The sequence below is a fragment of the Toxotes jaculatrix genome, chromosome 23 (genome assembly GCF_017976425.1).
Source record: "Toxotes jaculatrix isolate fToxJac2 chromosome 23, fToxJac2.pri, whole genome shotgun sequence".
In the NCBI taxonomy this organism is placed as follows: Eukaryota; Metazoa; Chordata; class Actinopteri; family Toxotidae; genus Toxotes; species Toxotes jaculatrix.
Window position 1 is genome coordinate 8693362 of NC_054416.1, and position 72089 is coordinate 8765450.

The window sequence follows — 72089 nt, forward strand, 5'->3', positions numbered from 1 at the left end:
TAAGCTGAGTTTCTTTATTAGGAGAGAAACTTCAGAGAGGGACAGATGTGCTGAGGATGGGCTTGTGTCATTTCTCCTGCGTCGGTCAGCTTTCACTCAGCACTTTGATATATAAGCACAGGAGGGAGGGATGATGAATTTATTGTGAATCCACATCTACAACATGCACTGTTTTCATAACTTTTAAATCTTCCTTTTAAAGACTTCAAAGAAGTCTCCTTGATAGTAATCAGAGTGAGCACACATCATAATCATTCCACAGTGCTGAGTGAAAGTGGTACAACAGTGCTTGATGAAGGGACATTCATCACAAGGAAAGGAAGATAATAGAGAAGCCACTAAAAGAAAGATGTTTTTTCAAACACATTTCCCTTTATTGGCATGGTGAGGCTGATGAGAATTGCACATAAAAAATAAAATTCACAAGAAAGTCGTACAATAGGTAGAACCACAAAGGCATTGGTAAGGACTTGGCAGAAGGCAACGTGGATAGGACACAAACAGGTAACGACCCACAGCGACCCCCCCCCCCCCCCCCCCCCCCCAACACACACACATCCAACTCCAGAAACGCACACATACCTGCCTAAAATCACGGACTCACACATACATACATACATACATACGCTCTTACACATATTGTCCTTCCAAAAGAAACATGATTACCCAACAAACGTTTAAGCAGTGGCAAAGTCCTCAATAGGTCACATTATTAAAAAGTCCGCCACAGTTGAAATTTGAACCATAAGGTGTTATAATATATTGCTACTCTAGGCAATTTACAAAGCATTTTTATTACAATGATTAAAGCCACATCTATCAAATGGGACACGACACCATTACCCAAACGCTATACAGACAGCAAAAAAGTAAAACAATGTCTTAAAACACAGGTAAAGGGTTTTTTTTTATCCTTCCCTCGACCAATTTTTGCCTCTTTGCATCATAAAAATTAGCCGTTTCTTGTCTCCACAGTCAAACTCCATGAAAGGAAGCCTGTGATCAGCAAAGCTTTCATACAAAAGATTTTTCCTTCCTGTGATGGAAGCTGGTTCTGTCATTACTTGGCTCCCGCTAGAAACGGGATATTAATTGAACCAGAAACCGCAAGGTTACCTTTTATGTCACGTCGACAGCGCTGTGATATCTGGACTGTGGGGGGGGGGTGGGGGTGGGGGGAGTGGCGGTGGTGGTGGTGGGTGTAGGGGCGGGGTGGAGATGGAAAGTGGTGCGCCATGCGATACATTGTTGAGTAGTTTTCTCTAGGCTTATAGAATGTCATTTAAAATCTGCCAGTAAAGACAGCTGAAAGGCAGATATCCAAAGTGGTATATACTGTACCGACTGTCATCCTGTAATAGCCATGCACTACACAACAAACAAGTTTCAACTCGACACATTTTACACACAGGGTGAGTTAAGAGTCAGTCACGTTTGCACAGATGTCACAAGGTAATGCGTGCATTACAATCACATAGACTCAGTTACATCTTAAAGGGAAGAACAGGGAAGTGGGAGTGGGGACATTCAAGTGTTTACCGCACAGGCTAATGTCACGGTGATGAAATGCCAAGGTACAGGGATGGAGTCATCCTAACTACCAGCGACTGGGTAATGGGTCAAGTCCAAAAATCACACAACAGTAGGAGCTAAAATACAACTCTGAAAAATAATTTATTGCTTTTTATATAGTTTTTTCTTTCATTTATATTATTATCATTGTTATTATTATTAATTATCTTGTAATTATTGTGAATAATATTAGTAGCATCATTGTATATATATATTTTGTACATCAAATACAAGATCTTTAAAAAATTCAGGAAAAGGAAATTGTAAACTTTTGTTTGGCATTCACATAATCAAGCGCGAGTGGAGCGACGACAACAAGTGTTATAGTGGTACAACTAAATTCCTGCAAAATCATTTTATTGCTTCATGTTCTGCTTCTGTGTGGAAAGGAAACCGGTGACGTGCTGCAGATCTGACTGATAACGGAGGCAGAAATCACTAAAATGATGAGGGGTTGGCTGCTGGAGTGATTAGCTGAATGTTTTGATTGTTTCGGAAAGGCATAGAAGGTAATATTATCCCCCACCAAACCATTTATTGTACACCCTGTCTAGTGATTACAAGATAAATAACACAAATCGAAGGACAACATAAATAGCAAATAAATTTTATGAGGTACGCCATGTAAAATGGAGCTCATAAATATTTTTTGATTCTAATATTAAAATAAATAGATAAATATGTGTTTGTACTGATTGAAAAGATTTGAATGCAGTATTCTCTCTCACTGAAGGTAATCAAAACGAGAACCATACAAAGCAATGAAATCAAACCGAGTTATATATCTATATATATATATTCTGATTGCTTCAGAAATAATTAATAAAAAATGGGGTACCTTTTCCTTTTTTTTTTTTTTACAATCATGAAAAACACGTTAAAAATGCATTTTACACTGGTTGTATAAGCAAAAACACTGATTGAGAAACTTTATAAACAGAGAAAACTATACATGGTTGACTTCTTTTCCCCAACAAAATAACTTAAAAAAGGACGTTTGTTCACATGCTCCCTCAAAATGAGCAATCAGACACATCTTTTTTTTCTTCTTTACAATCATATCATGTCTTCTAAACATCATGTAGGTGTACAATATGTTTTACAGTATTGTAATTACTACAGATCGACATTCTGAATTAAGAAATGTTCTCCTCATTTTTAAAAAAGGCTGCGTTTTACAGTGCATAGCTGTAACAAATAAAGAACTTTATCCGATATGTACATAAAATAAAAATATTCCTTTTTATAATATTTGTAAATACACGGCTACATTTCTCCTTAAAATGTAGACAACAATGTTACCTTGAGAATTTTACCTCCAAGATACAATTCCCTATACTCTTGTTTGTAATGTAACACCAGATCCAAACACCAGATTTAAAAGAGAGAAGAAAGAAAAATCAACAGCAAAAGAAAAACAAATCTGGCTGAACAAGCTGCATGTTTTCACCCCAAAAGAATTGTGGGCATTGTAGTGCTTGGAGAAAAAAAAATCATTAAAGTTTTTTTTTTTTTTCTTCTTTCACTGATGGTTGTACAGCAGTAGAGTGCACCAAACCTGTGCACTGGGTTCTGAGGGTTCACTGGCTTTCCCAGAATGCAATGTCTCTTCCCAGCTCTTCAGCAGCTATGTTCATGTAAACTTTATTTTTGATATATTCATTTATATTGATATAGGTCTATAGACTTATTCTTATATACTCTATGACATAGAGTGTAAAACTTCTGGTAGTCTCGTCAAAGGAGCGAGAAACAACAGTGAGGTATAAGACGTCCCTCTTTGTGACAGACAGCAGGTGCCACTGAACTGGTTACCTTCTCAGGCTGCGCTGGGCCTCCCTCAGCAAGCTGTCAAAATCCATGGAGTCATACTTGCTTTTTGTGGAGGCTGGATCAAAGTCGTCCGAATGGGAATCTGAAAGGGGGCGAGTAGGTTAGAGTTGAGCAGAGCGCAGGATTCTTAGGAAATGCACATAAAACAAGAGCTTCACCTTCATATTCTCAGAAGACTTTATGGTCAGTGCTCACAGAATATTCTGCTTTTACAACAGTATTGTTCTCTCATGTCTGGCTTCAGTGTTAATCTGATAGTTACTATGCTACTAAGCTTCGGTGTGCATTTCCCTGAAAAAAAAAATGATTTGCTCCCTGTCTTTGGCTACAGTGAATAAATTCCCACAAATTCATGAGTAACAGTCTTGAAGCTCATGTTTTATGAGTCCTTGTGTGCTGAACTATGTGATCTTGTGAATTAATAACTGGAAATTGTTTCAATCAAACTACATGGTTACATCGCAACCTGTTTACTGCTAACAAGTAATTCAGAAAAAGGGAGTGAAATTTTTATTTATTTATTTATTTTTTATGGAAGCCAGAGATGTGAAAGTGTATCCATATGTCCTATTTTTCCTGATCAACCTGATAACACATGAAGAATATCTTATCTTTGACAACAGACAGCTTCACAAATGGGCCCCCCAAAGGGCCCAGCAGCACACTCCAAGAGCTTTGAGAAATGGGAATGACCATGGCGGCTAGGAGACGCCAGTTGTGATCTAATGCAATGGCCCAAGGGCTAGATTGCGTCACACTGTGCACCTTGAGGGATGAAAAATATCCCGGTGCACTACTTAAAACTAATGGACAGTGTCTCAGAAAACAAAAAAAAGGAAGAAGCTAGAGCCTACAAGATTGAGAAGAGGGGGAGAGATCCTCCCTTCCCCTCAATCTCTTTATCCTGTGCTATCAGTATGGGGACGACCAAAATAGCCTGTTCCTGACAAAGAGGCGGCCGAATGAAGGCCTTTCCATTTCAGTAGACTGATTAGTCAATCTCGGCATAATGTCTGTCCTCAAGGCTTGAGGATTAGCAACTGTTTCTCTGTGTGTCAATTTCTCATCATGTCTTCTCTTAAAAAGCTGATGGCCTCAAGCATGTGTTTTGAAAATGTATAGCAGCCGCTTCATTTATTGAGGAAAGTGCTCTTCTTCTCTCAAGTGATCTATTGACCTTCTTGTAGCTCTGCCCTGTACATTCCTGACCTCACATTTTGCTGGTAAATACATGTCAGAGGGAAAACCGGCTGCAGATGCAAGAGTCAATATCTCTCTTATACAGTATGTCATCAAATGGAGGAGATGATCTTTTGTGGCCGTGCAACACTTAACATAATGAGGCATGTCTCACTTAAGAGTCAATATGGCTGCTCAATTACTTCCACCTTTATCACTGTGCAACTACAGAAGAGAAGAAAGTGGCTTTTTTTTTTCTTCACATGTCAAAAAGGGCAGAGAGGAAAAAGCCTTCATTTCACATAATGTGCATTATTTATCGAATGCGTCATTCAGCCTTCAGCTGCTTTCATTTGAGTTCAGTTTTCTATCTGACATTTATGTATCTGGCCAAAAAAGAAGCTGTACGTACATCAGCTACATACAGTATGTGTACTTTTACAGTATTTACTCCTTTACACCTATATTAGATGAATTCTGCTGCACTTCAGTCTGCCACCACTGCTGGAATCCCAACAAAGCCAGTAGGTATGTATAAGTAGGTGTGCACACAGTGGACCCTCCCTCTATGTAAATGACCGGCCCCTACGTGCCACATCAAGGCTCTACCTCGTTTCAACGCCGCAACAGCTGGCAACAGATGGAACCTCACTCCAGAGAGAGGAGGGGTTGCTGGGATTTAACCTTGCTCCCACCTTCTTCTTCTTCTTCCTCACCTCATCTCTTTTCTTGCCTTTGTTGTACCACGTCTTTCTCCTCGTAATTTCATCGCTACTCCTCCCTCTTCTTCTACATGATCTTAAAGTGATTCCCACAGCCACACGGCACACGAAAACACACCTTCTACACAGCTGCATGCGTGCTTTTAAGGGCAATCTTTCTCCCGAACGTCTTGCTTTTCATATCAACATAGTAGAAACAAGCATCCCATGTCCATATGAGTAATGGAGTCTGCCTCGTTTTCCTGAAGACACAAGCAGCAGGGAGGAAATGGAGCTCTATTCTCTGCGTGTTCACTGACTGACCTCTGAACTCTCTTTGCCCTTTTGAGCCACAAATGCCTGGTGGACACATTCAGTGCTGTAAGAATTTTACCAGCACAGAGATGGGTCTCCTTTGATCTGGAAGCATCACTCAATCCTTTTTTTTTTTTCTTTTTTCTTCACTGTCTTATCATCCCCCACCCCCCCTGCTCTTTACACTGACAGTCCTCCCAGCTACGCAAATATACTGCATGACTGCAGGGGGCTGATGCAGAGAACAACAAAGCTGCACTTACCCAAGTCTGTGTAATGTGATTTGCAGAACTGCTTTTGTCCGCCAAAGCACAGCTCGAACTGAGGCTCGTTTGACCTGCGTAAGGTGTGTCCGTTCTCAAGGGCGGCAAAGGCGTCACAAGTGTAGCGGTACGTGATGAAGCCAAAATTGTCCCTGGTCAAGAATAGAAAATGATACGTCAGAGTGTTGCTGTGGGGCAACAATAACTGAGCAGGGGGCCTTGTCTTAGATGACGATCACGCTATTTATATGCAAAAGAGAATCAATAAATGTGTATCTTTGGGGCTCTGCAGGCCTAGAAGTAGATGAATCAGGAGACGCTCTGAGACTACAAAAGCTCTGTGTCTTAGACCTTAAACATTCACCTTTGCTCTAACTTCAGCAGCTATAGCAGAAGAGTTTTGTATGTTACATGAAATTATTATTATTGTTGTTATAATCAGAAATGCTCAAATGGATGTCTACTATCACCTTACACTCACACCAGACCACTATACAGATGCACACACACGTGCACAGAAAGTCCCGGGGCCTTACCCATCGTCCCTCAAGTTCACTGCACATTCTTCAATTTCGCCAAAGACTTCAAAGCGGCGCTTCAACTCTGTCCGGGTGCAGTTGGACCTCAGTCGCCCCACGTACACCACCCGTCTCTCCTCCTGCTCGTTAAGAGGACAGACAGAGCAGAGGAAGGAGATTAAAAGGGGGAGTCTGTTTTTCCTTTTCCCCTCTCTTTCTTCACTGAGCCCTAATGAATTGGTCTTGATCACTCCTGTGGATACCGCGGCTGACTTTGGGCCCCCGGTTTTGTCCCTCTGCTCTGCCTGTCTGTTGTGTTCCTCTGTGATTGGTTCGGCTTGCTTCCTCTTATCTGATAGAGTTGCAGTTTGGAAGCGCCTTCAATCTGCCTTGGCACTACAATTCCTCTTTCTCTCTGCAACTCATCAACCAGAGACAGAGTGATTTTTATCAAATGATGCCATGTCTTAAGTTTGCGGCTGCTCCTTCTTTCATGAAAGCTAAAAATAAAGCTGTGGGGTGACTCAGCCATATATCAGAAAAGCCTGTTTCTTTCTCTCCAACTTGGGAGTCAAAGTTAAAATATACAGCAAAAGTAGGCGGGGCTGTTAACTGAGAGGTCCGTTAATATTGTAAGGATATTCATATCCAACAGAAAGGGAGCATTAAGAGCAGCAGCAGTGGAGCCACAGGGCAAAAAACATGGATTTCCTTGAACCTCAGAGGACGTGGGGGTCATAGCAGAATAATTTAGGAACAAGCTGCACCAGGCTGCAATTATAGCTTTTGAGTAGTTTAATTGCATCTGCTAATCATATAATACAGCACAAGCCTGGGGCTACAGTGTATCACTAGTATTATTTATTTATTCATTCATTTACTTGCCATTACTGAGGCATGTCCATTGAGGCCTGTTGGAATTTTGAATGCTGTCTTGAGGGTAGTCGTAACATATATGTAAATCAGTTGCCTGGTGTTAAACTCAAAGTTCACCTTTGCCCCATGTGACTTATACAGAGTAGCCAAGAAAAATATAAATTAACTACAGATTACTGTTTTTATGCTTTTTCCACTCTCTTTAATGCTTACATACTGTTAGAGACAAAAAAGTATTTGCTGAATTAGGGGTTTAGTTGCTGACAACTGATAAATGGGCAGTCTTTTCTTGATGGCACCCTGAGGGCTGCCTGTGTGTGTGGGTGTGCGAGCGAGTGAGAGAATGGGGCAAAAAAACAGAACGAGAGAGACGGACAGACACGAGGAGACGCTTTCACATCCCTGGCCTTGCAAACCTTGTTTGACAGCTTGAGCTTTACTGCTCATAATTGTTTGTCTCTCCATCTCTGAAAATGTATGCGTGCCAAGCCGTGTTTGCATTACTCCATTGTTTAATGTGCGCTTTATCAACGGGTGGTAGTAGCGTCGCCTCGCTGGAAACCTGAGTAATTTCACACTGAGACAAGGAGAGTGGAGATATGGGAGAAATGTGATATTCACTGCATCAGGCTGAAGTTTGAAATAGATAAGGAAAAAGGAAAAGAGCTCAAGAGAATCAGCAGCCGTTTCCTTTTTTGTCCTTTCCCCGTCTTGCTCTCCTAGTTTCCGTTTTCCTCTATTTTAACATTTTACCCCTGTGGTGTGATTAATAAGAGTCGACAGTGTTTCCAGATGACAGAGACGTTAAAAATACACAACCCGGAGATAAAGAGGAAGGGCCTGTCGCCTGAATCATTCAGTAACTCACTTTGTATGTATTCTTTCAGTGGAGAGACACTGTGGCACAAGGCACTGGGCTGGAGGCTGTCTCATCCTAAGTAATGTGTATGTGTCTGTGGGAGGTTTCTGTGTGTTTGCAGGAATTTGTACATGTGCCACAGCAGTGATTGCATGCAGTCTTTTATCAGCGGCAGCAGGAAAAACGTGAAGTACTGCGCAGAAAAAACAAAAAAAAACCAAGGGCGATAGAGGAAATGAGATGGCAGCTGTGTTCGTTGACTCACTATTGCTTTCTGCCTTTGCCTCTCTCTCTGCTCAGCTCTTTCGAACTCCCGCTTCTCATAGTCCCGGCGGTACTCCTCCCTCTTCAGCCTCTCATGCTGGTACTCCTCATAGCTGTCATACCTGTGGAGGACAAGATACGTATGACATCGCTGTCCTCGCTCGTCCTCTAAATTCACCCTTCCTGTTGATGCTTGTGAAGAACAGCTGCCAGTATTCACCAAGGAGAAGTCCCCCGTTTTCTCACCACTGATGGCTGAGAAGGAGGTTGCAACGGAAAGGAAATGGACATGTTAATAAGATGTCTCTTTGCCACTGATATGATTACGGAGCCCACAGGATAGGCCCGCGGGAGTGCCGGCGAGCAGCGCGGTCGGGGAGCCAGGCAGCTGCAACTGTCAGCACAACTTCACATGTCATTACTTTCTGCTTAGTTAGGGCTTCATCAAGAAGGAAAGTGCAACTTTCTCCCACACCCCAGACTCGCACAAGACGTGTCCGTTAAGTTTTCGACTGATGAGTGACTCTCTGGCTTGTCGGGTGTCATTAGGCACGTGGGTGCCAAATCAGCTCGGAGCGCTGAGATGGTGTCAGTCTCCCGCTCTCTCTCTCTCTGCACTCTGCCAGTACTTCTCTGCATATGAAATGGTCCCCCTCTGCAGTGGCTCACGGAAAACTACAGAGGCACTAAGTTGAATAAGCATCATTATACAGCTGGGAGCTTCAACTCATGAGCGAAGTATGAATGTGCATCAGTATGATTTGGGATCCTCTTGTCACTAGCCCAATAAAACACGATCAATTAAACATATTTGCCCTGAATGTTTGTCAAGGGGCCCCCATGTGGATGAGACAGACTGCAGAAAGGCTTCAGTATTGATGTGGAAAGGGAATCACAGAGAAATCAAACTATTTCTAAGCGGTGACAGGGAAAAGTTCACTGATTATGGTGACTGCTTGGTAGTTTTCTTTTTTTTTCAGCTTTTTTTTCAGCTTCTTTCCATCAGGCAGTTTCCAAGAATACACATTTGAACAAACTTGAAGGCTAATAACACAAAATAAATTAGAAGTTAAATAATTCATTTAAAATAATCACCTTGGCCTGCGGCTGAGAGGAGATCGAGACTGAGGGTGGGGACTCTTATGAGTCCTGGAGCGAAAAGTGCTTGAATCTGTGTTGTGACGAGACCTGAGGGAAAAACAGTAAATGTTAAATATGAAAACTTATTTTTACCAACACCTTGGAATGATGTTCATCTGACACATTGGAAAAATGTTTCAAAGGGAATAAAACATGCTGTTGACTGCTGAAAATTTGTGACACCTTGCTTAATTTGTTCTTGGCTTTGCGAACCAAATTAACTTCTTTGATATTTGAAATACCCATTAAGATGATAGAAACTGGGTTAATTCCAGATAAAAGCATTTTCTATTCTCCTAGCCTTGTCCTAATCTAACCCACAGCCACAGAACGTGTGCATGATTTTCTACACATCTTTTTTACACACCTCAGCTAACATATACGTGCACTCGCTATCTATGTTGTATGAGGAAATGGTCAATACTGTAGGCCCCAGTGGCCTGACTGCAGAGCTTGTACCCTTGCACTCCTTAAGCTTGATGCTTAATTATTGAAGTGTTGCTGAAGAAGGAAGAGCTGAATAATGGAGGGAGAGAAGTTTGGGAAGCTCAGTGAAGCAGATGAATGCCAGTTTGAAAAGATCTAAGATCTTGCGCTGTGAAACTTGAACAGAGGGGAAGATTTTTGAGAGTTATTTTGCTGAAATTCTGTCTGTCGTTTGTTGCATGAAAATCTAACAAGCGTCTTGTTCTGTCACTTTCAAAACTCCAATCCCTATCCAGTATTTTTAGAAAGCTCGTGTCAGATTCTGATCGAATGCTTTGGGACTATTACTGTATAATCTGTGAGCAGGTTGGTGTAGAGCAAGGGCCCAAACAGAATAAAGTAATTCTATTGGCTCTGTGGAGTAAACTGACCTTTAAATAATCAGGCAAACAAACTGAGTCAGTGCAGTGGAGGCACTCAATGAACTACTACTGACAAACTGAATTTACTCACATCCTTCTCAGCAACTATAGTTATCCTCTGTTCTAAGACCAAAAAAAAAAAAAAAAAACCAACAGAAAACCCCTCGGCCCTGATCAAAGGGAAGCATGGGAAATGTAGTTCTCACACAGTGGTATGATGATAGGAGTCTCTTTTGAGAGGGGTTTTGAGACTACATTCCCACAGCCTGGATTTGGCTTTCATCTCTGGGGATGTAAAAGAAAAGGGTTTGCCACTCAGTAAAAACAACAGCTGCCGCTTAAAACAATAGCCCCGGCATCAAACAAAAAATGGGAGCATGTGAGGGAGTGAGTGAGGAGGGGTGTGAGTGTTAGGAAGACACTCAAATATAACTCCCTGCCTAAAGATGAAAACTCATACTGTTCAAAAGTCCAGTGCCTCTGGCACCTTTCATGTTCTGGGTTTTTTCTTTTTTTTTTGTTCATTGTTCATTGCGCCATTCAACCAATCTTCTTTCCCCATTGTCAGTTCAGAGAAAGGAAAGCACCACCTGGTTTAATACGCAGAATTTGGTTAGCATAACAACTGCAGACAATTTGGCTTTGTGTAGGACCTGCCAAATCTATTCTGCATTTAGTCCAGACAAAGATAAGACTAGCAGGAGGTCAAGGATCCATGCTAAGAGTCTCCAGGGTATATCCTGTCTGACATCAGCTCTGACGACTGATCAGGCCGGTTTTGTCAGCTCTAAGCCCTGTTTAAACTGCATGGGTGGGGAGCTGCCAAGGTTCAGCCAAAAGAAGCAGGAGATGTGTGTGCATGTGCGTGCACGTATGTGTGTGCAGAGAGAGAGAGAGAGAGAGAGAGAGAGAGAGAGAGAGAGAGAGAGAGAGAGAGAGAGAGAGAGAGAGAGAGAGAGTGTGTGTGTGAGGGAGAGAGATAACTTACCAGGAAGAGGGGCGTCTGTCAGGTGAGCTGGAGAGGGAGCGCCTTCGGTAGTGTGAGGAGGAGCTGCGGGAGCCAGAGTGGGAACGAGAACGGGAGCGGGACCCGCTGCTGGTCCAGCAGAAAGGCCTGCCAGGCGACAGGAGGAGGGAGGAAGGTGGGGAGACGGAGCCTCGCGAAGGGGAGCAGCTGGATGGTGGGGAACAGGAGGGAGAGCAGGGGGGGCAGTCAAAGAGTAGGTCCAGGGGGGTGCCCTCCCATGGATAGAGGAAGCGGCTCTCACGGCCCTCGCCCAGCTCTAGCTCATCGTGGAAGGGCAGGAACCCTGGATGCAGGTAGCTGGAGCCAGGCAGCCTCTGGGAGTTGTAGTCATCCTCTCCCTCCTCAAGGGACCGAAGGGCTGCAGTCTTGTTCGGTTTGCTGCCTGGTTCTCTCTCCTGACCACCCTGAGTACAGAGGGCATGTGAGGGGTGGCCAAAGTGCTTGTTGAGTTCTGCTCTAATTTCTTGGTCGCACAGGAGCTTTCGGCTGGTGGCAGAAGGGTGTTGTTGGTCCCTGTCAACAGTGGCCTCTTGTGAGGAGATCTGGGTGGTTTGTGTAAGGGTCTGCTTCCCTAGCCCCTGGACCTGGACTGGTTCTCCATCCACAGAGGAAAAATTCTGCTGCTTGGCCAAAGGACCAGATGAAGCTGATGATGGAGAGCAAGATGAAGATGATGAAGAGGATGGTGGCATGGCTGAGTCCTTACATTCGACATGCCTGTCCACCACTGTGCCTGCAGTAGGCATGGGAGCAGCAGTGGCACCTGAGGTGACTGTCATTTCCGCTGCTGTAGTCATGGTAACAGTGGCTGTGCCGCCGTCCTTCTTAGTACTAGCTGACGCTTGGCAATAGTCATGGTCACTGTAGCCACGGGGCGCCGCCCGCTTATTGTTGCTAGTGCTGCGATGCTCCTCAAGGCCGCCCACCACTGTGTGTTGGGTGGCGGAGTAAGGGAGGGCGGTGGACGCTTTGCTCAGCTGGGCATAAAGCTCAGTCTGTTCGGGACCCTTCCTGTTGGGGCCCCCGCCTGAGGCACCTGGGGCCGGGGCCAGAGCGCCGGGGCCCAACTCGCTCAACCTGGCTCTTTTGCATGCCAAGGCTGAGGAGGAACATGAAGACAACTTGGTTTTGAGCGATGCTTTGAAAGGATTCTCTTGACTGGCTTTGTGTGGGGGCGTGGTAGGTGGTGTCAGACCTGCAGAGGGATGAAGACACAGAGGTATTGGTGGAGGGGTGGGGGCAATAAAATGAAAATGGAATCATAATGCAAACCACTCCAAATATCCCCCCTCTCCCTCCTCCCCTCACTCATCTATAAACTCCCAGGTCCGTTTATGGACAGTGGACACAGATACATGCCTGATTAAAATATTCACTTTCACTTGGCCTAATCCTGATCTCTATTTTATTGCAATCTTGACAGATTAATGTAATGCTTGGTGTAACTTAATATGGTGGTGCTATAATACGGATGACTTGCCACCCTCTTCCTCTCTGACCTTGGAAAGATTCCTTTTCATGAAACAAAAAAAAAAAAAAAACATAACACAAAACCCTGTAGAGGACAAACGTAATGCATCCGATGAAAAAAAATTAAAGTACATGTATCATATCTCTGCCTGCCTCACACAAATGTCAGCAGGCGATTCATCTGAATAAAACCAAAGACCTCTTTTATCTGTCTGAAAGAACAATAACTGACATGACGCCATGCACGTTTCAAGATGATATAGCACCATCGCTGTAAAACAATGTAGGAAGATATGTCACTACTCTTAATGTATATATTAGTACGCCTAGTGATGTTGCCATAGTGAGATGTCTGCTATGTCATGGAAGCACAGGAAGTACTGGCGAATGGGTTGTCAGTCTTCTCAGATGGCATGTCCCCACCGCTTGTGCCCCCCATCTCTTCCCCCGCCTCCTACAGATTTACAACCAGACAGATGGCAGTTATATGAGAAGTCCTGAGATGAGCCCACTTTATAGCATTGTTAATGCACTCACACAAACAGCCACCACCATTACTCTCATTCTCTCTTTCCTCCTCTCCTTTAGTCTTGTGTTCTCCCTTTTTCTCACTTCCCGTCTGTCGTCTTCCATGGATCAGTCTCTATTCCTCCCTTTCCATCTCCTGGCATCTTTTCCTGTTTCTGTCTCGTACAGAACAAATGTGTCCCCACACGCATACTCTCATCGCTAACAGTCTCTCACCAGAGTCAAACTCAGGCACTTTGAAACACCTATGCTCTCCCCTCCTCTTTGCCTTTCTTATAATGCACATCATTCCTCTGGAGCTGGCGAATTGCACCAAATGACAGCTATTAGTATCAAATCCAGCGTTAGAGTATGCACCGGGAAGACAGCTTGGAAAAGAGAGCGAGGGAGCCTGATACATAAAAATGCAAGTTTCTGAAACCACTTGCTGTGTTCGGAATGCCTGATCCAACGGATTATCATCCTACTTATTATCTGGATGCGTCTGTAAGTAGGACTGCAAGCCCCCCACCCCCCCCCCTTCTCCCTTCCTTCTCCTCCGTCTTTCAGTTCTGATATAGACATATAAATGCATTATGCCAATGAAATGAGCTACGCAAAGGAGAAGGCATAGAGGGAGAGGGGGTGCCACACAATGCCTGAGGAACTTCTGCTTCAACAATGAAGCACCATCTGTCCAAAACAATGTGCGCGTGGGGTCATAAACTAGGAGCCATTAACGATGGAGGTGAAATAAATCAGAATTAGATAAATATGTGCCTCTCAGTCAATCTTGCTAGTGATGGATGATCCACAGACACAAACACCAATCATGTAGCCACCGGAGAGAAAATGATGAAGCAAGTGAGCAAGACAGAAAGAAAGAAAGAGGAGGGTTTTATAATCTTTTTTTTTTTCTTGTCCAGCTGTAAATTGTGAGGAGACCTCGGAGCGAATAACAACTCCGGGCTTAAAGAGTTGATCCGCCGGTAAGCCATGCAAATAGCAACACACAGACCACCCCAGTGTCATGAGATACAGTAATTAAAGACAACACGGCAGCACAGGGTAAATCTATTAGCTTGGCAGAGATTAGGCCTGAACAGTTAGTTCCCAGGGGGTCTCACTGCCTGTTGTAGCTTTACAGTACCTCTCTGAGAAGTGTCAAGAAAACATGCAGCAAACAGTTCAAAAGGTGCTATTATGTAGTATTAAACATAATCTGGTTCAGTACAAGATGTACAGGTCTATGTCCAACTGATAATTAAACTGATCTCTCTATGAAACAGTAACCACTACTACTACAACTGGAGATCATAAAGGCATAATATAATATGCTACTGGCAACAGTTCATGGAAAGTTCCATCAGCGAGTTGTCTACCTGCCCTGAAGGTGGAGGGTGGAACCGCCCACCTGGATAACTTCCATCTGGTTATCAGTAACACCGGCATAATCTCTATTGTAGTGGAATGTTAGTCTAAATCTGCAAAGGACATTTAACTCCGAACCTCAAAGCTTTCATCTCTGCTTACTGGGATCTATATCCATCTGTCTCTGTCTCATACAGCACAAGACTCAAAGGCTAATCCCTAAGTAGGAAAGGGGCTCAGTAACCTGGAGCTTTCTGGACTAATGACTTTCCTGCTAATATTCAATCCTAAATTTGCGCAGTACGGTGAAGTCAGGTGAAGGGCTTTATTTGACTGTGCTTGTAAAATGGATGCGGTGGAACAGAACGGTCGCCCAGATTTGGCCACAGGTCAATAGACTCGCCCACATGCAGTAAAACAGGAAGAAATATTAACTGTGCTTGATTGCCCCAGAGCTTAAGCAGCCCTGCTCTTTCCCTTCTTTAGGTCTCAACGAGCAGCCCCTTTGACCCCAGACGCTTATCTACACAAAAGTGTTTAACGGAGCTTCGACCGCGGTCAGAAGGACAGAGGGACACCTCCCGGGGTCTTATGTGCCATACATTTCCATCCCCCACCAGGGCTAAGTAGAAGGTGCAGGGGGCAGACATGAGGTATGTATGAGGACCATTTCCCTTGTTGGTAAATGAATATTCCAAGAGACCAGTGCAACATCACACAGAGTGAGAGGCTAAAGGGCAGCCATTTTTGTTTTTTTGACCTTAGATAATTAATCTGGGACAGAAGGGGGGTTATTACTGACATAATTCGCACAGAGAACGACACAATGATTTGACCCCCCATAATTTTTCTTTCACTGAGATTCCCTTCATTTTTGTTGTGTAATTACCTTCTGCCTTCAGCTTTCTTCTGATGCAATTAATTATAACTCAGTAAAACAAAAGGATGATGTCAATAATGATGATGAAAAACCCTCACGCTGACTCCATTTACAAAACAGCATCCTTTGCATGTAAGTCTTAACAATGGAAAATGACTCCCAATTGATCAAATTGCTTGTATGGCTAGGGACTTGAAGGAAGGAAGGCACAGATCATACAGGCAAAACTGAATTACATAGCAAAACCAATTAAAACAATAACACTGCCATTTCAATTTTCCTATGATGTTTAGGCTAAATAAGCTGTCAGTCAGAGAGCATTAGGACCTGATAGAGGAAGAAGAAAAGCATATTAATGCTTTAGTAACAGGGGGAGGGGAGATGGTGGGGGATGGGAGGGGTTCGCTAATAAACCCTGAAGAGATTGGAGAGCCTAATCAATACTCAGGCACATAAATGTTCTCCTGTACCTTCACCTTGAACTTTGGATTGTGATGGAACTATCAAGATGTTGAAAAAGCCAGAGTTAACCCATTACCTGCTACAAGAGGGAGGTGAGAATTTATAAAGACTAGTCTTTTTTTTTTTTTTTTAATAATAACTACATGTGTTTTAAATTATCTGAAAAGTGTGCTCACCTGGGGTTCCAGCAATCTCCACACTTAATGTGCGTTCAATGGTTTTGTTCTCAAACGGTGATCCCTTGTGGTCACTGGAAGACAAAAAAACAGTGCAACATTTTACTTCTCAGGTGAAAACAAGACTTTAAAAGCTTTTGTGATCTAAGAAATGGAAATGAGTCACAAAAATGCCTCAACTTGGATGCTAGTCTATATAGTCTTCTTTGACTTTGTCATTTTTCTGTAGTTTGTTGTTGTTTTTTTGCCTAGAATAATGTGGAAAAACTTCTCACACTTACTTTGGAGACTCTGGGGTCAAAGGAAGTGGCAAGGTGGTTGGTTTGGCTGCAGAACACAAAGGAGCATGGGTAATTATTGATCTAGGTATAACACTCATGGCAGAAGAGAACAGGTCCACATTCTGCAACTATTAATCTCAAACTAGCTCATTAAATGCAAATATTACTTAAAAAAAACACCCATCCCTGGTTAGAAAGTCTTTCTATCGACACTATTGTACAAAGCATATCTTTTTGGATTGACCCCGTTTTAACAATTTATTCTCTTAGAATAGACTGTTCACTCTGTGAGGCAGGATGAAGTGATGGTACATGTTTCACAGGTGTCTAGACACAGACATACCCTGCTCAAGACAACAAACTGATCGGAATGGAATAAAGACACAGAAAGACGATGCCACAAACAAGACACATGACAGTGGGTGAGCCCCTCCCTGGACAAAAAAGTCATATTCGCATGCACCAACAGCAGAGGAGGGGAAAAAAGAAGGAAGAAAGGAGAGTCAAGGAAGCTTGTGCAGTTGCCCGAGGCTCTGGCCGACTTGTGCTCCAGCTAAGGGAACGTGGCTTTAGTAGCACGACGCTAAAGAGCAGCACCCGGGCTCTGAGTCTAAATGTACATATTCAGCACACTCAGCTCAATCAGCAAAAGATGGTTCAAGGGTCGACTTTATGAATACAAGACGTACAGTAGCAAGACAAGGCTCGCCCCTTTTCCCACCCCCTCCTTTTTCTTTTTCTTTTTTTTTTTTTTTTAATTTCACTCTATTTTAATTTAAAAGAATGCCGCTGGGACTAGCAAAAAGCATTGGCTAGCAGGCTGTTTGTTGTCATTGTTGTTTATGCCCTCAGAATGACTGTTAGATTCGAATTAGAATAGGGGTTAGTTGTGAAGTCAAACTGGGAAGTGGTTAGAGCAGGAGAGGGAGAAGAGAGAGCAGAGATAAGGCCAGTGGGGGGGGATGCAGTCATGATTACCTAACAACGGGTGGCCCTGGTCGTCGGGGTGCTCGCTGAGTGCCTGCCTGTGTGGGTGCCCTTGCCCTTGTATGTTGCAGGGAGGGGTGGGCTCTGCAATTCTAGTTTCTGGGAAGAGTGGGCTTGGTGGGCCCTGTGAGAGCACCGCTGCGGGGCTGCCCGTGATATGGTCATCATCATCGTCATCATCATCAACACCATCATCATCATCATCATGGTCAACATCCTCCCCATAGCCCCCCTGGATTGGCCACCCCAGCTCTAGTCCAAAGCCCATGTCTAGCCCTGGATCTGGCTGGCTAACCCAGCTCTCCAGGTCTAAGGCAAGAGGTGACAACAGGGGCCTCGCATCAGGCTCTTCAGCCTGATTTACTCCCCGGTTTCTAAGATCTGTTTTCCCTCTGATCTCTTCCTCCTCCACCTTTGAAACAACCTGGGCTGGACTCTCACACCTCTTACCTGCTAATTTGCCCTGAGTGCTGGGTAAAGGGGTGATCTTAGGTGGGAGAAGGTGGGCCCGATACTGAGCGGGCCTCTGTTTGGAGGTGAGCAGCTGGCTAAGTAAGGGGTGCCCCGACTTCTCATCTCTTTTCCTAATAGTCACTGTGATGTGCCTATGTGGTGCACGCCTGGCACCACTACTGTTACTACGGCCTTGCCTGCCAAAGCCCTCACTAGCCTGAGTGGCGCCCGCAGCCTCTCGGCAATGCTCACAGCTGTGACTCACCTCTCCGGGAGGGAGGGAATAAGAATGCATATACCTAATAAACCTAGCGGCGGCCAGGCGGCCCACATCGCCTGGCGGCCTTCCTTCTTCACTGGGCGGCCCGTGCTCCAGTTTGGGGCGGGCATGGCCGCAGGTGGAGGTTCTGTGGCCGACAGGGATAGAAGTACCCTCCGACTCCTCAACCCCGTCATCGTGAGTGCAACGCTGCCACTTCCCAGCCCCAACACCAGCCACACTACACTCGCCTGCAGCCCGGCTCTCACCTCGCTGGTGATGCTGCTGCGGCTGTTGCTGCTGCTGCTGCTGATGTTGAGATGGCACAGCGGACTTCTTCTTGGAGGTGGTGGAGGAAGATGAAGAAGAGGTGGAGGAGAGGGAGGAGAACGAGGAGGTGGATGACGAGGATGGTGAAGAGGAGGAGGAAGAGGCGCCAAGACCCAGGCCACTCTTGTCCCTGCCACTGGCGCCACCCCACGTGCTCTTGGCTTCACTGGCTTTGGTGTGGAGCAGGATGTCATCGGTGGCCGTTAGGTATTTCAGCAGCTCAGTGCAAGGCCGCCTCACCGGGCGGTTCTGTTGACCAGAGCCCCCTCTCGCTTTGCCATTCCAGGGGCTCTCCGTCTGCGCAGCACAGCAAAATAGAGAGAAAGAGAAGAGTATTAAGTTTGCTTAAATAAAAAGTTTTGCTCACTGTTAGTGGTACAGTGCAGCTGATCCAGTTGTGAGAAATACTAAGTGCTTTATTTGGCACAAAAATAAAAGCAGAAAGAGATGGAGGCAGAGAGAGGCTAAAAGAGCGACTCAGACAGCCTGAGCACAGTGGTTGCCCAACTGTCTGGGAGGCGATGGTGGGAGTGCGGTCCGCCCATCATCTTAATTGCGTGGCCCTCCGAGCACCACCGCGCCACTCTGTACGCACACCATGTCCTCTGGGAGTCCTCATTCGCTGTGCTCCAGAAATGGATGACTCAAAGGCACGGTATGAAAATAGACTCTGGGAGGAAGGTTGACGCACTACATGTGCAAACATAGTACGCACAGCACACACAAATCTGTGCCTGTGTTGTGTTTACCACACAATATGATCAGATGGCTTTTTACATTCAGAGGATTTTAAGCACTAGGGAAAGCACAAACAGAGATTTCAGACGATTTCCCAAACAAGACCAAATGATCAAGTAAATGACACTGAATGCACAGGATGTCAAGGCAAGACACGAAATGTAAACAGATTAATGAATTCACTTTATTCACATTCATAAATGCATGATACTGACACTGACTAAATTTAATCTCAATCAACCCCACCCTTTCAGAGAAAAAAAAATCTTTTGAGAGCAATCTAATGAGAACATCAAGTCTGATATTTTGATCTTGTCATCTCAAGGCGTCAATCTCGCCATGAGAGTGCCTGTCCCTGTTTTTTTTTTCCAACAGGCATCATACCAAGGCGGGTTAAGTGGTGGAGCTAATGAGACAACGGTGCTGATGCCTCGCCTGGAAAGCCCAACAGCAATCAGCCTGTTTTCATTACGAGATGGCCCCCTGGGAGAGTAGACTAGAGCAGTAGTCTAACATCTTCTAAAGGCGGCCACCAAAACAAGAAAAGTATGAGTGGGAGAGAGAGCAAGAACCCAGAGAGAGGAACAACAGAGACAGAAAGAGAGAGATAAACAAATGCTAACGAAAAAAATGTGTGTACAGGAGTGAAATATAAGCAGTGAGGCAGTGTATGTATTTGTGTGCGTGTGTGTCCCTACCTTGACGACGGCAGGTGGTGGTCTGATCCGGTGGTTGCTGCTGGCTGCATGGTTCTGTGCCTTGCCACCTGTGTATTGATTATAGCTGAGCTGGGAGTTTGCGGGTGCCAGAAGGAGCTTCTTCAGCTGCGAATGGACCCAAACAGAACAAGAGAAAAGTGGAGAGGGAAGAGGGGGGGAGTGAGCGTGGGTTATGCAAATGACCAGCTTGTGCTTTGTAAATTTATAACAACAAGAAGAGACTGGTCCTGCAGTTAGAAAAGATAAAATCACCGGCACATCTAAGAGATCACAGATTTTTAAGCACTTTAAAGTATGTAACAGGACAAGTCAAGTTTTTTTTTCCTTCATGTGCAGGTGTTTGTGTGTACACAAAGCCAGGCTTCTGAAATGTGATTGAATAAACACACTCAGGCATGTGGCTAAAGGTCACCTGGAAGGGACCGGCATGGAATAAAATGGACTATAACAGAACATAACATAGCATTTTAGGTCAAAGCTTTTAAGCTAGAGAAATGCCCAGATGGTGTGGTTATGTGTAAAAATAAACAAGGCGGCACAAAGGTAAGCTGACTTCTTATTGAGAGGCCTGTCTTTTTGCCAAAAAAATGACTTGGGCACGGGGGGGATTAGTTGAGGCCCACTGAGAGTAGATGAGATGAGATGAGATAGATTTCTTTTTTTCCTTATTTTCATTATGGACCGGCTTGATTTCAGGGCCTGTGGCACTGTGTCAACCATAGCTGGCCCAACCACAGCGTTCATATCATTCAACTGGCGCCACAATAGCACTCTTACGTAATTAGCACTGCGAAGCAAACACACTAATCCATTCCATTTACTTCCCTCCTCCCTGCAACTGTATCGCTGCATGCTCTCAGTACACATATAGTGAGTATATTGCGGCAAATGTGGCAGAGGGTGGATTGGGCACAGTCAAATACAGATGTCTAACAGACACGTGGCCACGTGGAGATCAGGTCTCAGCAATAACATATTTTGACCCTGCCGTGGTGGTAATGGGAGAATAATGAGAAGAATGAGCTGTTGGTCCTACCAGGGAAGGCTCCTCAGGCTCTGGGGTGCGTGGCGAGCCGTCAGGGGAGGAGGGACAGCTCCGGTCACTGGCATTGGTCACGTCCCCATCTGCCAGGGCCTCAAACGAAGGCAATCCGTCCTCATCCACTGGGATGCTGTCCAGGGTCTCTGTAAGCACTGCCAGCAAGTTGGCCTCATTTTCTTCATCTATCTTCTTAGGAGGGTGAAAACGGGGAAGACAGAGACGGAAAAATAGAGACAGGAGAAATAGGACATTTTAGTCAGGGGAAGTTGCATCTTTTTTTTCTTCAGGGAAGTAAAGGTGGTGGGTGGTTGCATGCAAGCTTTCACTGCTAAAAGAGTGGGAAGACTTTTTCTCAATTTTTTGCAGCAGCTGAGCTGGCTCTATTCTGGCAGCCTTTTTAAAAACAAAATTCTCTCCGTGTGCAAGTGAGTCAAGCCTGTCACTCATATTTCAAACACGCAGCTTACTGGACCAAAATAATATCTCCCCCAAGAAACCCATTACCAGGGCTGACAAGTAGCAAGTATCTAGGGAGGACAGGAATGGGTTTGGGGTGGGTTGCGGCATGGAGGGGGTTTGTGGGGGTAAAGGAAACAATGAGTGGAAGTTGACTCTCCTCTCTCTCATGACACGGAATAGAGAGACGATCGGCTTGCCGACAAGATGTTTGCAATCCTCAGATAAGGAGAATTACCGCCCACTAATGCTAACTAAATGTGATATATTTAAAATGTTGGCATGACAGCTGATGCTCACAACAGGCGGGAAGTTACCATCAACATTTCATGAAAAATAAAGCTTGTTCTTGCCACTCAGCTCCTCTTTGATGTACCAGAGGAGTTGTTTGCTTGCTGCAGCTGGCTGTTTAATGGTTGAGATTATAAGTGTGTGTGTGTGTGTGTGCGTGAAAAATAAATAGACGGAAAAATGAATATACAGAGATGGATAGCCAGAGTGAGAGAAAGAGAGATGTGAGCTGCCAGCTATCGACATGGGAGGTTTACTGGGCATAATAACTATGCATGTGAGTCGTGAAAAAAGCAAGAATAGAGAGGACGTATATAGATAGATATTAAGAGTGAGAGGAATGCAGCTTGCTCGACAAAGGGGTGTGGGTTTTTTTGTGCGTGCACAACTGTGCCTCTGCACAGACAAGTGACAACTTGTGACAAGTGACAACAGGAACTGTAAGTTCCAGGGCCATAAAAGCCCAGGGGACTTTAAGACAGCGGAAAGATAAACAGCGTTGTCACCCCGGGACGTTCTGTGGCCAGCCCAACAAGAACAAATCCCTTTATGCACACGGCAGGATTATCATCGCTCGGCAACGGCGTGTGGCCATCATTATGCCGAGGGGGCCACCAGCCTCTCAGATACCAGCACTATACCTCTAAGACTCAGAATCCCACATGCACAAAATTTACCCACCCACTTGTTTCTGTCTACCCCACTGATTTTACACAATTACACACCCACCATGGACGGCACTTTTGGAGACGCTTTGGATTCACCAATGAGATAGTGGCCATTTTAATGCTTTACCCCCTCCAATTTTCATTTACAGATGACACAGATATCTTGGACGTTCAGTTAGCTAGCTAACAATGAGGAAAACGTTAATCTGATGCTCATTGAGTAGATTTTCCCCTAACAACATGAGCACTCAGTCATTATTAAAAAATGATAAAGGGGGACATATTTCACAGAGATAACGCGACGTAGACTGGGGCCATGCCGCATTGGCAAGCAAATGTCTTGCAGGAAATTGCTCTGTATGAGGTGGCATGCTGTTTAATTACTTGCAAGGAGCTTCAAATCCACTGTGCTGGAACACTGTGCTACTGAAATGTTCACGATTTTCCAGCATCCAAAGTTATTACCGGAGCACTAAGCGGGTAGGTATTAACCGCTGATAAAGAAGGAGCCTTTTCTTAGCCCAAACCTACACCCTCGCATGAGAAATTGAAAGTAGGATCATTTTAGATAATCACAAATGAGTCTTTAATGAGCCAGCCATCTGTTTAGGTCCAACCTAACCAACCATCCAGGCAATGCTGTATTTAGACGTGGCTTTATTCACCTCTCCACAACAAGTTCAAACCCATACAGTCTGTAGAAATTGCAGTCTATTCCACTGTGTGACACTAGTTACATTAAAAGTTGAAAGGGCTGTGCAAGCTTCATTATGTCATGGTTTGGAAAGGATTGGGGAATTTCTCAGGCTGTGGCAGGCTCAAATGCAGTGATTTCAATCCTGTTTCAAAACCTCCACCAATTGGCAAGCTCCCACAGGCACACTGTATCCCCGAAGATAACCCAGAAGGGACTCTCATACTCTGAAAGAGACACTTGTAAAACCCTGAGTCGTGACGATCATGCTGCAGCCACTGCTGCGGCTCTAGTGGAGGCACTCGTAGGCCAAGTGGGGATTTGAGAAACTGGGGTAAAGAGCGAATCTCAGTGATCGTTTCTACTCTGGAGAGAGCATGATCTAATACCCCTGTCCAGGAGGGTGAGCTTTTCCATGCCAGCTGAAGGACCACACCTTGCCTTGCAGAGTTTTCACACCAAAGTCAATCTACTACCAATGACTCACTTGCCCCTTGTATATTTATAAACAAAATTCTCTGTGCGGGTGGAGTTCAGGAGCTATGGCACCCTGAGGGAGTGATGCCAGGATAACCTGGCAACCTGCTTATGGCCATGTCCACTTATATTGATTACTACAGCAGCTGCTGAGAGGGAAAGAGGGCAGGAAGAACAAAGAAAGAAGAGAAAAATTGTCTCGGCGGGAGCACTTTCTCGCCCATCCCGCTTAATGGACCTCACCGAATTAAAGAGATCTTAACAATCCTGGGCTAATTGTGGGATCACAATATATTAACCCCGCTCCAATTCTAAAGGGTGCCATTTTGAGCCTGTTTTATTCCAAATGCTTCAATTAGCCATAAAACATGCTGGCAAGTGCTGGCAGAGCTTCTCTCTCCCCTCCTTCACCCCAGCTTCCCCACGTCGGAGAAAAGAAAGCCAGCTCCAGTTGTTCATTATTAGGTGAGGCCCTTTTGTTATCAGGCAGGCTGTCTTTGAGATTGTCCTTGCCTTTAACACTTTTATTGAGTTCCATAGCACAGCATTGTGTTCCAGGAGATACTATTCAACACAGCTGATAACGGAAGGTGAAGGTGCTGTTTTAAACAAACACTCACTCCTGAACACTGGGGCAAATAGCCAAATTAAATCTGCTAATTGCTTCTTGAGGATTCCAAGCTCCCGAGCAAATTTGCCAAGGATCAAATTTTAACGAGCTTTTCGGGGCGATGCATCATTTACATGTTAAAAGGAACCAAATGTGTTGTGGAAGCGCCAGAGTGATAGACCTGATCGCTGAATAACACCAAGATGAAGTTTCTACAGACTAAGCAGCCCCGCCGTTATCTTCAAATGAGAGGCAGAACAAGTGAGAGACACTCTGGATGTGGGAAGATAAAATATCTCCTATTAAATGAGTCATCTGGTATTTAAAGTACTGTTGTCTCTGAGAGTTGGGCGATGTCTACAGGATTCGCATATGACAATGTCTACAGTGAAAATATCGCAACGGATGATGACAGCTGGGGGGAAGGCATGGTGAAAAATGGTTAATAACAATATAAAGATTGGGAATTATTTGTTTTTCAGGTACAGAAGAGAACGGGATACTTTGCTCTGTAGGTTACTTTCAATCCTCACTTTTGCCTTACAAAAACAAAAACCAGGTAGATTTAAAAGTAAATCTTTATGTTTGCACGTGAATTAAAACATGCTTTTATTGGGTGGTAAAAAGTATGATTAAATAAGCAGTATTTTCTTTAGTAAATAAGGTGCAAGGAGCTATTATGATAATTACAATAAACCCATCCTTCATTTTTGTGCTGTCTGGCTGACACTCCTTAAAATACATATTCATCAGTTCTAGGGCTCAACTTGATCCCTGGGGAAATCCCTGCAAATAAGTAATAAATAAGAAATAAGTAATAAATATATTTTTCTGCATTTTAACAGAGACACTGGAATTATAGCGTGGCAGGGTGCGCGCTGCTGTCGGTGTGGATGGCGAAGGGGGGTGGATAATAATGCTGGGCTCAACGTCATGATGATTGTCAGCCATGGCATGACGACGGCATCGTCCATCAGCCCAACTCTACTGTCACTGTCTCTTTTCACTCACTCTGTTCCTCTCTCTTTCTGAAAATAGAGGAACAGCAACCAGTTAGTTCAGACAGAAAACATTCTTAATAAATTGGCCCCTAAATTGCATGGTGGGGTTAAATCTGCGCCTTGACAATTTAATTGCATTTCTTCATCTCAATCTTTTTTTTTTTTTTTTGTCCACTCTCTGCTCTGTCAGATTTCAAAAGCATTCCCTTGGATGAGGTTAAGCGACTAGCCAGACCTTCTAATCATGGCACAATCAGAAACTGTGGGGGGGGTGTAAGTGTGTGTGTGTGTGGTTGAGTGGGGGGGGGGGGGGTCGTCACATCTTGACTCTGCCAAGAAAAGCAGCCTTGGATTTGATAAACAAATAATGTCATTCTGTGTTATTACCCCCGGCCCCCAGATTTCAGAGGAAATAAATCAAAGTCAGCCTTGCCGTTAAGGCGTTAGTCAGGCCTGACACGTCGGCCGGTCACACAGGCACAACATATGGCAGCAGGGAAGGAGGGAGGAAAGAGAGGCAGGGAGGGTAAGGTAAGGCACGATGCACGGTGGAAAGACAAATCATAGCAGCCACTAGAGACGTCTGGTCATTTAGCATGAGCTTACTGAGATGGAGAGAGGGTGATTATGGCCTATACGGAGCAATGAAACCATACATAACACTGTTAAGTCCCTCTGTGTGTCTGTGTCTGTGCGTATGAGGCGGCGGTGGCAGCGTCTGACAGCGTTCCAAATCATAAAACTAAATGTTAAACCTCCGTTGTGGTCAGGGCTGTGATTGGCTTTCTAGCACAGCAAACCGAAGGCTCTTGTTGTGTTTGTGTGTTGTGTTTTCCATCTGACTACACAACCAATAGAGCGTCTCGTTACTGTGAAACAATTTCCTAAGCAAATGATCCTATGGACCAGATATCGAGGGTCTACATGTTCTGGACACAAAAATTGCAGTACTGATGGCCAACTGTATATTTAGGCGTTTCACTAGAGGCTGCATAGCCCCTCTGTCTCTCCTTTATTGTCACTCCTCTGTGTTCTGTACATATTCTGATTTATTATGACGGTTTGAGTTATGAGTTGCTAAATCTTGTACCCTGTAAATGCAGAAAAGATTGTCCAGTCAAAGCACCAATCGGTTGATTTTAGGCTTCTCCATCCTACTTAGCCATAATACCACAACTGGCCTTGTGATAATCCCTTTGTCCTGGCAGGAATTCACTATTTTGTGCCTCCATTTAAACAAAAATGGCAGCTCTGTGAATGAAGAATAACTGCTTGTGCAGAAGCTGACTGTTTACATGCCAGATGTCTGTCTCAGTTTGGAAGGCTACAAGAGTTATAAACCTGTGATAGACTTGTGACCTGTGCAGGGTGTAGCCCGCCTCTCGCCCAGTGTCAGGTGGGATTGGCTGCAGACCCCCACCCCCCTATAAGCAGTATAGCTAATGGATGGATGGATGTCAGTAATAAATCAGTGAGGAAGCAGTTCGACCTATCAATGAGGACCAAGATGTGTGTGTGTGCAGAGATGATGCATCTCCTGGGAACCATTTGAGACTGTTAGAGCACTATCAGATGAGCTGATGGGGGAAAGACAGGGGAAAAGAGAAAGTGAGAGGAGGAGATATCCGTGAGTGAGTGTGTGAGACTGAGTCAAAGAGAGAAAGAGAACTGTTGTTACACATCCTGACAGAGACCAGATCCAATTGAGACACCGACCTAAGGGATGTTAACAGTGCTGTTCTTGGTAGTTCTGTGTGGAAAAATCCTTTGACCGGTGACCCTGCTGCTAAAACTAACCACCTGAATTCTGTCACATGTCTGCTGAGATCAGCTGAGGCTGTCACATGCCTTCAGACCTACCAGGCCCTTTCTGTCAAACTTTGAGTCAAAAATCATGCAATCAGTTGTGTACGTTTCCAGGAAAGCGCACACAACCAGAAAGAATTGCCACGGGTCCCCAGAGATCAAACAGCAGCCGGAGAGAAAACTTATACCTCCGGTGAAATCTGTTCCTTATATTTCTGACAGCTCTATGAAAATAATCGCATTACTTCCATCTAAACACAGAATACAAAGCATTGAAGCTTGTCTTAATTTGAACTCGCACACATTCTCAAACAGCTATCCAAACAACTGACAGCATCACTGGGGGTTTGGTGTGTCCTGGTGGAGGCTCCCCATCTACAGTCCTGCCCCAAGCTGCTGTTGTTTTCCTACTCCAGCCGTCCAACAGATGGTCCAAGCAACCGTTTGCTAACACCACAGAATCACACACCATCATAATGACTGGACACTCACTCTTTTGTTTTGGCAGCTACTTCCCAATCGGCTTGGCACGAGAAAACACTGATTGCTGTGATTGCTCTGCCTCTGAGTTGCTCTGACGGTCACAGCAGGAGGGGGAGAAAAACAGAGATTTGGAGCCTCGAATAAGGAATATGCAGCGAGATGCAGAGATGGGATGAGGAATGGTGCTTCCCTCTGCTTTTTTCGCCTAATGGCATGCAAATAGCTATTTGCTTAAGTCGGCAGCTCTGAATGTGCACCACTAAGCAAGAGGCCTTTGAACATACTGTTACACTGTTGATAATGTATTGGAGGAGCACAGAGAGGGGGACAGACCGAGTGCAGAGAGAGACAGAAAAAAAAAGGAGCACAGAGACTCAGAGAGTTTCCAATGTCCATCTTGCTAAATGGACACTGCCACATTTCCTGGCTGGAATGTGAGCCCGACATCAGCAGTCAAGTCTAGCTGTCCATAAAACAATTACACACACACAGACGGCTGGTCAGTTTGTTTTTGACATTTACATAGATTTGCAAGGGGAGCAGAATGGACCACAAGTTCTTGTTTTTTGCACAGAGGACTCAATGTTATCGTCTGCCACTGACACCACCTTTATACATATCCTCACACACACACACACACACACACACATACACACACATACACCTGCACACAAATGCAGCTCCTGACCTTTCAGGGCCTGCCAAGCCCATCGAGGGTTTGCGGAGTTTCATTTGTCACAGTAATGTCTTCCTCGGAAAGATGCCAATGCAAGGAGAGCCAGGGTACAGTGGACAAGATCTAGTGGTTTCAAACAGTAGGTGTGTTTGTGTCATTTTCCTATTCTACATTTTTGCGTGCACTTGTTTGCGCATACGACAGAGGACGCAATATCACAAATTTATGGTAATTGAAATGGCAGAATCTTTTGGGGGGAAATGCAGTCAATTTGATTCTGCGGCAAAGAAGGTCACCCTATTCAATTTGCACTCAATGCCATACGCGGTGCGACAGGGAAACACCTGAAAGCAAACGATCTTATCGAGGCCTCACAGGCTTCACCACTTACCCACTGCATAAAAGCTATTTGCTGATTACTAAATAAATGCATTATCTTTTACCTTGACTTCTGTGTGTGCGAGTGAGTGCCTTGTCACTCCTGGATCCAGGCGGAAGGCTGCCACTGCAGTGTGTATGCCTCTTATCCATGTCGTGACTTTGTGAGCATGTTATCTGAACAGTTTTTTTCTTCTTTCTTGAGCACTTTCAAGTGCCATATGTGTATGTGCTGCATGTGTGGCAGCAGTGGTCAAACACGGAAGACTTCACAAGCCTTTGCATGTTGTGTGAGTGGTAACGATGTGGGCTGCACCTATCTTTACAAGCAAAGAAATGAAAACACATCAAAGGAATTGTGCACGCACGTCGATACATTCCCAGCTCACTGACATGAGGCTGGGATACTAGGGTAAGGATGAGGGGGGCATGAGAGCTTTCAGAACCTTTCTTTGTAGCATCAACATCGAATGTTGAGCTGTATTTCATCTTAATCTAGGATCTATTCTCTGTGGAATACTGATCATGTTGCCTTTCGTTTGGATGTTCCCGCTCTTCACAGCTCACATTTAGCTGAGCACACCCACCGCACCTGCACACACTAATATATTCTGCCAAATGCTGAATGATCAATGGCCATTGACATGACAAGCGTCCAACACTCGAAATCCCTTCCCAATCTGCCCATCAAGTTATTATACAACACAGTCCACAGCCATATGAAAAGAGGTTTGGCTGACCACAGTGGGGCCTGAAAATGGTTTTCTGGAAAGAGTTGATTAACAAGCAGACAATTTTAGAGCTGTTGACTTCGCGAGGTCAACAGCACAATCAGGGCAGATACGTGCAGCAGATTTATCCCAGATCCTCCACTTCACAATTTCACAATGCACACGTTTTACAATTCACCTGATCAGAAAAAAGCGTGCTTTCTTTATGCTTATTCCAAATAATCAGATTAATTCTGTAAGTTCTGTAAGTTCTACTGGGTATAAGCCTCAGTCCTTTCTGACATTTCCATTTCCTTGAAACTGACTTTATTTAATCTCTTATTCTATAACAAATGTTATATCCATACATAAAAGTTTTGTTTTATAAAAGGTAGAGTGGAAGGAATGTTTTCTATCTGCAGTGATCAAACGTCTGCGAAAGCTTCTGCTTTCGGTTTAAACTCAGGAGCTACTGATGGGGCACCAAGTGAGTCATCCAAGCATCCAGTCACTCATGCATCAGCAGAGCCTCGGAGAGCCTCTTGAACTATTTGAGGCCTGTGCAGACTTAAATGCTTCAGGGGGGGAAATAAGCTGGAACTATAAGCACACGGTGCACATCATAAAGCTTAGTTAGAATGGGGTTTTTTCTGCATGGATGACAAAGCTTTTAAAAATAGACTCTCAACCAGGGAAAACTAGTCCTTCACATGTACAGTACAAGACTGAGGTGCACATGGCCAAAGATTAGCAAAAAAAGAGCAATGCTGGAGCTGGATGTGGTCAAAGATGCCACCTTTAAACATTTCAAAAACAAAACACTTCTTTTCAGTCTGGTATTAAGTTACTCTTTAATATTTGCCAGCTTGTCCTACGACAGCATTAATTGGTTTTATTACTTCATTACTAAAAGAGATTATTTGTCCACTGAATTATTAATTATTGTTCAGAGTCAACAAAGTTCTCTGGAAGCTGTGTTACGAACTCACAGAGATTGACAAAGTGGCAAACGACCAGAGCAGAAGGGCTGGCCAAAGCTACTGCCACTGCTGGGTGTGCTGGCACAGAGTGCACACACACCCCCACACACACACACACACCTGCGATCGATTGGCCTTTCCTGGAGAGGGGAAGCAGCCTATCGCCCAAGACTGATAGCGCTTCACCATGAATCAGAGCGCTCACTTATTGAAGGCGTCTCTCCATCCTCTTCTCTCTCTCTGTCTTTTTTGAGGTTTCCCCTTTTCATCTGTAATTCATACTGTTTTCTTACTACTGGCTATTGCTTTCACTCTTTCCTTTGTGCCCCTCTCCCTCACACTCTCTGATCAATTCATTTCATGTCTATGGGTATAAAAGTATTCTAGGAATCTACTGTTTATACATTTCTCCCACTCCAAAGTGTACACTATTAAATAATACAAAGAAGATTGGTCTTATTGCATGGCATCATTGCAACATGTTGCCATGTGTGTGTGAGAGTATGAGTCGGGAGGGGGGCGGTGGATTATTGGCTTAGTGTTTTGGCCAGGTTAAAGTGAAACAGCCCTGAAAGGCTCTTAGCGGAGATTACCCCAGGTACTAAAAATAGTCATTTCCACCCAATACACACACATGAACACACAAAACAGAGAGAGATGAAAGTGTTGCGTCTAGTCGGAAAAGACCACTATCTGATCTTTGTATAGGGTGTCTCAATTACACAAAGAACAACACTCACATGCACACGTACACATTGGTGGCTCCAGTGCGATGAGAGAGATGGGTATCCACTGGGAGCAGGGGATCAGCTGGGGCAGGAACACCAAACCATGCCTCAATCAGCAGCAGAGGCCCACTGGGAATGTGGGTTGAGTGTGCGTGTGAGTTTGTGTGTCTGTGTGAGTGTGAGAGGGAGAGAGCTAGAGAGGCAGCCAAGCAGCTACCACCAGACCATAAGATGTTCCCATCCTCTTTTACCAAACATTACCTGAGGCAACATTTTTTTTTGGCCATATCCACCCCCCTGCTCCCTATCCTTTAGTTTTTTACCCCTCCCTCCCTTCCCCCTCCCAGCCTCTCTTTCCAGAAGCGATGGTTGGAGGCCAGAATGTATTTGTTTAGCCACTGCAGCTTCAGCTTCCCATCAGCCAGGAACAAACGCTTTGCCTTGGGAGCGAAAAAGACAGAGGGAGGAAAGGAGAGAGAAAGGGATGGCAGAGCCCACAGTGTTGTGGGGCGGCGGGAGCTCTTGTTGTGGAGTGGATCTGACAGACGCTCCAAGATGACACGGGCCTGGACAGCCTTAGTCTGCATCTCTCTTCTATACGTCTGCGCCTGCTTGTCTGCACTCCCTCTCATTTGTGTATCTTGACACAGCATAGCTGCGGGTCTGAAAACGCTGTTTGCCTTCGGTTCGACAGTGATGGAAGATTTCTTCCATCAGACAGTGCAAACAATGTATCAGCACAGTAAAAAACTGGAGGGAACTCGAGATGAGGAAAGTATGGTGTATTCTAATAAGACTCACTTGTGAAAATCATATTATACAGTGGAATATGATAATTCATACACCCTTTGCTGGAGCGGTGAACTGGTGCGGGTGGTGTACTCTCAAATGTCAGCATAAATTTGCAAAATAAACGCAACCGGCATTCAGCAGGGAGTAGGAACAGGGACAATAAGGGTCTCTGTGTGCGCTGTCCGTATGTTTGTGCGTTTGTGTGTTTGTGTGTGTGGGCTTGACAGTTCCTCTCACAGGGTCTGTGACTTTGCGTGCTCTCCTGTTTCAGCTCGCAGGAGCGCCCATTGCCAACAAGTGTGTGAGCTAATCTATGCTTACACGTGTTTGCAGGGTGGGAAAGTGCTGCTTGAGGAAAACATTTTTATCACAGCATGTTTTATCAAAGCCGGCTAAAGATGACCCAATCAATCTAATCTGCCTTTACTTAAGAGTAAGCACCGGAGCATCTGTCCAAAAAGGCACAAACAAAAGCACGACAAAACTCCGAAGTCTTCTCTGCCATCACACACCTCATTCTGCTGGAGTAATATGAAGACTCTGCGTTACTGACACAGCCCACATATGTGCGCTCACGTGTGTACACTTACAGCACGTCCCTGTACAATGTCAGAGTAATGCTTTAAGCCTTGGCATCTTATTTTACTACCTGCAAAGCCCACAACCTTTTACTTCCAATCCATGGGCTGTGATTTGGCTGGCACAAGCCCAAGCTTCTCCTGGTCTATATGTTTGTCTCTTTCACTGCCCATCTGTCCCCACGTCTGTCCGTCTTGTCATCTGCTGGCCTTCTCTGTCTGTCTCTGCACCTCCCTTTGTTTCACATTTCTCTATCTGCCCTTGTCCCTCTTCCCCACCTGTCCATCTATCATCAGTGTATCTCACAACAGAGCAGGTACAGCAACAATATCATGTCAGAAGGTCAGATCTCTGCCAATATTCTTGCATAATTACGTAGACAGATTCACAGCCTCCGACAAATGTGAATGCCTTCATCTGTATACGTGTGATGTGCCATGCCATATCCCAGCGCGACCGCCACGTCCGCCACGGGGACGTCCACATTGGAATCCGAATAAGCCAAAACCAACGAGACACGTTTCCATCAATCAAACGTTTGAAGCTTGACATGAAATCTGAGCGGGGTCCTGCGGTCAAAAAGACATTGGGTCAAGCTTCTATGCTGTTATCTTTGGCAGTACATTGGGAACTTACTGGAGTAACCACCCCTTAACAACTGCAGCCGAAAATAGACTGTGGACTTTCACGGTCGGCCCGTTTTGAAGAGGTGTCAAACACACTGTGCCAGGAGCAATAGCTGTTATGTGTGTGTGTGTGTGTGTGTGCGTTTTATAAAAGCGGGTGGGGGGCATGGTGTATCATTCTCCACACTTCATGTACGGGACAGTTGGGACAGTGGTAGGGAATGGAGCAAAAGGCCAGCCAGGGGACAGCTTGTGATCTAAGTCCGTATGCTGCTTACGGAATAGAAAACACATACACATGGGCTTATCCACAGTCATACACACACTTACACTGCTTACACAGAGTGTAAACAACTTCTATTGCCCCCTTAGTGACCAAATAAGATTTTCTCTGACGTGACAGCAAAATATCTCCGGTCCCTGTTTTACTGTATAACCAAATCAGACTCTGTTTACTTATTTGCTACTGTCTGTCACATGGAACTGTAACCTGAGTAAAAGCCTCAGGACAAAAAACACAGTAGGTGTTTATCTTTCCATCTGAGCTGCAAATCATTTCAACAGTTGACTTACTTGAACTAATGAAAGTCAGTTCAAACCTCCAGAGAGTATGCTGTTTGATGGGGACGTTTAAAAGAGGTGCCTCAGTGTGACAGCTGCACCCAGCTGTTACACATGTTACTCAGAGCAGCCTTGATAATCTGCTACCTGCTTTTTACTAAAACACACACTCGCTGATTTGTTAAGTGGATGTATACACAGGAGAGGAGAGGAAAAAAAAGGAAAAATGCACTCACAGGCTTTAAATCTGGCCAGTTATTAACATGTTCTTTAATCTTCAACTTTTTATTGGATGCTTCTCTGCCCTGTACAGGCCAATCAGGGGGGCACAGGAAGTGCAGCTACAGCCCCAGCCCTCTGATCCTTGCCAAGCGGCAAACTTTCCCCTGTCAGATTAAGTAGGATTAGCTGGGTCCTGCCTTATGATGAACTGAAGCCTTTCCATATCCTGAACATAATACAATAGCTGCTGGCTCATTGAGTGTGTGAAAACATCACCCACTTACTGCAATGTACAGTATTTGTGCGGACGCAGACATGTGCGCTGGTGTGCAGGAGCATGTGCACATGAAGGCACACAAATTTCAGGCTCGTTCCCACATTGGAAGTCACACGCGGCTTCTTGCCCTGAGTCAGCTCCCTCATCGCAGTCCTCAGAGGGTGATAAGTTCCATTGTGTTTTAAAATCACGCAAACACATGCACATGCACACACTCTCACTGGTATTTTTATCCATCCCCAGAGCCACTCGGTGGCTGCAAGCCATATCACTCTCAGACAACAGAGGAGCCTCGGTCACACCAGCTAGTACTTAAAGCCCCCCGCCCCCCTTCTTGTGAGTGTGTTGGGGTGGTCAACAGAGGTAGAATGTGTGCTGATATAAAGAGACTCTGAAAAAGGTGGTGGCAGTGGTGGGGAGGTTAAACGTGGAAAGAATTTAGCCTGTTATCAACTGCTGCCTGCAAGACCACCGAGGAGGTACACACACACACACACACACACAACAAGGACCCCGAAAACGTGACTACATGACAGAGCCACAGGCGCACACATGCACTGCCATCTCAGACAGGGTTTTTCTTCCTGAGGCAAGGCTAAAGCATCCAATCTCAGTCTTTCTTGTCTATCTGTGGCACTGATAAAGGCTTATAATGAACTAGGGACTGGAACTCAGTCTCAAGACCAACGGCTTTATGGCCCCAGCCAGATCATCACCCTCTGTGGACTTTGTTTGTCACTCGGTGAGAACAGAAAAAAAAGGGTCAGAAAAAGAAGGATAGGAGGAAACGGAGTGAGACCGGAGAGAGGGGGGTTAAAGTTTTACACTGCAACCTTTGAGTAGCATTTTGCAATTCAGCTGGTATATCCAGAGTTTACTACCGGAGCATTCTTTCAGATGTGTGCCGCATTACTGACTCTCTATATATATAAATGCTCAAAGTTTTGATAAGGGAGCCTCGCGTTGTGGCCAGGATCTAAACAAGGGGACCAAGGTTCTCCTGGCTTATCGTTCTTCACGTTATCTCTCCTTTTGTACTTCGGAGCAATGTAAAAGCATGTTTGTAAACTGGTAACAGTTGTACATTTTGTTTGGCTCGCATTCAAGAATGCGATAGCGTGTTGTGTTCGCTAGGGCATGTTATTATTTCAGCTCACTCCTGACCCCTGGGAGAGCATATAATGAAACCACAGTGGATGCAAATATGTTCCACAGCACCATAATGCTTTGAAACAGCAACTTGCCACATTCTAAATAGAAAAATATTGATAATTTAATGAATAAAAAATACAGTTGCTGTAATAAAAAAAAAAAAAAAAAAAAAAAAACTACTGAAAGTTTTACTTACCTCAAAAAGATTGGATGCCTCGTTGCCATACTGAGTGGAAATGATCTCTGATTGGTCACTGTACCATTTGAGGCCACCCAGGAAGCTGTCTGCATCTAAGTCACTGACATCCAGCTCTGAGAGGTCCAGTTCAGGGAGGTCTGGGCAGAGGGGCTGGTCTTCACCAACCAAGGCAGCACACTGGAGAAAAGAGAAAACAACAAGGACGGTCAGACAGAAATCACCTTTCATTCATATGCAAATCAGACACGGAATTTGCTGTGCCAAGTTTGAAAACAATGGGAGAATCAAAATCTGGACACCAGTCAAAAGTCCTCTATAAACCTGCTGTAGAGTCCAAATAAAGGAAATTCATACAATCGTATAGCACACACATTAACTCATTCAAGCCTAAGTTTCTTAAATCAATGACCAATTAAGTTCTCAGTCCCCTCATATGACCATTCTGAATATTTCTGCCACTTTCATGTGACACACTTATAATTAATGAATCCAGCCTTTATTACTTCTCTTACTATTACTCCACTGATTATTAACAGAACGGTTTTTGGCTGCAGGTCACAATGTGCAAACCCGCAACCTGTTTCCACTCTGCCTCTGTTCAGCCTACAGCACACTTTGTCCTCCCACCATCACTCCCTAAGCACTGTCACTTGGTGCTGGCCTCTGTGCTACTAAATACTGCCTGTTGACATTTTGTTATTCACCAGCCACTTTTATGTAATCTAGTCAATGCCTACTGTATGTAGCAGCTGTTCCTGCTTCCTCCCCACACAAATCATCAGCTCTGTTCTGGCTGCAAGTGAGGGGCTTTGGTCTGGAAATCAAGAAGGGACTTTGGTGATGTGAAAAAGTGTTAAGGTGGAGGGGAGAGAAGGGGCAGCAGCCTTACATGGCTCAGCCGATGTTGTAGGTTCATTTTAAATGACAGATATTTACCACAGCAGAATCTCTTTCTTGATGTTGTACAATATTCAGTGCTTTTGTCCAGCAAATTTATTTTCATCATTATGGATAAAATAGTAATTTCAGTATGCAACCTAAGGCAGGTACCCAACAGCTGAAACGTGCAACAGTCAGACAAAGCTTTCTCTCTGCTCCACACAAGGTGAGCGAACTTTGAGCTCTGTAGTCAGGGATCATCAAAGACAAGAAGTCGCCAGAGTCTTGTCGTGTTTATACTCTGTGACTGTGCACATGCAAATTCAAGCCTGAGAAAACAGCTTTGTGGCTGGTGTCTAACAGGGTACACGCTTCTAAATCTGTTGACAACACGTCAGGGGATATATGAACGCTATAAGACGGCCAGGATACAGGATATAAGATAGATATCCGCGGGCGAAGCCGGGAGGCATTTGGCCCCGCAGACTGTGGAGGGATGAGAGTCGGGTTCGGTTCAGGGCAAAGCTGGGAGACGGATGCTGTGCCAAGTAGGAAAAACTGCCCAGACACCGGTGTCACAGTTCATCTGTCCTCGGAAACGCACCAACACGAATGCACGATGACTTAGACTATGATGAGACAAATCCGTTATGTTGCAACCGCAACAGCGAAGGGGACAGTTTCACTGCGTCTTAGGCTTCCCCCTAAGACGATCCGCTCTGACACGGCACGGCATGAAAGAACGGTAACAAAGCTGTTCAGATATTCAGAGGCTGGACGTCCTATGCCCAATTATCTTATGGACTTCTTGGTGAACTAATGAAATAGCGCCGCCAGAGAGACAATCAGGGCGCACCACACGGCTCCAGTGATTTACGCACGCATCGCACATAAAAGCACCCGCTAGGAGAAGATTATCAGAGGAAGGACTGTTGACCTGGATGACAGTTCTGTTTCTGAACTGAAACATGCAGATTTTATTACACGTTTTTAAGTCTAAATGCGCACATTTTCGCAGAATGAGTCGAAAAGGAGGTTCAAGAAACGCGTACCTTTGCTGGATTGACACAAACTAAACGCTATCGCAGCCCAAACGGTGAAGAAGACTCTTCTTATAGGCTAAAGTGACAGTATGCGTCTGAGTCGGTGATTAAAGTACAAAGCAGTTCATCTGAAAGAAAAACAATTTCTCACATTCTCATCACGCAGCCTAGATAACCCCAAATATGCAGCCAGACTGCAGTCACATCATGTAGTTACTGTGAAAAGCTTTCTGAAGCATCACTGAGATCCTTTATGCAGACAAGTACCTAAGTACAGCCAGGTAGACCTAAACGTCCACACCAAGCTGGACGGACTCAGAGAATCAGGAAACAGGAGACGAATAAGTATCCTTTTGATGTGCCTTATTATCTGCATGCACTTTAATCATAACATGCAATACAGATGAAAAAGACGACGGGAGCGAATGTGAGCTAGTTGTTTGCATAAGGAGATAAGAAAACAGGCAGAAGGTAAAATGAAATTCGCACGAACATTAAATCATCTAGTCTGGCTGGATGCGGTGTTGCCCTCCAGCCAGCGCAACGTTCCCCCGGTCGGGATGTTGGCACACAGACGTGGCCGGTACCGATGGTATTATGATGCTCCTGCGCAATGCCAAATAGCTGTCCCTCAGTGTGGACAACCTTTGCTCTTGCCTTTGATACATGCGCTATCCCCGACACAGCACATCAAAGGGATTGTTATCGTCAGTGGATTTCATGCGTCAGCGAAATACCTGACTTTGAGACATTTCAGTCATTTCGGCATGCAAACCTTCTCGGCACCGGAGCGCGTACTGTCCGCGGCTGGAGAGATATCCGCCAGCTTGCAAGCAATCGCTCCGACTGAACAGAGATCCTACGAGGAATGGTCCTGAGCCTGTGCACACATTACAACAACTACATCTTTAACTGAGGTGAAAAGGGAGACTCCGCACATTCCCTCCACTTGTCATATATTCCCGTGTTGTATATCCCCCGCATCCTCAACAGTGTCCAGACGCGCACTACACCGGCATGCCACCGCAGCCCCAGCAGCAGAGAAGAGAGCGTAGACTTATGTGGAAATCACTGTCTCGGATAGCCAGTGTTGTCCATCGTTCCAGGGAAAAAAGAAAAGTCCAGAGGACTAGAAAGATGAAAGAAGTCGGATTTTTTTTTTTTTTTTTAGATGCGCTCACCTCTAATTCTCTCCACACCGAGTCCTGGTTACACCTGTCCCACGCCATCCAGCCACTGAATGACGGTCCGAAAAAGAAAAAAAGAAAAAAAAAAAGAAAAAAAAGAAAGAAATCAAGTAAAAAAGAAATCCACACACGCTTCCCACTCGCTCTCACACAGGCAACTGCTGCCCCTCGCCGAGAATGAACCGAGGGCACCTGTCTTACAACTGCTTTCCATCACATGACAAAGCTATTAAAAGTAGGCAGGGGAGTGACTCCGCGTCCACACTACTCGCCAGTGACGCGCAGTGAGCAGGCGGGGTCTGGCTGCGCACATAGTAAAATCCTTTCCGTACACTGCAAAAAATGTCCATTTTAAAATCACGATCTAGCTATCTATCTATCTATCTATCTATTTGTGACGTATATTCAAAGATAAGCGGCACACACACACAAGATTCTTGTTTCTAAATTTAAGCAAACAAGTACAGATCGTTAAATTTATCCCAGTTATTTTGCTGAAGAGTTTTCTAGATAAATTTCCTAAAGAATCTCGACTTGAGCTTTAACTCAAGCTCATAATCTCAGCCTTTCTTTTTTATTTTTTTGCAGCGTGAACGTCAAATGGTCACAAATCTCTTGATGAAAATCGTTTAAAGTCGGTAATGCAGTTTTAATAATTAAACTATAAAATGTCAGGAATATATATGGAGCATTCAGGACCAGTGTTCATTTTTAGGGGGGGGCTGCTCCTTTAATAATTTGCCACATAATTGCTGCCCATCATCAGTCATCCCACATGTCTGCGCAGTGCCTCAGAGTTTAGTGAATTGACGCCTGAAAATGAATTTATAAGGGCGGGATGACAGTGGATGCCAGTCACATTTAAAGTTTCAGTTGTGTAATTACAGATTTTTATCAACTGCAACAATAGAGTTTATTTATCGTTTATTTACAAGACAATTACTTTCAATTGTTTGCGAAATTCCTGTATTTAACTCCAGTCACGACTGTAACTTAAAATGCCAGCGGCTGGCGTGTAAAATATCAAAGAAGGTAATTCAGTCTTTTAGAAAGTGTTTCTTTGTCCATCCAGAGGCAGTAAAAAAGGACAGGTGGCAGTATCAACCATGTATACAGTGTCAACAGGACGTGTATAGGCAACACTACCTTGGTGAAATGAAAACAAAAGCTTTGTGGACATTTCAAACAAAGTGGTTTTTCTGTTGGGCAGACTGACAGGCATACAGCCAGAGGAATTCTTTCAGTCCCACATGTTATTGTTATCCTCTGATCACACATTTAACAGAAACATCATTCAACATTATTGTGATCTATTGTCACATACAGATTTTCTTACCAAGTTAATGAATTATGTTAATCTCAAACTACACTGTTGCATTAGCTTTTTTAACAAATATACAGCATTTGTCTTTATATACAGTCATTAACACCAACAGTGATTTTTCTGTTTAGACATTATTATCTATTTATTATTTATTTAGCCATACAAACAAGTTCACCTGTGACAATACATTTCTTTAATAAGAAACTCACTCCATGGAATATGCTAACCGCAATCCAATTTTTAGTCTTGTAAGCCTATTAAGTGCACCTGAGCATGCAAGGAGCAATTGTCTCCCTAAATTAGTGAACCACATACAGTAAGTCTCATTAAACACAAAATTGCACAGAAACCTGTAAAAAGGTTCCAGGACGGGCAATGTAAATTGTACAGACTGTGCGTATCTGTGTGTGCAGTAAGACGTTATATGTGAGGGTGTTATACTTACGAGTATCTGAGGCCATTTGTACCGCTAAATCTATACATCTGCCTCTCCACGAGTGCCCAGAGATACTACCCAGAAGCCACGGCGAACCGAGATCGGAGCAGGTGGTGTGTGCAGTGACCTCACAGAGCCCAGATGGACCAGTACTACACAGACCATAATATAGGGGCAACATGGGAGTGACATGGAGCTCGATGGTAGCTGGCTTTGTGACTGCAGCACCAGATAAAACGCTCAGACAACAGGGATTTAAATCCTTCTGTGATGAAAAAGTGGAGTTAAAATAACCTCTCAGTCTCTACACAGTGTTTATGTGTTCAACAGATGTAGGTAACTGCAGGTACAGTAGCTGCTGGTCAGACAGATTCCTCACAACTTGAGTAATAGCACCACAATGAACACAGACTTGCAAAAAAGAAAAAAAAGAATAAGAAAGAAAAAGAACAAGGAAGGAAAAACTCTTGGCCAGAGATATATGCTGGTAAATGATATTTCTCCCTCTCCTGAAGCAGCATGTGAGTCACAGTCAAAAGCCTTATCTGATTGTACTCTTCATGCCAATTAAAACAACGGTAGCTAAATATAGATATAATGTTATGATTTCCTTTCTTGAATGGCCTTTGATTCTTCTTCTCTGCAAATACATTCTTGCTAGAGGCTGGATATTTATGTATGCAGTGGTAGAGATTGGTAGATATAGGAATCATTTCAAAAGGAAAAGGGGGGGGGGGGGGGGGGGGGGGTCTACAGCGGCACTGAAGTACAGGTAATCTTTGAAATGCCACAGCTATTGTTTCAGTTGCAGAGAGCTGATAATGAATGGCTAAGTATGGGGAGATTGTCACAGACTGATGCAGAATGAGAAATAGGTAAAGCCCACATCAGAGGAGATATTTAGGCCAGAGCACTGCCAGCAAGGCGGCCGACATCACTGGGTGTCTGATCATTCTGAGAGCAGGAATGGCCTTGGGTCTTGCTTTCACACTGCCCCTGCATTAGTCGCTCTTATAGATATCACATCTCAAGGGGACTGAATCTATAGGATGGAGTGTGAAAAGTTGTTCGCACCCATTTGATGCATAGCATGTTGTCATCTGATGGACATGAACTTCTCCAAGCCTCTCTGAGGCTTTGAATGTTGAGACCTGCAGGGCTTAACCTCACAGACAAATATACTTCAGTAGGAACCGCTGGAAAACCCCCAAATAATTAGAAGTGACTGCTGGTTAATTGCTAAATGGGTCACAGCTCAAAAACAATGCAACGTGACAACTTTTCTGCGAAGAGCATGCCCAGTTCCACGTGCGCACAAACTACTATCGGACTTACTTGAATCGGGGTTGTACTGCTGGCAGTTCTCAGAAAGCAAAGGGGCCTTAATGATTAAACAATTTCTCCCAAGAGTTAGCTGACAAGTGGAGTTCTCAAAGACAAAATGGCAAAATGGGGCTAATCCACAGATAATTATCTTTGTGTGAATATTCAACGTGGCCTGACTCATGGTACAGAGTCTCCCAGTTTCATTTCTGGTCTTAGGTTGAATCTGACATTAACACTTCTGTTAAGAGCTGGATTTGTATTAATCCTGTAGTTCAAATTATGGTTACATATTTTAATCTAACACAGTATTTTTTTTTACTAACAGTGAGTCTTTTTTTTTTGACAGTCCATCCACACTTAAGTGGCTGCGTCTTGTTTTCCTTTTTCCATAAATTGTGTCACTGGCCCTCTGAGAGTGTGCTGCTGCTCAGTGTGGGGGGATGATTCATATCACTTTGTTGCATGTCATTGCTCCCAACAGAATCTATCCTAGCATCTGGCCATTTTAATACATGGTGGCTGGATTCATATGAATTAATTGAGGGCAGAGGTAAAACAGAGTGCTACATCTATTCATGCATTGTTCAGGACGGTTAAAAGACGGCTTATGCTTCATCCTCCTGCTTGTCATTTGATGTGCATTCAGATCTTTGGTGTATGGGTCATTTTTCCACTTGATAAGTCATATTGTTTTTGCCTTATTAGGGGACAAAGGAGGAAGTGGTCACATTTCACAATAGTCAAATGCTCTACAATAACATAGGATGTAATGCCATACGGCAGGAAATGTAAATGGATACACAGTGCAAATAAGAGCTTCTAATGTAGTGTCAAATGATCACACAGTTCTGCTTTACACTAATATGACATAATAAAACTAGTTCATACATTCAAAACATGTGACCTAACATTTTTAAATTCTTTTTTATTTCTGTCTCTTACATCTCAGTGCACATAGAGCTCCCTCACAAGGTCCATACATTTACTCAGCCTCCATAGGCTCCTAACTCATGCATTATAGACAACAAGATAAACAGTATGGCGCCACAAATTATGCCAACACTCGCCCTTTGACATACAGTAAGCTAGTGCATTCTCCCCCTGTGAAGATTTTACATCGCCTCGCTTTGTAGTGCCCTTCAGAGAACTCGTTGCCTTTCTGCCCTGTGTGCAAGCGTGTAATCCTTTCCATCAATGAACTCCACTGTGTCATTTAGCCACTCTCAGGATGGCGGCTACTTTCCCCGCAGAGAGTACGGCCCACATTATTAAGGCAAATGGCATGGAGAGGCTAGGGCCAGTTAGCCATGGCTGAGCCCTGGAATTGAAAATAGCATCAGTCCCATGCAGGGGCTGGTAAACACAAAAAGGAGCCTGGGGCGCAACACAGGACGGTTCCACCCTCCCCTTCTTTACTCCAGCTCTGTTTTGGAGGAGCTGGAGAAAAGCGGCAGCCTTGCCCCCCCCCCCACCACCACGGATGAATAATATCACGGTCACATGGTGATGCAAGTCGGAGTCTCCCGTCGGAGTCCTGCGTTGTAGGGTTGTTATTGGGCTTGTTTAAAATCACCAGCGAGTCATGCAAGATGCATGTGGAAAGTGGTGGCGGAAAGAGGGTGAGCTGTGAGCGCAGGCCTGGTGTGTAATGCGTCTTGGTGGAGAACCATGCTAAACTAGCGCTCTGGGCAGGGACTTGTGAGGCACTTTGTGTTTTGCTCGGGTATAGCACTCACAAGGAATATTAAAATTTATGGACCATGAGGGTTTGGGTTGCAAACACACTTACATAAACAAGACTGTGCTTAAAATCCTACAAACCCAAACTTTGAAATTGCTGTAAAATTCCAACAGATGCCACATGCCCGGCACTGTAACTTTGAGGAAATGAGATGCACTTGTGCAGAGGAGATAGTTGAATCTTTTTCTACTAAAAGGGCAACAGAAAATAGTACTTGTTGTCATGCTGAATATCCAGTAAGGCACTTTTTGAAGTTTTATATAAACTTACAAGAATTGCCTCTTTTCTGACATGCTCATGCTTACTAGATCATGTCTTGGGATTGTGAACTGCGTGTTTTAATGTCTATAACAAAATCCATGCTTTGACTAAAAAAAAAACAAACAGCAGAAGGAATCAAAATGAACTCTGGAATGTGAAAAATAGATTAATGTTATCTCATCGCTGGCTACAGGCAAATCTAGGTGCATCTTTCTGCAAACTGCAAAAACCTCCTGTGAGTCACGAGGAGGGCCCAAAGCACAACAGATGTTGCTTGATTTCTAAAATAATAGAGAGGCAGGGCTGAATACCTTGACAGCGCAGTCCTTATGTACTCTTAGCAATGGAAGAGCGCCAGGGAAGAATTAGGTCAGCTGAAGTGCATTGTGCCTTGTGGAACTCCACGTTAAAACCGCATCAAGGGAGGGAGGAGGAGCGGGGGGTGTTGGTGACACATAGGTAGAAATTTCTGGAGCAGCACAACCAGTTTTTTTTTTTCATAATCTTGTATCATGGAAACGCGAGCAGAAACGTTACACCCCTGAGTCCAGACTGCAGCCTAATTATTTTGAGCAATGAAAAGAGAAGGAAAAGGGGAATGAGAAAGGGAAAAAATGCATGCGAATTGCAATTCTTTCATACAGCCTGCATACGGGGTGTATAACCATAAGCCTGAAAAAATCCTTACGGCACAATAAAACTGATTGTATCATCACCTTTTTTCCCCTTACAGGGTGCATTTCTACTACTCTTCACATCACCTCCTAAAAGGAGCGTGTACTGCTGGAGTACACAGTGATGGAAAAAAAGCGGAGCATGGATGAGAGGAAAGAGAAGGCACAGTCAATACCCATTTTTGCCAAGGCATCCTCGTGAAAAAGAGCAAAGAGACAAAAGGAGCAGATGGATGGAGATGGAGCTAATGGTGAGAGAGAGGGTGACAGAGTAACAAAAGAAAGAGGGAGTGAGTCACTGAGAGTGATAGAAAGAGCTGGACAAAGACAGGGCATGAATTAGAGGTAGATATGGAAGGAGGGGGACGAAGGTGGAAGCTAAATACAAGAAGGACTGACTGGGGACAGGAAATGTGGACTTTAACAAAGGGTCAGACCGAGGGGAGGCTAGCAACCACCTCGCTGTTCCATCTCTCATCTGAAGATAAACCACCAGTTCGTTGGGGCTGACCCCAGTCCCCGCTGAACTCCCTGTGCAGGTCCTACCACATCCACTATCTCAGTGTTAATCTAATGGTTACCACTTTCCCCTCCCCCGCATATTCCAGTCACGGTCTGAGATCTTCCTGCTTACGATGGGTATCTGGCTCACACGTGCTACGTATTCATTTACAGGAAGGTCTAGATTTTCACACACAGACACACACACACACACACACATCTTCCACTGCCAACATGACCTCACTGGCCCCTCACTGACTATCATGTTTTGGAAATAAAATTGTGTTGCAAACGCCCTCTCTTCCTTGTTAGCAATATTTAATTGGAATAAATAATGAGATGCAGATCTGAAGATGACATAAAGTAATTGGTCCTGTTCATGATCATGATTTTAACTGGACGTGATATTCAAATGACTTGGCAGCCAGCCATCAATATAAAAGTGTGTGTAAGCATATTGCAGATTGTGCTGAGCAACGAGGTTGGCTTTTCCTTGTGAGTAGGCAACCTCAGTGTTTTTTTGGCAACTAAAGCTTTTTTTTGTTTTTTCCAGTCAAATGCTTTTATGCCTCAAGCCATTTCCACTGTCTGGAAGTACAATGATTTCCATCACTTATTCTCATGCTATCTGATCATCGGTTGTTGAAACCAATGATCAGAGCAAAATTGACTGTCAGGCAGTCATTCAATCAGTCAACCCTTGCCCTAGCGATCCTGTCCCTGCAGTCTTCTCCATGTCCCTCCTGTAATCCCTTGTTGTGTGTTTTGTGGTGCTCTGCGTCCACCGGGACTGTCATCACCGCCACAATAAACAGGATTAATCAGCGCTGGCACTGGGCACTTTGGTCCAGATGACGCGTGTAATTAAGGAGTAATTGGCATGTCATCTGTACATGAGGAAATATGACATGCGCGAGCCAGATGTACTCATTGTGCCGCCCTGCAACAAGAAGCGCTTGAACAACTGTGTCCTCAAAGGCTTTTTTTTTCCAGAGAGATAACTTCCTTTGCACTGCTGACACTCTCGCTTTTTGAACATCTTTATTCACCCTGCAAACTCCCTCACACTTTAATTCACTTGCTTATTCATTTATTTACATGCTAACACACTTAAACACTAATTTGCTAACTTATTCATTTATTTACATGCTAACCCACTTACTGCCGCTTGCATTCAGCAACTTGTTCATTTATCCACATCCAGGATGACACAGTTACTTTCTTGAGTATTCATTTATGCACGTAGGAAGTCACTTACATTCTCGCTGGCTTAATTAAGAGGCCTCTCTCTTTTCACTTCACACAAAAGGATGGGTTTATGCTGCTCAATATATACTGCAGCGGCACACAATGGGAGATGGCCAAGATGCCCTTTCATGTTTAGGGTCATGCCGGCTGCAACAATAGGTCTGAACTGCCCTTATCTCTCCTTGTAAATGTGAAGCTCCAGGATAAGTCAGAGACCGATTTCATAGCTCATGTGGGAGATGTTAGGATGAACATAACTGAGGGGAGAGTTTTCTTATTTGCCCTTGCACCTCATATTTCCTCAGTTGTTAGAAGTCAGTAATAAAAAAGAAATTCACCGGCAGGCTTTAGGATGATGCTCGATCTAAACTTTCATGAAACGTAGCAAAGGCGCATACCTATTTATTATTATTTCATATCTGTATCTGCAGCCATTTTTCAGTGCAAATGCAATTTTGAATAACATTAACTAAAGAAGCAACATTAGATATGCCCAGCTTGCACCGCCTCTTCTCTATAAATTCAATTACTTCAGGATTATTAAAGGTGTGCCAGAGCAAATGAATATTATGGTTCATACATGTTTCTGAATTTTAAAGATACAGAGAAATGAAGAAATCCCAGCATCACTGAAACAAAGTTTGGGCTGAAACTGGTTGTAGAGCTGGTTCCAGGAGGGGAGAGCTTGGCAGGGAGTGAGGTCAGTGATGCACTTGGCTGGTAACCTCAGATAGCTGCTGGCTAATTTGCAGTATGCCCCCAATCGCAACAGAAAGCCGAGAGCCACGCTGAGGGGAGAGAGGGTGGCCATAACGGCAAAGCAAATGGCTCATAGAGATATCCCAGTTGTTTTTCATCACATCAATTTCACGCCTGTGCTGCCAGTTTTTCAGAAATGTGACAAGATGGAGACAGGGAAGAAAAAGGAAAAAGAGGGGGGAAAAAAGGGATAAAGGAGATAGTGAAGATGAAAACAACACGCTCGGAATTACATAAAGCTGGCAATGTTAATCTCAAGGCCTGTTCCTGGTGAAAGTGATTGCTGTCATAGCTGTCTCAAAAACAAACTGAGGATATCTCTAAAGCTAATATCTTCACTGACAATATTGCTCATACACTTGTCAAGTTACTGATGCAACACAGGAGTTCTTCCGGCAATTCAGTTAAATAATTTGCTTTTAGTGCAATAACGCTGAGACAATGTGAAATCAAACTTGTGAAATCAAACGTCATTCTTCTGGTGCAGCTTCTCAGAAGCACACGTGATACTACTTGTTCATCATGGTATTATACATCATGAATGAATTCTGTTCTCCAATACACACCTAATTAATGTCAGTTTGTTACCTGAAAAATTTCCATTAAAGTATTACAGTGACAGCCTCTATTTGTATCTTCGTGTAAGAATACTGTGTATGCGTCACGCCTCTAAGGAAAAGTACCCAGTCCCCAAAAAGAAAAAAAAATCCACTAAATTCCAACAGGTGTTTGCGGTTATCACCAGGTTTTATCTATGGTGCAAACATGTCTGTGTATCCAAGCTGAGATAGCAGATATTTAACCTGACAATTGCTTTATGGTTTCTTGACCAAACACATTTTATTGCAGTTTGAGTAATTCCTGTCTTTCATGTGTTAGAAACTGAAACAAGCCATATTATGCAGCATTGTGACTCAACAGTAAAGCATCAACTGATATAGCAGCACATCTAAGATCTCTCCAACTGTGGCTTGTGTAATTATAAAAGCAAATGGGCTATTGCGGTGACAAATCCGCTCGAAAGAACAGAGAGTACTTCATTTTGCGTAACTACAGGATATATTTGGTTTATATGTACAGACACGCACACTGCAAATAAACAGCAGGAAGTCCAGGCGTAATAAAAACTCACCATTCTCACTGAGCGCCTGATGGAACTCGTGCTTGGGAAGGGAATAGTCAACAAGACTCCAACTCATCGGACAATCTTCCATCCAATATAATTAATGACAGCGCATTTTTAATTACCCCTGTGCGGCGGTAGGCACTACAGCTTTTGTTTATTGAGCCCCACTGATACCCATATTAACAAAGTTAGGTTAATGATAGAGGTATTTTACTTAATAGCATTTTTATTACTCCCGCTAAGAATGAAGCAATTAATTAACAATAGGCGAATTAAGTTCCTCTCCTGTAATGGCCTACCAACACAGGACATCATTACCAATCGTCAAAATAATTCATAAACCAAAGAGTCAGGTGGCAGGACGGCAGTGGAAAAAATGAATATTCCCCGGCATTGATTTTTCATTTTAGAATGGAATAAATTATGGATATGGTCTGTCAGAACTGCAGGATCAAAGATACAGCACGTAAAGTCACAGATTTGACATAGGTTTCTGCCAAAAAAAAAAAAAAGAGAAAGTTTCAGCGCACAATACGAGCAAGTGAGTGTTATTTTAAATAGATAAAGAAGTGAATTAAAGATACACAGATAAATGAGAGAACAACCAAAGAGAAGGAGCGATGGGAAAGTGAGAGAGGGGACTGATGTTCCCAAAATGACATCGAATAATGGACCTCAAAGACATATATGAAAGCGCCTAATCTTTTAAGCTTGCATTTGAAGGTAATCTTCCATTAAAGAATACTAGCTATTTCTTTGTGGAGGAGAAATGCAAAGACAGCAGAACTGATGTGGACTATTGGTGTGACTTTGAATAGAGGAAAGACTGAAATGGCAAAAGGTGCAATTTCTCAGGTGCCGGACTTCTGTGGTATATTCTTTCATTCCAAAAGAACTACTAAAACAGTGGCTGCTGAGAAATATAATCCCCCACCCCCAACCTCCCCATGCCCGACACACACACACACACACACAAGCACAAACACGCAGACACACACACACACTGAGCCCAAGTACACATGCAACAAAGAGGGAGAGATTAAAGCATTAATTCAGTGAGAGGGAATAGGATCCTGGCATAAATTTAGAGTGAATGTTTGGGGTTATCTTCTCTGCTGACTGCCGTTTCTGCTCTCTGTACTCCATTGCACTCCACATGCAAATGTAAATCAGGGTCACACCCTGTATCCTGTAACATATCAGGCTGTAAACTCTTGTTTTTCTTCGATAAGCCCTGCATATGTGTGTATGTGCGCATGTTTGCAGCGACAACAGGTGAACTCTTGTGTGTGCACATGGAAAAACACCAAACCATCCATGTGCGTAGCGCTCTTTTCTGTATGTGTGTACATTTGCATGGGTGGGTGTGTCTGTGAATGTGGGTATTTACATTTCAGACAGTGCATTTCAAACGGCACTGCTTGCCTAAAAACCTGCACCAGGCAGGGAGCCATGTTTGTTTGCTTGTCATTGTTCGGTGGGATGTACTTTACTAGGCACCCCAGTTTTCTCCTGGCTTCACAGTGGATACCAGCTGGTGGGCACTGGGGCGCCACAACATATCGTGCCAGTGTCACAAACGAAGGGGAAAGTGTGCCTCATCATATAGAAAAGTAGTCTGGCAGCCTCCAGTCCTCATTAAAAATGCACTAAAGCTGAACGCTCCCATTAATCTAAGCATGCTGTATTTAGCGAGGGTAGCCTTGTGTACAGTCTATAAAACACAGCAATTAAAGCAGGTACTTTTGGCTTCCTCAAGGCCAAGCCAAGCGTAATGGGCCAGAAATTAGAAAATTCCTCCAGTAGCCGAAGCCCTATATGAGAAGAGCCAAGATATAGTCCACAGCCCTACGATAGATATGGAACTGGAAGATGACACGATTTAATCTTGCTCCTGCCTGATAATGGAAAGAAAATGTGTTAATGTTCTATCTACTGTGTGGCAGATAATCATCACTGAGGTATCAATCCTTATTTCAAGATATCAGTCATCCTAATATAGACAAGAAAATGAGGATATCATGGTAGAAACATATCTTTAACCTAATACTAATATGTCAGGGTGAATGCCACTGTGATAATACAAATGTAAAAGTAACACACAGCAACATAGCATATGTAGGTTATTTAGTTTGTTTCTGTTGTATTATGCAGGTAGCAGACTTGTCAGTGCGGTAGGTGGAGGACATTTGATAACGGCATCTGTCATGACATCATTATGACTGCTGCGTGAACTTCTTATAGCAGGGGGTTCAAGGATAAGCGCTAAGATGCGAGCCGTTGATGCATGCTTTCAGCTGCAACCCGAGTAGGTTACAACGTGGAGAGATCACATGTGCAGACTCTTCCAGACTTTGATGATTGCTCAAAGGGACAGACAGAATAGCTCGCATCGTCCGATCCCATAGCAACAACTTTTTTTTTTTTTCCCTCTCATTTCAAAAGCTGAGACAGACATATAAATCTTCCTGGATTAGTGCCATTGTCTACAGAACCCCTCTAAAGGCATAGATATGACACATTTAGTTTGGGGTTTTACTGCATCTGCTGGTTTCAAAATAAGGCCAGGGATAAGTGACAAAGCAAGGGGGTCTGAAGTTTGAAAGTAAACTCTTAAACTATATCGGGATAGATCTTAATGATAAATGATACAGGTTTTCAGTCCACGCAATAAACAACAGCAGTCAGGGGGGTTGGGGACTGATGTTGTCAGAGTATTGGTGCAGCATGTAACAGTGGTCATATCAGAATTACTTATAAGCAATTATTTTCTTATGTGCATGCCAAACCACAAGGGATAACAGAATTAGCTACATAAATAGATAATGAGGCCATGCTCATCATGACAGGATACACTGCCCATAGCATTACAGTCCAAAGAGGAGAATGAACAGATGTATCAGGAAGACAGATTCCCCAAACACAGTGAAATCACTCCAGAGACTTCAGTCCATGCTGGAGTGCCTCCCATATAAACAGGTGTGAGTTACTCTGTCACTATGTGTTCTTGTGAGTCATTTTATGAGTAAGGCAGGCTTGGCTATGTAAAGCTGTCAACATTTCCATACCCTAATAATAATTACCCTCAATTTACCCTCTGCCCCACAGGCAGCTGGAGTAAACAGGCCAAGGATATAACCACCTCCATGCTAAAATGTGATTTCTCATCAGGAGGTGGCCACATGGTATGGAAGATAAATCATTTTCTATATGTATGAGAACTACGGTGCTGCCAAGTGGAAGATAAGAAGTCAACTCAGCCCACTGTTGTTTACAAGGTTCCTCTTTATGAATTTTATTTATAATGGATCGTGAGCTTGAATAAGATTAGCGAGTCAATAACATGAACTCACTAAGTTGCATTCACTGATAAGGCCACACTGCAGAATTGTTTCATGATAAATATTTCCCATGGATAATGAAACTAGGACAGGGTTATGTTTAACAGTGAAACTGTTAAGCCTAACTACTGTATAATGACTAATGGCAGTATGATTTTAATGGCTGCCCCTGCTGCTGCCATGCACTAATTCAAAAATGATTAGTTAGTTCCTTTTCCGTCCTGAACGAAAATGTGTGCCATCAAATCTGGGAGTGCTAAGCATGATATTACTGTGAGGTAACTGAAGTGGCCAATTATCACCAAGGTTACAGATATTCAAAGCTGGTGGTGCTGGTGCATGCAGCCCCTGACTTATTATCAACACACACTTCTGCTTTTAACTTTTAAACTGCTGCTGACTGGATACAAAACAACAGACACTTCAAACTCTTTCAGTGCTTTAACTGAAATGGACATTTCAGTTGCTTGAGAGCAAAACTCACATTACTGGACATTAAATTTTTATACCTAATGTTTTTTGAATCTAATAGAAAGAGACTTTTCAGCCTTGACAGCAATTGACATTTAAGTTTCTACTGATAAACTAACTGATAGATGCCAAAGAAACAGGAGGGTCCCTTATAAAGCAAGCTGTACCACTGCTTAACATAAACTGACTACTACCTACTCCATTATAAGCCAAATGATGTTACATAAAGGGAAGACCTGGAATGCTTTTGCATCTCTGCCAACTGTGACACCACCTTGCAAGGGTGAAAAATTTTGCGCAAGCGAGAAATTATTGTATACAATTCCTCTATGTTATAGTTTCTGGGTTTGGGAATTGAGGTCTGGAAGAATTTGTTAAGGTATGAAAAAGACAATACATTTGTCTGTGTGTTTTTCACTGTTATGTTCTCCAACACTACATCTCCTTGGGGAGTGCCAAGCTCAAACCACAACTGTTCCTCAACCATTTTCACATTGAGTTGGCCCAGACTGGGGCAAGGCAATTTGGCTCTCAGGCCATCTATACAGTGCCTTGTCTGGGAATGGATTTAGTGATTCTGATCTTTTTTTGTGCCTATGCTCTTTGTCTCCATTGTGAAGACTCAGGGAAAGAGAGAGAGAGAGAGAGAGAGAGAGAGAGGGGAAAAAAACAAGTTTGACCGAAGCTCAGTCAATTATCTCCCAGGTGTTTGACTGAAGTGATTGTAAGCGATCGCGGCAGTTCCCACGAGCCCTGGACTGAGACGGGCTGGAATTAGCCAGGAACAAAACCCAATTCAGCAGAAGTGAAGAAACAGCAGTTTTGAATAAAACCGGGCAGAGAATGTAAAAGAAAAGGCTCCCTGCAGAAGATAAAGTCGAATCTTGGCTCCTTTTTTCCCTCTTCCTCCATTCCCCTGTTACACACAGCCTATCATATAGCCTAGTCTTTTAAACAAACTGTGGGGCTGGAATTGTGTATGTGGTGCTTCCAATACCTTATTGTGTGGAGGTTAATTACTGGCAAGGCATGAGAAAATTACATTCTCAAAATAAAGTATTATGATTGGCCCCTCCGCTGGCTATTTTAAGTCATGCGTGGTCTTCATACAAGATAGCTGGCAGACGAGATTTTTAGACTTGTTCAATATCAAGTAACCTCGTTTCAAGTCCTCTATTAAAGCGACTATTCTGACTTGCAAATTACCTTTCTTTCCCAGGCCCCAAACACCATTTCCTCACGAAGATTAAGTTATAGCCTGTACTTGAGTGCACACAGTGTTGTAATAACACAGGACACTTTTCTATTGATAGCAGTGAATTTCCTTGTGTCTTTTCACGTCTCTCCCTGAGAGAATTCAGTCATGCTGAAGGGCAGCATTTCTGTACAGGGAAGACAGGGATTGACATTTAGAAATGGAGGGGGAGGAAAGTGGTGGGTTTCTCAAGCGCAACCTGCGGTGGTCTAAGCCAACATATATAGGTCTAGCCTAGTACTGCAGGACAACAGCCACACTCCTCAAGTCAGTTCTTAAAGAATGGTTAACTGGGCAAGGACTTTAACTCAGCCTCAGTCAAGAGTCAAAGCAGGAGCCTGTTTAGGTTTGCTTGAATCTCATAATGGGAGGCCTCAGTTCCCAGGCAATGATTGTGCATTTTCCTCCCTGCTGGTATCTTATTTACTTTCGCCTTCCACATGAGATGGCCACATCAAGCATGGTTTACGTCCGCTGCACTTTCGCTCGGCTGCTCATGCTGCATGCCAGCTCACACACGTCATTGCAAATAAATATGAAGCGCGGGGAAACTGGCTTCGCCTGATGCAGCAAGGCTGGAGGTATCTGCTGAACTGGCAACCCGGAGTCAAAGAGCACATCAAGTGAAAGTTAGCTTTGGACTCTTATGAGCATGTAATCACAAACTAGGGTACAACTCCAGGGTCTATACAGCAGTGGATGTGGTCAGCATCACCCCAACGACCCCTAACATCCCACCAGCAAATACTAACATACACATACATCCATGATCCATCCATAAGCAGAAAATGTCATCTATGGTAGACGTTCATTTTAAACCATAGATGAGCAGATCTTTTTGTTATCTATTCGGTTGGTAGCTTTTAGTTTTTCTTGACACATTTTCTTTCATTCATAACAATCCATTACTCTCCTCTCAGTTCACCGATCAAACATGGTGTGTGTGTGTTCCAGATTCAGATCTCACACTGAGCTGTGGAAAACCCTCTAAAACAGAGGGAATGAGGGTGATGAAAGGTCCATATGTCAAAGGCAAACACCGTCACAGGATGCTTGTGCTTTGGGAAGCCCTGAGCTAGGCCACACCTCAGCTTGTTGATGGAGTGTGAGATCCTCCAAGTAACAAAACACTTTTTTTTTCCCTAATGACCCTCTCATATGCAAAGTAGTCCCTATCATCAACCTTATTTGTAATGTCACCTCCTACCCGCAGTGGTGTCATCTCCTGCCCTCGCTTTTCACACATTAGGCACCTTAATACCATTAAGGTGGATACATTTGAAATTTGCTGTCAATGCGTTTGGCCCACACTAGCATTTACTAATAGTTTCCCAAAGTCTGTTGTCCTGAGATGCCAAAACATGGGCCACTTCAGCCATGGACACTCATGGAAAGACTGAGCAGTAAGCAATGAGCAAGCAGATTTGCATTTCTCATTAAAACTGCAAATTTCACAGCATAATCAGGTAATATATACAGTATGTTGAGACCTAGTGTGGATATATACACTGAAAAACAGAGAGAATGATCCAGCATGTGTATTATATTACAACATGATGTTGTTGCAGTTAATGGTAATCCACAAGACTCTTGTTTTTCATGCTTTCAGTAACACCCTTGGTAATGAGCAGCCATTGCCACTGTGTCGAGCATCTGCACTTTAAAACAGTGTTGCTTGTTCCTTGACATCAGTGAACTGACAACAACTCCCACATCCCCAACAAACAAGCAGGAAATGATCCGCTGAGACTTGTGAATAGGCTACAAATGACAGAACAACACACTTTCATTAGCTGCCTGTATGAATGACCGGGCCGACAATAACAGTGAATACCTACACCACATAAATAGATCAGACATAGTTGTTCTTGAATGATCATAACTCGGAACTGTCATCTGTGAGGTTTCTGCAAATTTAATGCAATGCTGCCATAAACGTGCAAAATTTCCATGGATTTAATTTGAGTTACTGCTATAAGTCACAAGGTATTACAGCAAATATTATTAATTAAAAATGGGTGTATTATTTCTTTAGTCAGATGACGCTTAACGTTGGCAGATAAGCACCAAATTGAGTTACAGTGACTGAGGTGAAAATGAAATTCTGGCAGCGATTCTGTTTTATTTCTCTTTGCTGTGTCTATCCACTTCTTTCATGGCAAACACCTTCACACAGGCGCTACTAAAAACAGACAATATTGACACCTCCGCTGCTGCAACAAATGGACAGACTGATCGAACCCAAATGAATCTGGAATTGCTGTCGTCTCGTTGGGATTTGTCTCTGAAAATGTAGCCCAGTTACAAGGGGCGAATGTGTAGCAGAGACAAAAAGGGATAAAAAACAGAACCATTAAATAGAAGCTGTCTATACTTTAATACACAGTGGAAGAAACAGAAGGTGGGGTATGTCAGCAAGCAAGATGGATTGGCAAAGTCGTCACTGGCTGAAGCTCAGGGCTTTCACAGCCATACCCAAAACCCGTTTGTAACATCTTATTTCCAGCATGTAGCCAGGGGCCACTTCCATGTGCCTTAGAAGGCTGTGCTTTGCAGCCACACTAGCGTGAACCCCCTGATGGTTGGCAGAGCCCTCTGATCTGGCTCCTCACACTCTAGTCCACACTCTAGGGATCAGGGATAAAGGACCCTTTTCTCTTCACAACCCTGCTTTTCCCCCTCTCTTTCCTCCCCACCCCCGCCCCAGCATCTCTCCAGGAACCTCTGTTTTAACAACTGCCTGCCTCCATCACTTAGCCATTTTTAACTCCTTATTTTACTTCTCCTCCTCTTGCACTTCCTCCCCATTTCATCCCATCCTCCCTTTTTTCCTCTCTGCCACTAGCCATTGAGTGCAGCCAAGGCTTTTGTGTGCAGAGTGGCTCTTTATTGAGTGTCACGCTGGCCGATAATCGCTGTTAGCGGTTATCGCCCCTCCACACCAGGCTCATTAATTAGGCTTAATAGTCGAAGAAGCAACTTTTAAGGATGCACTTGTACAGCAATAAGGCCACGCTTATAAGCTGCCACTTGTTTGCATGTGACTTCTCTGTGTGTTTTTATTAATGTTTGCACGCACGCTCGATTATTATTTGTGCGTTTGTCAGCTCAGCTAATCAGAGGGAGCCAATTGTAACTGACATGTCTGTGGTTTATCTAGTCGATGATGTGGCGAGTGAACAATGGCGCCAGAAACAATGAACGCGGGAATAGTGTCAACCGAGATTACAAACGTCTCGGGGAGCGGCGGAAGCCCTCAGGGATGTCAGATCACCATATTGTAGGGCTAATGAGATGGTGACACACTGTACACAAAGGTGTTGTAAAATCCTTTCTCTGTAATGGCTCAGCCTGATCGCAGTGACATTTCAGCAGGGGTCATATTGAGGTGACACAGAAAGACAAGGTCTTCTGAGTTAACCTGTCTCCTAAAGAATTTAAGCCAGGATTGCCTTTTGAAGCAAATGCTACAGACGGATTTTTGAATGTTACTCAGATAGGAAAACAGCATTGTCAAGTTTCGTGACACGAGATGTCTGTTTTGTTGCTATTTCCAGTCAGTATAATGTAGGAGTAAACATGTCAGTTTCTCAACATGCACAAGTAATGTGTTCTTTTAAATTTCCATGCCCATTAAAAGCCACAGGCTCATTTTCTATGAGAAGCCCCAGTGAAATAAACTCCAAATATTTGTGCATGGCATCAAAAGGGGCTTACATCGCAGACAGCACGTCCTCAAACAAATATTGGCGAAAATGTTGGGGAGGGATTTTGTTAATTGATGCTGTCCTCTTCCCCTTTTAATCACATAAGCCCTGGATGAATCTTAGTTTAATTCGCTGATAAAATGCCTCTTTTTCCAGCCTTCCTCCAGTTCGTGCTGAAAGCTGAAGGGATCAGGTCTAATCCAAACTTCCCCCTCCCCGGTCCCTCCCCAGCGTCCCATGGCTGGTCAAGTCTGGGCTGCTTGGGAGAACGGGAGGTGTGGGGGCGGGGGGTGGGACAGGAAAACTGGCAGGCGGAGGTGGGGGACTGTTTGTCGGACCTGGTTATTCCGCTCCGTGGATCCCATCAGGCGAGTCGTGACATGTCTCGTCCGAGGCCACGTCCCACCTGAACGCCATGCAGGGGGTTGGACTCGGTGAAGGGGAAGAGTGTATATAACTGTCTCATCTGGTCATATTCAGTTTGCATCCCTGGAGCAGCTTGTTATATGAAGTCTGATTGTGCCAAACCCTTCTTTTTTAAGTGGTCAGCCTACCTCTGCAATATTTTATCAAATATTCTTTTTGTTTGCTTCGACTGTTAAATTAAAATGGTTCAAACTAAGATAAGCTTATCACCCCAAAGGCTTACAGCTGCAGCTCAATTTCCCGTATTCCTCCAATTTCCATATTTTCTCATCTTCATTCAACATTTTTTTTGTTCTCTAACTCTCCATTTAATAAACTGTGTACCATCTCCATTTAGAAACATTCAACCCTTTCACAGCCTCGTATATGAATATGTCAGCTTAAGCAGAACCTTTATGACAGCCAGTATCTCTCATTTTTGGAACATTTCTGGGAGTCCCCCAAGCTCCAATGAAGCTCTGTCTGCGATTCAAGCAGGGAAGCCGTATGCCTTAACTGTTCCACAATTAACTGTTCCGTGATTAGCTTGGAGAGCAGTAGGTGCTGGAAATGTCCATCCGTGCAGCCCCTCCTCCCTCAACCCGTGAGCCATGAGAGCACTTTGAACACCCCTGACCCCACTGACAGCGGTGACACAAGACCCCCAAGGGAAAAAAGGAATTCTGCCCCGCTGAAAAGCCTCTTCTGCCTGGCATTTTGACTTGTTGAGTGCCAGTCGATGAGTTTTGTTTGCGTGTATGTAAGATACACAGTGGGAGGGGAAGTATGCAATGTGAGATGAACAGAGCTAGGAGTGGGTGAAGCAGCATCCCATTAAAGAGAGAAAGGGATTAAAGGTAAGTGTCACAATTCACGTGTGTGTGACGCGTGCTGATTTGCATTGTTTTACAAATGCTCCAACAAACATATAACACATGTGTACCAGCAGGCATACCTGAGAGTGCACATGTATCTATCTTTGTCAGACATTTGCGTGCATGCGTGCCCGTGTGTTAGCACGTGTGCTCATATTTATGTCTTTGTTTGTATTTATATTCACTTGTCTCACTGTGACATCCAGACCATAGCATGAGCGCAGCTGATTACAACCGATGCTAAACCTCTATCCGGCCTTAGCAACCAACACAAGGCCAGTTGTCCTTCGTGTTTCACATTCTCTGACCCCTCTCGTTTGACCTCTCTGCTCTGAGTACAGCTGTCTGCCTCATAAACTATATTCCACAGCACTGTTGTTGCTGTGGAAAGATCTTTCTTTACAGGGATTACAGGGAACTTATTTTTTGATTTACTTCTAAATAGACTGTGTAATGAACACCAGAGTTTAGTCTGCAAAATGGTGCCTACAGTGACCAATAATATGTGACTTATTCTCAACTTGTAAATAACATCACATGGGTTTTGAATTATTTGCGGTGTAGAACTGGTTTTATTTCCTTGCAGATAGATTTGGGAGAGTAAGATTAAGAGTAATTTTTTCTACTGTTTTACAGTTTAGCCTTAGATGTAGACAAAGATTCCAGAGAGTCATTTTCCCTTCAAGACTTCTCAAGTTGAAAGAAACAATGGACCTCAAACAGCACTTAAGACTGCAACTTCACTAAGGCAGTTAAATCTGAAAACAAGTCTTTTCTCTCTATTTTGTCGCCTGAAGGTGATTCATATTAGGTGTCAGTGTAGCTGATTGCATAATTCAAGTGTTGTTTTTAAGCTGTAATAATGTCTATTTTGTCAGATGACTTTGTGTTGATAAAATATTGATTTGACAACTCATGCAAGAGTGCTGTACGCCTGGTTGACAGGTAGCAGTTATGGGCTGCAAACAAATTACAGTTTTATGCTTGTTCAGTTGTCTGACAACAGAAATAAAAAATATGCAAATGAGAACAGCTAAACTGTGAGTTCGACTGTATTAAAGGTCCCATATTTTCTATTTGTACGGTTTATTTGTGAGGGCCTTTTTATGTCCCAACCACACAGTGACATTTTGCTGCTAGGCTGAAGTAAACGGCCACTATTCATCAGCAAACACAACACTTATTGGCAAAGCACAGATCAACTCACAAGATGTCCCGAGATCAGATTTGTCGGAGTGGACAAATGGCTGCATGATCAGTAGGACACAAAATGTGGATCATAATAGTAAAGCTACAGTCAGAGTTTATGCTGCTCACACACTCTGCTAGTTTACTGTTAGCTGTTTGCCTGCACACTGCACTAACACTAACCCTTCAGTCCGTACAAAAACCGAAATGTGAAAACAACAATTTTTGTTTTTACGGGAATTTATGTGCCAGACTATTTCTGGGCCAAATGCAGCACTGGTCGCTTGGCAACACGACTGCAGATTTTTTTTTTGTATGGATTAAACAAACGAGATATAACATGTGAATTAGTGAGCTCTAGAAGCACTGTTAGGCACTGCTGTGCAACCTTTGGAACGAGCCAGGCTAGCTTCATATTTACTGTGCCTGTGCCAGTGGTATTGATCTTCTCACCTCCCTATAAGCAAGCAAGCATATTTCAAAACTGTCAAACTATTCCTTTAAAAAGCATAACAGGTGTAACAGGAGACAGAACAGATGGATGTTTAAGCAGCTGAGACGCTTATTGTTTTTCTATATCAGCAGCATTTTTAGAGTTAGCTGTATGGACATAGTGTAATGTGTAGTTCACAAAACACAGGTGGGAGTTTGTGCTCATTTGTATGTGTTCTGTATGTGTTGGTAGGGGGATGTACAGAAAGTAGTGGTGGGTACCTGTATGGCAGGTCAACCCTGCAAATTGGCCACAGCAGCATGTTTCCCTGTGAGCAGACATGCTGTGTCTGACTATATGTGCACATCATTTAGCAACATGCACCAGTTCCAGGGGGCAGGTGAGCATTCTGTGACTTTGGTGCTGCTATCGCAAAGTCCATATTCGTTTGCCCACATGACGCCACACACAAACCAGGCAGACATGTGAGAGTGTGTGTGTGTGTTCCATATTTAAAAGATATGTCTCAGTTTGTGTGTGTGTATGTGTGTGAATGTGTTAGAATAGAAAGGGTTCAAGTTGACAAACTGCAGACGCCAACACTACGAGAGTGAGAGTGCAAGAGAGAGAGAGAGAGACAGAGAGGGAGAGAGAGTGGGGGGGCCTGAGCGGAAAGGGTGGGGGAGAGGAGGAGATGGGGGTGGAGGGGAGGGGTCTAAATCTGTGAGAAAACGTCTAATCCCTGGATTGCTGAAGCTTCGGAAATCCTGGAAATAGATTAGGAGCTTCGCTGGCCCAGCCGCCTTTAATAAGAAGGCCCGTTTGGCTCCAAAGTCATGGCACAGCACTTGCATAATGTGCAGAGCCGCCACTTCTTGTAATTATCGTTTCCCCTATTTGGAAAATGATTCAATAAACACTGATCCACGGTGTCCCGTGCATACTGACAAGCTGCGGATGAAACACGCAGAAGCCCTGGTACATGTGCGGCACCCGCTCCGGTCCGGTCACTAATCCAAATACAGGAGGAGGATGAGGGGTGTGCTAATCGAATGAGGACTGACCGTATCGATAGGAGAATCTTTGTGCAGTTTCTCGCGAGCCGGGTGGCCACTGAGCCGAGGAGGCTCCCGATACATTTAGAAAGGTCCGCCATCAGATAAGAGAAAGTTGCAACGCTACTCCCGACTTTATCTGCTTTCACACATCAGCAAACTTTGGTCCTTTTTTCTTCCCCCTTTTGGCATTCTCTGCCACCAACGTTGTCTCTGATATCTTTTTTGGAATGAGCGAACTCTGAGGGCTAGGATGGGGGATAAGTCATCTTCATCTATTTGCCCACAATAGGATTGTATTTTCCCTCTCCACTGGCTCTGGTGTAGACCATATATTTCTCCTTCTCAGCAGGGAGGATGACACTTGCAGCCGCAAATGTGGTGAAATAAGGATTTGATATGGGGCTTGCAAAACACGCAAAGCAAATTCCCTGATTATGAAATGTGAAGTGTGAACACATAAAAAAGAGATATCATCATGAAATCAAGTTTTCTAAAACAGTACCAGCTATTGCATCTTTCAGTGTACAGATTTGTCAACAAAACTATGACAGTCAATGAACTTTGCAATCTTAATAAGTGCAATTGAAATAGAACATGAATTTGAACAGATGTTATTCTCAGCAAGCCTTCAAAAGGTTATTTTTGAGGTGAGAAATAAGAGGGTCATCACAGCTGATATTGTTTCTGTTTACTACATTAACAACAGTAAAGCTGTTACTGGTCTGTTAGCATTATTCTTCTTTTTAGTGTTGTAGTATTTCTGTTTGTGTGACAGAGAAGAGCATCAATAGCCACTGCAGTGAATAATTTTGGTATTTAAAAATGACTCCATTACCAGACACTGGGTTCTCAATGCTTGTCACCCAAAAGCTCACTATCACAAGCAATTCATTCTCATCTATTGACACATCTGAAGCTCCAGTGGTCAAGACTCCACTGCCATAATGGACATGTCAAAGTGACAAATATTAGCTCTCCTTTCCCTCAATCAATTAAGAAAACTCGTCAATGTGGGACTATCAATGACAGGATCCATGATCCAGGGTCCCATAAAAGAAATAAGAGATTTCACTACAGTATAAATAACTGTTTCGCCTCTGTTTTGCTCTCCTGGCTTTGTGCTGTCTCTTTCTTTTTGCCAAAATGAGGGTAATGTGCTATGAAAGGTATCCCAGATTTCACACCTTCTGGGGCCCTGAGAGATGGAGCGACCAGCTGTCCATATCACAGCACCCGTGTTCCTGGCTACCCCCGGCCAGAGAGAGCCACAGGCAGCCAGAGTGGGGGATGTGGAGGGAGAGAGAGGAAGAGAGAAAGGGGAGAGAGGGAGAGAGCCAAGAAAAAAAAATGAAAAGAGCTAACCAACTGGATTTTGCCTGATAGAACAAAACCTCTTTCAAAGTGTGCAGATATTTGTTGTGGTTACATTTATATTAATATTCATTTATATATATACATGTATTTGTATGTATGAATGTGTGTTTGTGCTTGTGTGTGGAGATTTACAGCCAAGTCACCTCACTGAGTCATGAAAAGTCAAACTCTCTGCTCCCTTACACACACACACACACACACACACACACACACACACACACACACACACACACACACACACACACACACACACACACACACACACACACACACACACACATAAACTTACACACTTGAGAGGTCGAGATGAGCCAGGATTGCAAAACGCCAGAAAAACAGTGACCTAAGCATCCTGGAAATAGCGTTAAATCTGGCAATATCATGGATCACAACAACTCAGGCCCAGCTTGCAACCATTCTGTGACATTGCCCTCACTCAAACTGTCCAAAGTAAGATATCCTTTCACTTTCTCTGTGAAACTGCCCACAAAGCTCTCCCCCACCCGCACCCAAACACCAATCTTAAATGCGGGTGCCATAACACTAGTGTGGTGTACTGCTCTAGGGCGTAATTTTCCATAGACTTGCTCTATATTGCCATCTGAGAGAGCTGGATCAAAATGGTATGGTTTCCGCTTGGAAGCTGGAATATTATTGTTGAAATAATCATAGCAGGGGTTTGGTTTCAGCCAGCTATTGTATTCATGTCACAGTGTCGCTACATTTATGCCTTTAAAGCTCACACATCTGCAGAACCCTTCCATGTGTATACTTTGCCATATTTAAAATGCCAATGACAAGACAGGAAAGACAATGAGTTGATTAGCATGTGATTAACAAAAAAAGGTCGCTAACCAAAGTATTATTTAAAACCAGACACAGTGCTGCATGCAGGAGTATCATTCTCATAATGCATATCCTTCGATGTAACTGGGGTAAGCTTTGCGTGTAACTTACACAATTTAACTTGAATCTGTTTTCAATAACATCAGGACTGAAGTTGTAGTATATTCAACCCAAAGCAAATACTGTCTCAAATATTCTACCAGTGTGTTTGAATATGAAAACAAAGGTCTAATGTGACTTTTAAGACTTTTAAGGAATCAGAATACACTTATTCGCTTTCCTTCTCAGAGTTAAATCTGAGATCTGAGATCAAGAAGATCAATTCCACTGTCTCTCTGTGTGCTAAACTCACAAGCAGGTAGTTAGCTTATCTCACGTTGTACAGACACGAGAGTGGCATCAGTCATCTCAATTCATATCACATTTTTATTACTATTATAGCTATTTTGGGCACCCTAGGCTACAAATACAGTACGGACAGATACAACTGTATGCAGCCTCACACACTGTTATACATACATATATAGAACAAACAGCGCATGTTAAAGGGTCACATGAGGAAATATTTGTGGATTTATTTCTTGCGACTTCAAAATAAGGGTCTCAGCGGCAGGCGTATCTTTAGCTTTCTTTAACCTCCTTTTGAGCATAAATCATCACACATTACTTTTCAAAGTGTTGGTTTCAGAGAGGGTTAGTCGTTTAAATGGGTGCCGAGGTCACTGGAGATAGTAGCCCTAAAAGTTTTCACCTGGAGGGAGCAGGGCCATTTATTGATTGAGAAGTGTTCATTGGACTATATCAGTGAATGATTGACTGCATGCTAATCCCGCCCATGAGAGTGGTTCAGTAGCTTCATTTTACCCCTCACTGCTTTCTGGTGGTGATCATTTATGCTTCATTTCTGACAACACATTTTCTATGTGAGAAAATGAGAAAAAGAGGGAGAAAAACCTATTTGCTGCACTTTAAATCATGAGGATTAAGTGTGTAAGTGAGTGAGAGAGTAAGAGAGAGAGAGAAAGAGAGAGAGAGAGAGAGAGAGAGAGAGAGAGAGAGAGTACAATACTATTCCAATCACAAGTGCCAGAAATACTGAGCAAATAAGCCACAGCAATTTATTCCAAAACAACATAAATCTTGTTCTTTTTGTTCAAATGAGCGTTGTGGTTTTCAGGCTCGTGAAAAAGACTATAGAACAAACACAGTTAGAAGACAAGGACGCAATGCCAACATCCCTAATTATATGCTATTCATGTTCTCTCTCATCACTTTGCAAGAAAACGAGAGCTGATGTAGCCGTTTTGCGGACGACTAATTGCGTGAGCAACAGCGTGCACTGCCAATGCATGAGTAACTCTCAGAGGTTATTGCTGTGTGTTGAAAAATAAAATAAAACTCAGCACAAGCACTGAGAGGCCTGGGCAACATTTAGCGTTAGTGCTACTGTGGCTCTTTAGCAGTTGCTCTGCAGCCACTTCAGTAGCTATATGCATATGGTGCCTGCTTTTTTCAGTCACCTGGGGTGCTTCCTTTTAAAGGTCAGCAGTGGCACTGGCCTGCCTTTCATATTTGCACTGATTGTGGTGGCTATTTTGATTCTCTGGTTGCTCAGGCCAGACAACCTTCTGTTCATTCCAGTCACACGTTCACCCACAGCCTGATACAGGAGGAAGCCATTTTGAGGGAGTGGTCAGTCTCAGCAGAATGAAAGTGTCTGGTGACTCGGGAAAAAAAAAAAAAAAAAAACTTCAATAACAGTAAAAAGCCATTTTCTGTAATATTTCTTTTCTTTTCTTGCCCTTGTCCGTTTCTGTCTGTCCTTGTCTACGAATATGTCCCATCAAAGTTCCTTGCCTGGGGTGAAGTTGGTCGTGCACATACAATGCGAGGAGCATCTCTGAAGTCAATGTGATCCTAAGGCTCTCTCACTACCCCTGCAGTGTGACGGGGCACCGGGTCCTGGATCCCAACCCAAGACTGCCAGAGTCTTTAAGTGGCTTTGAGATGGGAGAAGTGATAGAGGCTAAGCCCTTAATAGCCATTTCTCTGTAATCTTTCCTATGAAAGGCTAAACTATGGGGGTATTGATTTGTTTGAAGAAGGGGGAAAAAATGGAGGAGCGGGTGAGAAAAGTACTCCATCAGGACGGGGCATCTTGAAATGTGACAAAGCTGTTCAGCGGCCGAGGAGATAAGCTCAGATTGAGCCCATTTTATCCGATAAACGCTGCACAGTTTGCTCCGAGAGAGCAAAACAAAGACAAACTCATCAAATCCAAGTTGACAAGACTCACAAACAGTGGTGCTCTTTCTGTCTTCTCTCTCTTTCTGTCTCTACCCAGTCTGCACTCTATACATGTGGTGTACATAGCGGTGGTCACATCAAAGGCTTTTTTGCTTGGGCTGCGTTGGCTTCAACCTCCTAGTCAGGCGCTCCCGTTAACAGCCCGTCCATTGTCCTGAAAAGAAACCCTGCGAGGAGGCTGGGACGGGAATGTGCCACTGGTGTGTGTGGTGGGACTGCTGAACTATCATAGGTCTGTTTGTACTGGTGTTATTTAGATGACTGCTTTTCAAATGACACTAAGCAATGCTTCATGCTATATCTCACTGCACACGCCAGCACACATCTCCTGATAGATACAGCCCTGAAGGATATGGTAATTGAGCTATTATTAGACATGGCAGCGATAGAATTGTTCTCTTTGTAGTCCCAAAGAATACATATTCGTCTGTTTGATGTATTAAGGGAATGTATGGTATACCCTCCTGCTTGGGCATGGAGAATGATTTAAGAACCTACACAGTGTAATCCTCTTATATATGCTTTATATGCTAGAACTTTTAAGGGCAGAATTTCACATCAGTACCACACTAATAATTCTTCAATGCCACAAACAGGTGAGAGGCTGCCGCCAGAATCTTGGACTGTTTTCTGAGCACAGGAGAGACATTTCCTCACAATGTTAGTTCATCTGTCGCCCAAGGGAGGGCAGGTGGTCTCAGCCTTATTTCTGGGCTTCGTGTTGATGTGCACTTCACCTGGTTCCCCCGCCCCCTCTCTCTGCTTCCTAAAAAAAAAAACGAAACTCCGGTTCTGGCCAAAACACAGCCTTCACATCGCACCTCGGCTATAATTAAGACAGCCACTCTTTACACCAGCCCCGCTGTGTTCCAGGGACCTGACAAAGGGTTTGTTCATGTGTGTCTCACAAAAAAATTGACTAAACTATCCCTGTGAGCCCGTACGTATCATATATGATACCCACATTTCTGGGACTCATTGCATCACCATCAAGCATAAACTTTGCATTTAACCCTTTTAGATGAACTCTTATGCTCGTATACTGACTCCTGGTAGACACTCCTCACTTTTCTAAATGTTTTGACATGTGTGATACAAACAAAAAATATACTTAGAATTTTTTTTTTTTTTTTTTTTTTTTTTTACATTTTGTCAAAGGGACAAATAAAGAGTTCATATTTGAAAAATTAGAATTTTCTGACCATTCTTTCATAGTTCAGGTCTCACAGGGCTATGTTTGGGTTAGCTTCATTTGAGGAAAATCATGACAAATTTGTTTTATTTATCACGAGCAGGAAGACAAGCAGATGTAAAGGCAACAATTTTGATGTCCCCTGAAACACCTAAAACACACACACTCCCAGAGGGCCATAAAAAAGCATACTCTATATTTTCCGGTCAGACAGTGGCATACATACTTCTCTCTTGCCTTTCCTCTCCTGTCTTTATTTCCAACAGTCATTAACCCTTGTGTTAAGTTTATCTTCCACACACACAAGGTTCTTGACCCCCTGGCCACCAGAGGTTACTCATTACTACGTGTGTGACTGTGTGTGTCTGAGTGTGTATGTGTGGGACTGTCAGGAAATGATTGCCTTTCCAACAGCCAACAGACTAAGACTAGTTGAGTCAATAGGCTCCATTGAAAGCCACTGAGTGAACTGAGAGGGGAATTAGCAATTAGACATTTAACATTTACAGTGCATTCACCCATACCGTGCAACCATGCAATGTTAAAATTATATTAAAAATGGAATTAATGAAAGATTTAAAAAATAAAATACATATAAGTGAAGCTTATTTGGAGGAGTTTCTAGCAGTTTGAGGCACCGCAGGATATAAAAGACTTTAAATATTCATAAAGCCAGGATGGGTGTTCCTATTTATTTTTAATAATCCCAAGACATTTCTCCACACTCCAATCAAATTCAAAGAAAAACGGACAAATGGTGAAAAAAAAAAAAAGACCCTAAGCAGAACATGTACTAGAGGTTTGAGAGTTGTTACCCTCATTTATGCATAGTCATGTGTGTGAGCTAGTGGGTGGTCAGGAGTTGAGCGTCCCTGTGGTAAAAGTCCACAGTGACCTTAGTCTGTCTGAGTTATTGGCTAACTGGCTGTTTGGCTCTGAGAACTAACCTCCCACAGACGTCACTAGTACCAGGCTTATGCAAACATTATAGTGGAGCGATGAACACGCATACGTACAGTGCACTCATACACGGAGGTGGAGTAATACCAGCCAATTACACAATCACACACCACTAGACGTGAGAGGGAAGAAAATCATTCACACTCGCTCCTCCCCGCCTACTCTCTCACTTATCTTTCTCTCTCTCTCACTGCACACACACTGAAACATCAGAAATTTCATCTTGCACAAGCCTTGACATACACATGTACAGCCACACACACACACACACACACACACACACACACACACACACACACACACACACACACACACACACACACACACACACACACACACTGTGAGGAGGACAGAAAAATCAATACTGATCATAGGGCCAGCTGTTTTGGGCCTATCACTCCATTGTGATGCCGAATGTGAGGTGATTCATGACAGGCCACGCTTTCCCACTCCCACGCCTCACAGAACGACTGATGGATTCCTCTCTTTCTTCTTCCCATCCCTCCCTCCCTCCGGTTCTCCCTCTCTCCGGCTCTCCCTCTCTTCCTCTCACAGGGTCCGAGGTGATGAGAGTGACACTGCACAGAAGGGGTCTTTATGCAAATGAGATCAGTGATCCTACCACACCCTCCCCCACCCCACATCCCCCGCTCATTTGCAAATCCATGCGTTATGGATAGAAGGGACCAATTGCGAACCTGGCCAGAGCTGGTGGGCTGGAAAGAGGTGCTTAATGCAGACTAAGTGATGATGCAGGCGAGAGGGAATGGATGATTCCCTCCTCCTTTTTCCAGCCTGGTAAAGAGTTTACATCAAAATCAAGCTATAAGCTGTGAGAAGCAGTCCTAAAACAAATTTCATGCGTGGCCTCTTGTGGCTTACAGCATCTATAAAATAAAAGTAAGAAAGGAACTGCAATGTGATATAAAAAGAACATAATCTTTTATTTTTGATCTGTCATATTTGTATGAAAATGAACTATTATTGTCCCACAGAGCTGTAGAGTTATAGTACGGGCATAAGAGATGATTTCTGGTTAGTGCATTAATATTTAAATCAACTGTTATGCGGTCAAAGGTGTGCGTTTATTGGACAGTTTACAACAGCTTCAGACGTGACTAGCCAATCAGATTAGATAGATAAGAGCTTGCACATCTTCTTCTCTCTCCAGGATGAAACCTGAGCTCTGTACCCAGTTGTGTTTTGTTATTGTGTATTACAATGTCAATGTGCCTATGTGTTATTACGCATACAAAGCAGAGGCTCTGTAACATAAATACTGGCCTTGAGGTGTGCTCATGAAAATGTCATGATAGGGAGAAAATATCAGATGGGAAAGAAAAGAAGAAAGCAATGGTTCTGTCAGTCGTAACACCAGGACGCCAGACACACACATGCACACGCACACTCAAACTAAATCACCTGGAAATGGCCCACAGTTTTCTTAGCAATGCAGCGTGACACACAAACACAAGCACACACACAGTCAGAAACGGAGGCTGTTTGCTCATATGTGTGGCGCACACACACACCCTACTTTTGACATTTGGGGATTGTTTGTTTTGGTCGACTTCAGGCGGCAACCCCACCTGTGGCGATGACTCTGTTTTGGGTCCTGACTTGTCACACTGCGTGAGAGGCGTCAGGAGAAATGCCCGAGGCAGAAACTGGCCCTGTTTAGCCCTGCAGTATGCCCGTTTGTAATTGGCCAAAACACCAGGCGGCCTGTGGCCATTTGTCAGTTTGAATAATTGATACAGGGAATGGTCACACTAGCAAACACACTGGCACTTTAGCTCATATTTATATGCAAGCACTCCTCTCCTTTTTTCAAAGCTCTATACACGTAATTTTCATGTGCAATTCCATGTGATGTTATGAATTATGTATTCAGTTTCATTCAGATTAACATCTAAAAACACAGACCCATGTACCATTAGTCCAACTAATCAATTATGAGACATATAGAAATGATGGGGAGATACAAGCAAATGGAGATTAAATTGGAGAGATAGCCAGTCAAATTAACTGCTGCTTGTTAGGGAGGAGAAGATGAGATTCTTGTCTGACGCTTTCTTGTTAATACAGGCTTCATTAATGACACGCTCACTTTTCATATTGTCACTCTTTGAAAATCATGAGCCGTTTAAAAAAAAACAACCTCCCTATTTAGCAGAGGCTGATCAGCCAGTCAAAACTGTCAAAATCTTGAAATCAGTCAAAACTCTTTTTTCCTCACAAGCCTTCATTCGCTGACATGCCCTTTTCATGCTGCACAGTCAAGAAAAGGGATAGTTTTGATGAGTGCCTTTTGTTTCATTCACTTTTTCTCCATTTCTTTTTTTCTCATGTCCTAATTAACTCCCTTTTGTCTCACCATGTTTTCCAAATGAGTGCTGTGATTCTCTATCTCGGTGTTATTTTTGTCGCTAATAAATGAAGGTTGAGCATGCGTTGCCTTGTAATTAGTTGGAGGAACAATGCAAGACTGCAGCATTTTTGGCCTTGGTTTGTTTTGGTGTGATTCAGAGAGTGGGAGAGACAGAAAAAGAGAAAGAGAAAGAGAGAGAGAGAGAGAGAGAGAGAGAGAGAGAGAGAGAGAGAGAGAGAGAGAGAGAGAGAGAGAGGGGATATAGAGAAGCAGAGAGGAAGCACAGCCAGAACCCCACGACTCCCTGTTGAGAGAACATAAGCTGCGTTGCAGGACTGCAGAATATGCTGCCTGGCTTCTAAGGCCAGATTAGCGATGGCAAACCATTGTATTGCGTGCCATGGCATCAGCATGAGATCAGTGTGCATGTATGCAGTCTAATGAATCTGTCACTAAGTTAGAGGAGGTTGGTTAAAGTGTGTGTTAAAGGTCATGTGCCTCTTTACATTGACATTACTTCATGGGCTGTTATTTTTTTCAATCTCTAATAGAGAGACTAATGTAATATGTGTATATGCTGAAATGTTTGAATTGGTTTTTCAAACTGCTGAAAGGAAAAGTATGTGTGTGTTCTAAAGCTTTTGTTTCTTTTTCCAGCTGTTGTCGTTGCTTTTGTTCGACCAACATTTCAAAACCCCAAGATTTTCACTTTACAAAGATTCCTCACATGTTAGAAGCAGGGACCAGAATCAGTGTGTGTTTTTGTTTTTGTGTGGCCAGAAAGCATCACATGTACCTGAGCACATGGACACACATAGCTTAGCTTCAGCTTGTGTAGCTCCTTTCTATCATTGTGTCCGTGTGTCCGTGTGTGTGTGTGTCTGTGTGTCTGTGTCTGTGTGTGTCTGTTTGTGCGATGCACGTGCATATCAGCATCCAAGAGACATTTGCAATTCACAGCAGCCTCCCTCGCGCATTGTCCCAATCTCTGCCTACTTACACTGCTCTTTTTTTTGTTTTCCTCTGTGCATTGTTTTGGCCTGCAGCTATTGTATCTATTTAGATTGACTGGTGGCTTGGCTTTACCTCTTGGCTTCAGGATGGGGAATGGGCGTACAGAGAAGGGGGTAGATAACAGAGACAGACAGGGTCTTGATCACCCACGCTACCCCTCCCACCTAAATATTACTCCACAATATAACCCCCCCCCCCCCCCCCCCCCCGCAAAACAAATAGGACATGTACATTTCCTTTCCTCTTTATCTCTTCTGTCTCATGCAATCTCCTGTCTCTCCTTTGCAAGTATTCCCTGCCACTCAGCTCTCGCTTTTCCCCTCTTTTTTATCTCATTCCATACTCCTTGATTCTCTCCCTCTGTCTCTCCTCATTTCTCCCCTCTCAGGTTTAGCAGAGAGGAGGAGGAGGAGTGCCAGTGATTAGGAGGCGTTAGAAAGAATGGACGTGCTGTTCCCATAAACCACTCTGTGCTGTCAACACCAGCTTTGGTGGAATGGAATCAGATAAAAAAAAAAAAGAAAGAAAAAAAAATCACTGAGTGCATGTGTGTGTGTGCAAGAAGGGGGGTCAATTAGGAGTGTAGACCGCCAGCACCAGTGAGACACATGACTCTCTTGCCTACTACTGTAAAGTCAGTTTGCCCTTCAGCTGAACTTTGGCTCACTTGAGCTCAGCAGAGCTGGGCAGACGGAGATGAGAGGTGGAGAAAGAGGGAGAAAGAAAAAGGCAGCGAAAGGACTGACTCACAGTGGTGGAATTAATACCCCCCACCCCACCCCACCCATACTCACGCACGCACCACACGCGCACACAAATATTTGGCAACATACGGAGCGAGTGATGTGACACTTTGGCAAGGGACAGGGATACGGGGTGTGCAGAGAGCAGTCTGGCAGAGTCTACCAGGGCAAAGGGAAGCAGAAGTTCCAATGGCATTATCAGCTGCCTGCTGTGATTCTCCTCTTTCTCTCTCAGTTCATAAACTCATATTCTTCTGAACAGATTAACAATTATGTTATGGTAACACCAGAGAACATGCACATTGGGATTTACACTCACAAAATTAACTAACTTGAGTCTAACCTGATTCTTGACTTAGAAAAATGTTCAAGTTATTATTGAGAGGGAAAATGAAATGTGAGGAATGAGATCTTAAGGATAAAAGGGTGCCTTGTGGATAACACATTGCTCCAATGTACCGTTTAAGTCCCAAATCATTCATAATTTTTATCTGGCAATAAATGTGGACATAACTCCACACAAACCAGGCTAAAAACATGCAAGTAATAGGAGTTTGTAAACTATGAGAGAGTTTAATCATATCTATGGTTACAAAAAACTAAAAGGT

At 43.7% G+C, this 72089-nt stretch overlaps 1 protein-coding gene across 4 annotated transcripts; it reads right to left on the reverse strand.

The window, feature by feature from the left end:
- Window positions 1-2358: 2358 nt before the first annotated feature.
- ppargc1a (peroxisome proliferator-activated receptor gamma, coactivator 1 alpha) lies at window positions 2359-38751 on the reverse strand. 4 transcript variants are annotated; one of them, XM_041031220.1, is made up of 13 exons: window positions 38540-38751; window positions 35434-35613; window positions 21065-21256; window positions 20008-20133; window positions 18511-18868; window positions 16543-16588; window positions 16262-16335; window positions 11357-12590; window positions 9476-9568; window positions 8382-8502; window positions 6400-6521; window positions 5864-6015; window positions 2359-3487 (listed from the first exon to the last, which is right to left on the reverse strand). In XM_041031220.1, exons 1-13 carry the CDS (start codon window positions 38585-38587, stop codon window positions 3384-3386), a joined length of 2850 nt encoding a protein of 949 aa, XP_040887154.1. In that variant the 5' UTR covers window positions 38588-38751; the 3' UTR covers window positions 2359-3383. The 4 variants fall into 4 exon arrangements, with proteins under 4 accessions (XP_040887154.1, XP_040887153.1, XP_040887152.1 ...); XM_041031219.1 differs by having other exon boundaries at window positions 21065-21259; XM_041031218.1 differs by having other exon boundaries at window positions 17521-18868; window positions 21065-21259.
- Window positions 38752-72089: the final 33338 nt, after the last annotated feature.

Bases quoted from the DNA above. Each gene is read 5' to 3' on its own strand.
- ppargc1a (XM_041031218.1), bottom strand. From the start codon at position 38,587: ATGGCGTGGGACAGGTGTAACCAGGACTCGGTGTGGAGAGAATTAGAG. The intron at 8,503-9,475 runs GTGATTATTTTA...TGTCCTCCACAG, and splicing joins CCTCTCAGCCGCAGGCCAAG to GTATGACAGCTATGAGGAGT. The intron at 6,016-6,399 runs GTAAGGCCCCGG...ATTCTTGACCAG, and splicing joins GTGAACTTGAGGGACGATGG to GGACAATTTTGGCTTCATCA.